At 40.5% G+C, this 72,089-nt stretch overlaps 1 protein-coding gene across 1 annotated transcript; it reads left to right on the forward strand.

Moving 5' to 3' along the window:
- Positions 1 to 20,349: 20,349 nt before the first annotated feature.
- Positions 20,350 to 48,773, forward strand: LOC139693639 (free fatty acid receptor 4-like). The gene is made up of 2 exons (XM_071591875.1): positions 20,350 to 22,707; positions 47,577 to 48,773. Exons 1-2 carry the CDS (start codon positions 22,219 to 22,221, stop codon positions 48,771 to 48,773), a joined length of 1,686 nt encoding a protein of 561 aa, XP_071447976.1. The 5' UTR covers positions 20,350 to 22,218.
- The last annotated feature ends 23,316 nt before the right edge of the window (positions 48,774 to 72,089 follow it).

The raw sequence follows: 72,089 nt of genomic DNA on the forward strand, positions 1-72,089 counted from the left end.
GCAGAAGAGACGACAGTCGATAATTTTTGGAGAATGGGTAGGTGCTATGGCTATTGTTCTGACTTCACACCCCGAGGGCGTGGGTTTGAATCACGGTGTAGGTAGAATTGATCCGTGGTATCTCGATCCCTACTTGGGGTGCCCTGTTGAGAGCACTTCAGGTGGAGTACAACGTCCGTAGAATGAGGATGAGCCCCTCGGCGTCTTTCGCTAAGAATATGCTAATGTTGGTACCGCGTCTCCATCCACCCTTCCTCAAATCCCTGAAATCTCTAACAAACCTCTAACAAATGATCTCAGCTGTTGGTCGCGTCTCTTAAAAATTACCCATTCTACTCGATTAAATACTTAGCCGTTGACCATACTCACGACCCCCTATGGGCGAAATATATACGGGCAACGTGCGAGCAAGTAACCAAAAAATTAAGATTTATTAGAAGAATATTGATGAAATGTGACGAGAAGAATAAAGCGCAGTGTTAGCAAGTTAAGCCTCATCTAGAATCTGCTGCTCGAATATGGGATCCTCATAAAGTTGGATTCGATGCCGTATTAGATTGCGTACATCGTAGAGGAATAAGATTTCTAAAACGCTATTATGATGCACTTATTAGGGCATCTAGATTTCTACGTAGATGAACCAGACTGGAAATCACTCTTGGAGAAAAATTAATTTAAAGATTTCATTTTTTGTATAAATTTGAAGGAGTTCCCCTTAGCGACGATTTTGAAAATGTTTAATTATCCCTATATTACTACGGTAGAACAGATCATGCAGCAGTAATATTAGAGCTATTAAGTGTTGAACCGACAGATTAAAGATATAATTTCACCTATAAAAGATATGTGATCAGAATAACTACAAGCGACCACGCTATAGGGGTAGCCAATTATTTTTCTTTCTTTTATATTTTGTATTTTTTAGTACCCTGCAAGCCATCTCCAGGGGTGGAATACACACCATGCTAATTGACCTGAATATTTGTACCCATATCGCGTAATAATATCATTATTCTGATCCCTTATCGTTAGTGGAAAAAATGCATTTTAATCTATTTGTTCTACACTTAATTTCTATAATTTTATTCACATGATCTCGTCTACCGTTGTACGATGGGGTAATAACGCATTTTCAACATCAATGCTAAACAGATATCCTCGCGATTCATGCAAGAGAGTTAATCTATAATGTAACCTTTGCCCCGTGAATGATTCCCCGCCTAGCTCCTCTAACATTTTGGATGCGCACTAAGTTTAACATAATAAAGTTTTACACATTCTATGTAGCCTGGTATGTTTTCATTATTCCATCTAGCCTTAGGCTGCTGTACTTTTTGTTACTAACAGCTCCTCTCTTATGCTTATATAAGATTACTTCTCTGAGATACCGTAGTGCGTTCGCCTGTACACATCACGAACGACATTATTTTATATACATTGCAACTCTTGCGTAAGTTAGAAAAACTAAAATTATTTATGTTACTTGCCTGGAGTTGAATCACCCCCTGCCATAAGCCCTTGTGATGATGACTTGCAGCGTACCATATATATGTAGATCATTTGTGACAAAGTGCGACCTGGATGGAAGAGGTAGATGGCATTGCTTTCAAATACCGGGTGGCACAGCGCAAAGACATCGGCACATCGACTACCTTCTTACGTAATTCAATTTGTTCACTTCTTTCCAAAAGACACCCAGGCCAAGCATCGCAGATCGCTCCTTTAAGGGATGAGGGAAATTTTTCGGACGATCAGCATCGTACTTTGCGTGGGGAGAAAAAGAGGAAAGTCTTTACGGCCGTCGTTAACACAGATTCGGAAAACGCGGTGGTCTCCCTCCCTCCCTCCATATGCCACGGAGATTGACCAGATCCCTGAACGCTGGATTTTCTCCATCGGTTGCCCACCCGAATGATTTATAAATTGGGCGCACAAGGACGAATATATATCCGATGGCCGTGATTCATAAGGTGGGATTTTATGACGCCGCTTCCGAATAGGTAGGTAGGCTTCAGCTCGAACGTGCGCGTGCAATAAAACGTCTAACGTACAGTAAACAACGCATCAGATCGGAGAAATGTGACGGACTATACTTATAAGTTCGGGTTTGACGACCTCACCATGCAGTTTTGGTGGTGAGTGATATTTGCAATTTCAACAGCTGAATTCATACCGCAATATGCGTCCATTCTAGCATCGGGTGCCATTCCTAGGCGGACGTCACGATAAAAATTTTATTATTTACATGGTACTGCCATGGGCTAGTCTGAATTTTTCGGGAAAATAAATAAAACAGCCCATTATATTCTGTGATTCGCAAATCTCATTTTCAGGTCACCTCATTCCACCTGATGAAGGCAACGTGATCGCGGAAACTCCAAGTGAATCCCCGTGGGATTGTTCTTTCATGTTTACCAGTTATAAACATTTCTCCTGTTACATATAATGTCGCCACTCGCAAGTTTTTTCCGAGTGCATATATATTTTATTTTGTTCACGTAAATATTATATAACGCCGCGATGGTGAAGTTTATTTGAAAAAATGTATGCATCGAAAACTCGCAGTACTCCCCGGTAATGATGGAATATCGCAAGACCCCAACAAAGTTGCGAACCGCGGTGAATTATTAGACCGACCGTCTCCCTCCCAGCGAAAAAAAAATATATATATATATAAACTTTTTAACTAGATATTATATACTTTGAATATATACTAAATAAGCTAAAGAAGTATATAATATGCTGGTGAGTTCGCAGAAGTGATCACCCTGAGATTGCAGGATTGGTAGAAAGTAGATTGGCTGCTAAAGTAATTTTCAAAATTTTCAAAAGGTGTACAATTGATATAATATACAACTCAGTTATAATAATTGACATGAAAACGTTTAACAAATAAAGCCAATAGCTTTAGTAATTAAAATAAATTTGTGGTTTTACGAGCATTAGTCTTCATTTTTGAAATAGGTTTTATACCAGACCAGATTTTTAATTATCAATTTACATATGGTTTAATATATTTCATTGGTTTCAACATAATGTGACTTCTTAGTGGTAATTTTCGTTTTAATCGGATGACTATCGTTTTTATTTTTTCTATGCCGGAAAGAAAAAAAATCTTCTTCCTCGATTTGTTCCAGCGTGGTCAAATGTGTTAAAAATGCGAAAAAAACGCTTCTTCTAAACTATTTCATATGAATATTTCTACACGAAATCCAAGGTATCCAAGTTTCTTCAACAAAGGTCTTCATTAACTTCTAATAAGATATAGAAATATAGCTTATAAGTACGTGTATAATATTAGTCTTAGGGTGTTGAATTAGGTTTAGCGTCACAAAAGTCACTCCAGTTGCAATACCTCCGATCCAACATCCTCAAAAGTCTTTACCAAATTCAAAAGCATATAGTTTATCAAACGGACCTTCGGGTTGATTACTGCGGCGTCATGGCTTTTTCATAAACTAATGTTAAGAGACCTCTGCTGGCATACATTTGTCACGCTCTTTTTGGAACAGTATTGAAAGCAGCTTTGTATAATCATAAATAGTTCGTGCCTTTACAGCTCCCTACTGTGAAGAGCTTCCTGAAATATTAATGAAGCATGATTTAACTGGTTTGATAAAAAAATCATTCTCCATTAATTGTTCTTTAACGTCAGCACCTGAGGAATATCAATGAAGTGTACGTTTTTGTGGTGATGTGAGCACGTGCACGTAACCTATGGATGTGAGTATGGATGATTGGGGCAAGCAGCTGAAGACCTTGAAAAATCTACTTTGAACTCGAAAAAGTGATGAATTCCACGTGGGGATGAAACGCTTTCAAGCGACAACGCGGGGTACCTTAAAATATTCCCTCGAGCAAACAAGGAACTTCGGGCTAGAAGTGGATATAAATATTTTGAGAAACAGAATTACACAGCGTATACACCATGTCGGAGAGGGTCGGATAGTTCTAACAGATCCTAAGTGCCTCAAGATGTTTCCATTAAATACAGTTTTTCTTTGCCGAAGACTTGTTCGTATGGTCCTTTCCTCTTCTTTTGTTCCATATACGTGTACTTCCTTGTCGATCACATTTCTATCCATTTAATCATCACCATTCTCCTCTAGCACCATATTTCAAAGGTTTCTGACCTTCACTGGTCTGCTTTACCAAGTTCCATGTACCAATGTACCATGTCTCTGATCCCTCGAGTTTTTTGCTCCATCGAAACGTTTTGACGAACAATTCCTTGTTTGCAACCATACGTAGGCGCTTTGAAAATAGTAGTGGTCTCTTCTTCATGAAAGCCTTCTTAGCTTGAGCAATTCTTCTCTTAATGTAGGTCGAACTTCTGCTATCCAAAGTTATACTACTGCCCAGATAAGTGAAGTATTTCATTTGCTCAAGTTTCACAACTCAAACTGTGATATGAGCCTTCAACATCTCTCTTACATACTAAATGCACAAGGATTTAAGTTGTTTTTCCTTTTTGTTGCTCATATTTTATTCCCGAAGTTCTGCGTTACTTACAGGTCCTCTTGAGTTGTAAGTTAGTTTTAGTACACTTCAAGCGCTCCTAGAATCTTGAGCATATTTTTCGATCCAAGTTGTCGAAAGGTTCCTCCAAGTCCATTAACGCCACACATAATGGCTTATTTACGTGTATCATTTGATCAACAAGTACCTTCAAGCTGAGTATTGCCTCTCCCGGTTTGATGCTCGGTTTTCCCGAATGGGTTTCCGTTATACATTCTTATATCTTTCCTTCCATTCTCTGGATAATTGTCCGGGTAAGTGTTTTCTATACGTGAGACATAAGGCTCGATGTTTTGTGCTCCTCGCATTTATTTGTTCTTTATTTCTTCGGAATTACAATTAGGACACTCTTCTCAAAGTCCTCTGATAGTTTTCCACTATCGTAGCTATCATTGATAATTCCAAAGAGGGTATCCTTCGCGTTGACACCGAGTGTCTTGATTCTCCGTTTATTCCTTAAATCCCGATGCCTTGTTGTTCTTCAGGTTTTTCAGGGCTCTGTGGAATTTGCTTTTCAGTATTTCTGGACTCCATCCGTCTTCTGTTATCAAGATTTCTTCTTCAATGAAGTCACTTTCAAGATGTTTGAGCCCTTGATAAGAGTACTTCAATGTTTACCTTCTATCTCTTCCCAAAGTCTTCATTTGCTCATCGTATCTTTCCATTCGTATCTCGCACGTTGCGGGATTATCTTTTCCTTTCCCCACCGGTTTGCAAGCAGATTCGTTGTTTCGTTTCTTTATGTTGCCATTGATTCCCTTCGCCGCAGGTTTCTATCCACTCTTCTTTGACCACCTTGTACTCCCGTACGACTTGGTTCCGCAACATTTTATAAAAAGTACCCTCAGGGTAATCCCTTGAATTCTCGTATTTTCCTCTTGCCTCAGTCAGTTTTCTTGTTTGAGGCCCTTATCCATGGCCACTTAGATTTCGCTACTTCATTCACGAGTTGCTCATCTGCTACCTCAGTTATTGTATTATTTATTTCATTCCATAATTCTCTTATGCTAGTGTCATTTATTCCTTCTATTTTCATGTCGATGATCGCAGAGAACTTTTCTCCTACTTGTTTTTCCTCCGGTATCTTTATGTTTCAACTGGTTTCCTGTCCAAAATATTGTACATATTGATTTTGTCAGTGTTGTGGAAGGTGAAATCTAATTTGACTGAAAGTTTTGAAGAGCAAGTCCCAACGAAGCAAGCAGCCTGGGTCAAATGGAATATATATTACTTTTAATAAATGGTGGATTTGAAAACAGTCTACTTCATGCATACCTAAACTAATCAATTCAAATAGCTGACCTACAGAAATGGGTTTTCCTTGTCAGCAACCTGACTCAGGGCAAAAGTGATATCTCAAGACTCATAATGCCTTATTACCATTTCTTCCAACGCATTGTAATACTTAATTAGAGAATTATAAGGCATATATGAACATTGTTATCGATTAGATTTGTTTTTTTTTATTTTGCAGTTATTACTCGTGTTTAAATCTTGGTTATGAGCACGAAGGTATTATAAAATTACCAGAAATTAGATTATAAATTGATACCACCTCCAATAATAACCTCCTATTTCAGCGATTGATGATTTCGCACAACTCTCAGGAATGCTCTCGGGTTGGTTACGAACCGCACGCACACTAGGAACACTATTTCGGCCGAGTCGTGCCGTATCACTTTGCCGGGTGAAGCGCCGGAATGGCGAAATGAAAGGGAGTGGGGAAAGAAATGCGACGCGCTGCACAAATTCCTCGGTGCCACACCACCATCGGTGCAGCGGGGCGACGCAGAAAGGGGTTAGGAGGAGGGAGACGGGCTCCTCCGGGAAGAGGTGGGGTGGAAACTGAGACCCCTAGGGGGTTCAGGCTATCATCTCCCCGAGGGTTATGCGAGAGAGCAACTGCGTCGGCGCGAGAGATACTATATTCCACGCGGGGGGTTTTACCTTGGACCGCATTTCCCGCCCGTGTTTCCCTCTCTCTTCCTCTTATGCGATCTTCCCTCTTCGGTCCCCCGGCACGACATTCATCCTCGTTTCCGCGAATTTCGCTACAATCGTCCCCCTGTGTTTCATTTCATTAACAAAGTGCTTGGCGTAACGTCAAGTGTTTTGGGCAAAAATCTCTACATGAGAGATTTCGCATGGAATTAAATTGAAAAATATTTCATAGCCTTCTTTTTTTGAAAGCGCATATTGGTTACACGATTGCTATCGGTCTTTAAATCGGAGTTTAAATTGCTCCCCTGATGCATCTAAGATGAGTGCTGTGTCAAAAGAAAGGCCTCCGGAGCAATGTCGACATTTCGAATTTTTTACTTCAATTTGAGGAAAAGGAGATCGATGCGGAGAAGATACAAACGTTGGGACGAAGGGGAAATTTAATTTATTTGAATGGTATGTGTTATTTCCCCCCTAAAATGTCCACAGACCGCACAATATATGTATACTTGTAAAAAGAGAATATAGCATGAGTGCACTGATGATTGCTATTTGGTAAACACCAGAAATATACTTGGCTATTCATCAGAATAATTTTTTTTTTAGTTTTTCTCCTTGATGGTTTTCGACAAAAATGTTATCTTCAATAATTCTTCCAAAAATTAGATTATTCTGTTTTTCTAAGGATGTAATTTGTTGCTATGGTCATATTTTTGGAAAATATATATCCTTGTGAAAGTGAATCCATTACTTTTGGCATTGAGAGGCGATTAAACTCTTTCGTTAACTTTAGATCCATATAATGATCCTTTAACTATTCTAAGATGTAATGGTAAAACGCCCCCATCTATCTGTCGCAACTGCACTCGAAAGATTTTTCCCTTCTTTTTTAAGCCCATTTCAAATAGAAACTAAACTAACCTTAATATGTTCAAGAGACTTTCTAGTATGCTTCCATGCGGTTCTGGTGACAGTTTTTCTCCCTAAAATGCCAACAAATGAAAAGCACCACAGTAACCACACAGATTTATAACTTAAAATGTGTTTCAACATGGGTCCACCTGATTACTTTCTTATGGCCTGAAAATACAAAAATAGACTCTCCCCTCATTATCTAGGTAGAGATAAGTAAACCATATTCCAGATGACAACGAACATTTGGAGCCCACTAAAAAGTCACGACGCCAATGTGACAGTTTTTACCTCACTAAAGAAATAAGATTTTTAGAAGATTTTGTGAGAACAAAATACCTACTTACCCTGATGATACGTCAGTTCTTTTACAATAAGACTGAACACCACATAAACCGTACCCCTATTGTTAGAAGGTTTACGAAGCTAACTTAAAACTACTGACTCATAGAGCATTGAAGACGTTTTAATGACTATTTGCCTTGCATCGTGGAACTTCTTAAAATACTTTGGAAATTTTAGGGACTTTCTTTGCGCCTGCTCATGACTACTCCGAGGAGGATAAAAATGTTGGGCCTTAACATTGCCTTTCGTTCTTCAATACCTCATCATCGTTTGAACAAATAGTTCTTCACAATTTGGATTCCTATTGACACCCTCATTTCGTCGGATTTTTGTCCCATATACGGGTAGTTGGCCTCCATTCGCCGTAATCGACGACCTGGCGGAGATCTTCCCTGTGATAGTAGAGCCTGAGATCAAAGGGATATGGGTCACGGAACTCCTTTTCAGCCCTTCGGCGAAGGGGATCTGTTGATTTCGGGACCAAGATTCCAGAGCATCATTTCCCATAGTGATATTTCTTTTGAATAAAATGTAAGCCAATCAACTACGCAGTCATTCATATAAAGGTGTCTTATATTTATAGACATCATTGGCACTCAGGTCGTATAATTTCGGCTGTTCTATGTGATTTTGTCCTCCCGCTCTTCCGATTTCACTGCTCGGAAGAAACGATTTTTGTTTGCACCCATGTTCGTACTCTAATCACGGGTTACTTACTCAGATTTATTTCCTGTTCTTTCTTGTAAGAAAACTCTCTCCAAGTAAAGAGATTAAAAAATAATTTTATTCATGACTTTTTAGACGTATTTAGTGTTTATGGATATCAAGAGGCCTTGATTGAAGGCACAGTAACGCACAGACTCTACTTACACACATAAAAGCATTTCATCTACATCTCCTTAATTCCCCGCAAGCCGCCGCAAGGGCGTGTGGCGGGGGGTGTTAGGACACCACCCGTAATTTAGAAAAGAAAAAAAACCGCATGCTAGAACCACAAATTCATACATCCACAAAAAAAACATGGCATGCATTCATGCAAGAACACTTACATTTAAGTTAACGTGCACCATAAATACTCCAAGCATATGAAAAACCATCTCGTCATCAATTAAACTTTCCTGATCTGTTTAAAAATTTTCTCTTGAAATAATTTTTCGATGTATATGTAATAAGGGTACCAAATTGATTGATCTTTGGTGGACAGAAATGCAGTAATACTCATTTTTTAGTTAAACTTTTGGTGTATTGTTGCTTTTTTAATGACAGAAAAGTTTTAGTGATACTTGATAGAAAAAGTAGACCAACGGCCTCATCGACCATTGACTTGGCAATACGTTAGTATATCCCTTGGGTCACACCTAACTAACGTCGATGGCATTTGATATGAGTGATTAAAGTGGAATGAGTTAACAAATTACTGCGGAGAGTTCTGTAAAAGTATTGCCACTGAATTATCATAGAATGAAAACCAGTTCTAAAAACAAAACATTCATGGATTCAAAATGAAATTAATGAATGATGCTCGAAATCGGTGGCATAATGGTTTGGGGTAAGTTACGGCAAATTGATATAACAAAGTAAATTTCACTAACTTCCATTAATAATCAATTCTATCCACCGTTGTGAATTTTCTAGACTATAATTCAATCAAAAAAGTCCAATGCTGAATAACATCATAACTGAATAACCTTTGCGTGATAGACTTAACTAATCGATGTCTCATTGAAGCCAAGATGACGAAATATTCTCAATTGAGAGTTTTGAGCAAATGAAAACACAGTTATCAGCCATTAGGTTGGTTTGACATACGATTATAGAGCTCTCTTCGTACCTAGTCCAACAGTCTGTACGAGATTGAGTTAAGTGAAAGCCTTAAAACTGCTCTACAGTTTCGAAACATTGTGCCAATGCCAATTTCTGTTTCCCATAGTGATACCTATGGTCTTCTGAGTGGCCTATAACTGCAAGAATGCAACCAGAATACCATTTACCAGAATGCAACATACGACGAAAAAATAGTGTAAACATGCCCGCTCCACTTTCAACATGCACCACGGAGAAACAGCGATCTTTCAATCGTAGTAGTAGTATTCAGGGGAGGCAACCGACAGCTGAGGTCATTTGCGCCATAGGGGATGGACAGGAAAGGATGAAGGGTGGAGAGAAACCCGGCGTCGGCATTAGCCTACTCTTTACGAAAGGCGCCAAGGGGTCCGCAGTTTAACGTCCCATCCGACGGACGGCGTACTCACTCAAAGTGCCCTCCACAGAACACCTCAAGTAGGGATCGAGATACCTCTGGAAAATATTCAAAACCGCCGGGATTTAAACCCGGGCCCTCTGGGTGGGAAGCCAGAACTATAGCCACCGCAGCAATCCCGATCCCAATAGATTAGGTGAATGAAACATATCTAAATTTATTGATGAATGCAAGTTCACTATGGCTATTTCACTTTATGAATGACGTCAGGACTAGTAATTCTTAAGCAATGTTATTTCCGTAGCAGGTTTCCCTCGGCCAGGTCAGGCTCACACCTCGTTGTAATGGCAGATAATTGTAGAGCAGTTAAAGTTATGGTTTTCCTAAAGGTATCCGTGAGCTATTGAAGGGCTGAAATACTTTTATCGTACGCCAAAAGCATTACATGAAAATTGTATGAGTGAGAACCTTAAGTATTAAATTACGAGATAAAAAATATTTAAGTTCTTAGGTCTTCATTTGACTCATCCTCGTAACATTCACTTATTAAGATATTTAGATATTTTAGGGTGCTGCAAGCCCCCGCTATGGTGTATGGCAGGATTTGAATTCACGCCAGACTAATTGAGACCCGAAAAAGACCCTACCGCGGTCGAACAATATTATTCTAATCCCTTATCGCTTGTGGAAAAAATGACATCTTAAATCTATCTCTTCTACACTTCATCTCTGTAATTTAATTGATATGATCTCTCTTACCGTTTTACCATGGGGGTAAAAATTAAGACAGGGGAGTCAGTTACATTCCTTGTGCCGCCTGTGGTTTCCTATTAAGAGGGGGTATGTGAAAAATTACGCGGCTAGTATAAAGTAGGGGCTGTCCAATTTCACCGGGAATCGAACTTTGACCCTACGAACTGTGGTTAATATTCGAAGGATCTACACAAAAATTCACCACACTCATTTGAGGAAATAAGTTTTATTTTTCTGCACGAGAGTATTACCAAAATATTATATGATTTGAGTAAAAAGTGACTGATTTCGAAAGTAGTTCAACAAAGTCTATGCATTTAAAAAACATGACATGAATGCCTACTAGAGTCCAAAGAAACGGCGAAAAGGGCGTGTGAAATACTTTCCCCTCCGATTTCACGTTTTCTTGACTTTGTTAAATTGTAAAAGATCCGCTCAAATAGACGTGTTCTCTTGATTTAACCATAAGTATAACAATTTGATTTTTCCGATCTTCACTACCGTAAAATTTTATCAAGCTGTTAATTTTAATTTAATTTAATCAATATTAATCAGCTGTTCCTTCTTTTCGTGGCATCATTTTCGCTTCAACTGAAATTTTTTTCTCCCCGCTTCGCAAGCTCTGAAGGAATCATGCCTGTCAGCCCACACATTCAGGGGTTAATTAATGACTGCGTGCAGACAGTCGGCGGCATAACTACCAACTGTCTCACAGCTATTGTCACCAACGGATACCACGTGGTGTAGCAAGAACTCGTTTGAGTACTTCCTCCAACCTAGAACCGCCAGCTTGCTCACACATTTCGCGCACAGGGGGAGGGGAAGTGAAACAGGGCCCCAGTCCGAATCCCTCCCTCCCTCAATTACTACACCAATTTGATGGCATCAGCAGGCTACGCAGGGTCTGTAAATATGGGAGTGAGGGCTGAGACAGGCGACGGCGCATGAGCTGTCGGGCCCTATTATTATTATTATTTATGTACGCTGCAAGCCACTAGGGTGTGTGGCAGGGGGTGAATACACATCAGAATAATTTTACCCCAACATGACCCTACCACGGTCAGGCAATGTTATTATGATCCCTTATCGTTCATTCGTTCATTTTCAAACGTAAGTATTTTTAGTACTGCAAAGTAGCCTGCAAGACACTCTAGGATGTGTGGTAGGGGGTGAATACACACCAGACTAATTTTGACCCGAATACTAATACCCCGATCGCGCTTGGAAAAAGTTATCCCTTAGAGTTTCTGGAAAAAAGGACATCTTAAATCTATCTGTTCTACATTTAATCTTTCAAATTTTATTGACGTGATCTCTCCTACCGTAGTACGCTGGGGGTATTAATAAATTTTCAACATCACTGCGGAAGAGACGTCCCTCCAATTCATGCAAAAGTTTCAATCTGTAATTCAACCTTCGCTCCATGAGTGATTCCCAGCCTAGCTGCTCTAATATTTTGGATACGCTACTAAGTTTATCATAACAGCATTTCAAATATCTACCTTCTCTACGCTGCATGCGATCCAATGCGACAATAAATGCAACTGCGTGAGGATCCCATACACTTGCAGCATATTCTAAATGAGGCCTAACCAACGACAGGTAACATTTCTCTTTGACCTTTTCGTCGCATTCACTCAGTACTCCTCTAATAAATCCTAATTTTTTCTTAGCTTGTCCACATATACCCCGTATGTTTCACCCAGGAGGGTTCGTGAGTGAGGGTAATGCCAGGGTGTTTAATTGAGTCTACACATTGCATTTCTGTGTTCCCAATGAACTAGCCGTTTGAAAGGGAATTGCGCTTTTTACAAAAATGTATCACTACGTACTCGTTAAAGTTTAATTCTAATTTCCAAGTGTCGCACCAGCGTTGTATAGCATCAAGGTCATCGGAGAAGGCTGCTTTGACCTCAGGATGACGGATATCACGGTAAACACTGCATCATCGGCAAATAAACCTACCTCACCAGTGACTACGAAGTCAATGCCATTAAAGTAAAGTGAGAATAAAATAGGTCCGAAAACACTTCACTGAGGAACACCTGAGGTAACTTCTACTGCATTCAAGTTAACTCCATCTATGTCTACTCTTTGTACCCGATCTTTTTATCTATGCCACATGCCTCTAGTTTTGCGAGTAGTTTACTATGAGGTACTTGGTCAAAGGCTTTCTAAAAATCTGGAAGAATCGCTTCCACTGGAACATTGCTCCGTCCCGAAATAAGAATATCATGAACAAAAAGTGCAGGTCTCGCAGGATCTACCCTTTCGGAAACCGTGCTGAGTTTTCATTAATAACTTCTGATTATTGAGGTGTCTCACGATCGAACCTCCAACTATATATTCCGTAACCTTTTGAGGCAAATTTCAGTAAATAGAAAAGAATTTTGGAAAATTTTCACCTTTGGCAATAGCAGTGATTAACCAGCTTTCTGTCTCAATAATTAAATCTGAGCCAGTGCTTCTAATAAGGTGATAATATTTTTTACGACTTTGTTTTTTAAACTTCGACAATAAACTACCAATGCAAATGTTTCCTTGACATTACGGTTTTTTGAATTTTTAACGAAAATCGTCTTCCAATCAATATTGAATCCCTTTTAAAATATTCCGTCCGATACTATTTGATTCGTGCTTAAGTTACTATTGCTAGCACTGAACCTCACTTCATTTAAATCTACATGACTTGGCATTGGAGGCTTTAGAGAAATGATGAACCCCACCATTACGAAAGTTTCTCCCCATCCTTACTCCCCTCTCCCACCAAGGGAGTACGGACCAAGAAAATTCGATTCAAATAATAAAGGCAAAACCAAAGAAGGCAAAAGAACATAGTATGCAAAACGGTCGCGCCCCGGACCATCGTAATATGTTCCCGGTATCTCCCTGCTTCCGCGGGGGTCCCTTGTTTGACGGGTCGTCGAGGTGTTGAAGATTTACGTGGGAGGAGGAGACGGGACTGAGACTGATCGTGGGTGGCAGACCACCTATGGCACGTCTCCCGACGGATCACCGATATGGTCTGTCGGAGAGCCTCGCTGGACGGGCCACCGGGACAGAGGTCATTAAGCAATCGGGTTTATTCCCCGCAAATAACGTAAAGAATACGACCAGCTCGGCGGTCTATGCCGAGACAGCATAAAACCCTTCCCGAAATTCACATCGAAGGCCGATCTCTCGGAGTCGTAACCGGACCCGACGGCCACACGAAAGATGAAGAATTCAAATCCCTATCGAGAGACAAACGTTATCTCATGCCTATCTCCACACGTTAAGTGGGAATGATGATTGGTGTTTAGCAATTAGGAGGATGTTGCAGTGATGAAATTTGGTATACGGACAGAATAATGAGCGATTAAACTCGATTTAGAGGAGCCGATATTACAGTGTCTTAGCATTCGCCGGAACGTGATTAATGTCCTGATCGCCTTAACCTTTCCCTGTCGACACGCAAGGGAAAAGTCCTTCAACAGGGATGGTTAAATATACTCCTCTATAGGAATTAGAGAATATTCTATCTTCCCTTCCATCCAATTCCCTTTCAGACAACGTAAAACATTTGCCATACGTTTAAATACTGTTCCAATCAGTTAGTGATACCGTTTTATTTTTATTTAATACCTAGCGAGCCATCGCTAGGGAGTGTGGCAGGGGATGATAACACACCAGACTACTCTTGATCCAAAACACCTTTCCTTCCCAGCGCGGTCGGGCAAACGTTCATTTCATTCTGATTCATTATTGTGGAAATCTTAAATCTATCTGTTCTGCACTTAATCTCTCGAATTTAACGGACACAATCTATATATTATACAATGGATCAATATAACATATAACATAAAGAAACATCCTATAACAAGGATAAATATATAAATTTACAGCTATCAAAAAATATGTCATCGCATTTGAATGAGCCCATCTTTTTATGTTTACTTTCGAAACGAAAATGCTCCAACAATAAAAATTTAGCAAAAGTGAAAACACTGCTGGCTGCTGTTTCAGGGAGATGTTACAAAGATTCTAACAAAAGAGAAGAAGAAATTAATGTATTTTTGTCCCCATGCTTGGGATGCTTTCTCGAAGTAAGCGAAAGGAAACGGTTCCATAAATATACCGTTAAGAGTTAATCAATGGGGAAATACATTTTCTAAGTTATGAAGGCATTGCATATTATTTCCCGACACAATAAAATGAAACAAATTTTAAAAATAATTTCATCATCATAATAACTCACTGCCGATAACATTGGGAATTAGATTATATTCCTTCAAGTTTAAGTCTTTGTATTAGTCTTTAAGTAAAGTTAAAATCTCGAGTTGGAACAGTTAAAAGCCTGAGAAAAATGTGTATTATATGGTTTATTTTCTATAATTCTTTTAAATTATTCTTAAAGACACCTTAAAAAAACTTTTTGTGCAATAATTGGACTTTAGGATCCAGATCTATCTTGATACGAGGAGCCTTGCAAATGTTAAACTTGCGAAATGCCCCGGGGAAATTCAAATTTTACAGTCCTATAATGCAGATGACTTCCATTAAATAATTTTTAGCGATGTGAAAAATACAATTTTAAACCTTACTCCTATCGACTGTGAGTCTAATAAGTCACATCAAATAATACGTATGAAGAAAAGGTACAAAAAAATGATGCCAGTCACAAATAATATTATGTCAAGTATTAATCAAATGCTAATGCCAAAGGCTAGATTTGACCGGTCATACAACGTATCGGGAATAACTAAACGCTTTTCTATAATAAGTTATTAATTAACTAGTCATCAATTTGAACTTAAATCCGTCACATTCTCTTAAATAAAATGTAAATTAACCGGAAATGGCGAACTTCGCCCACAGACGTGTCATTGGCGCTTCAATGGCGAATTCGTAACTGAAGTTTCCTTGTCATCGTAGTGCGTTCTTGTTTTTGACTGCCATGTGTTTCTGGCACCAGTGAACAATGCCCCTGAAAGGGTTATATTCCGGCCAGTTAGGTCAAGGTTTCCGCTTGTGAAAGACATAAGAGTCCTTGGAGCAGCGGAATTCGGAAACACATACGAGTGTTTTGCATTTACAAACTTACACGCGCTAAAACCTCCTATTATGCCTTGAACATGGCGTCTAAGTCGTCAATTACCATGACAAATATTACATATCAGATTGTTACGTGGCAAGAGGTTACAATGTCCTTCATTTTTCCGAATTTTGTCCTGAAATTGCCTCCGTTCCTCGACCTGCGCTCTTCTATTTAATGCTTATTCGAAACAGATCGTACTGTCAGTCATAAATTCGGGTTGAACAATAATAAACCAGAAGTTCACATTCATTTTAATTCCTGTCAATTATATACATACATGTACAGTATAACAGCTCCCTAAAGCCTCATAGCCAAATCTCCTGGCCAAAGTATCGGGGTACATGGCTGCATAAACCCCCCGCAGATTTCTGTGTAAATTACGTTTCCTTGATACTTCAAATGGTGAGATCTTCGGCCAAGCAAGTCCAGATATCCGTGGTTCAAGCCCCGGTCAAGGTAATTTTTTACACTTGAGATCTGCTCGTATCCGCCTTCCCACCTCTCCTGTGTTCGTCCTTTGTATGTGTACCTATTCCTTCCCTTATTTCCATTTCCATGTGAATGAATATTTATTTCGCCATATGGCGGGCTTTCGTGTGTGTGTCTATATATATATACATATATATATATACATATATATATATACATATATATATATACATATATATATATACATATATATATATATATATATATATATATATGTATATGTATATATATTATATATATATATTATATATATAATATATGTGTGTGTATACATATGTATATGTGTGTATATATATATGTATGTATATATATATGTATATATTATATATATATATACATATACATATACATATACACACACACCTACATTCGGGAAGCAAGAAAGGAAGATCTATGCTAAAAGTTAGAGATAAAGCGGCTAAGATGATAGTTGACACAGGAAAGATGCAAGAGAGATGGAAGGTATACATAGAAGAACTGTAGTAAACTCCTTACACCAACGAAGTTAGACATAGAAAGGGAGCATGACGTAGAGGAAGATAGTTTAGGCCCAGGCGTACTCGACGATGAGATAGAAAGGGCATTTAGGGAGATGAAGTTAAATAAGGCCGTGGGGGTGGATAACATTCCTGCAGAACAACTGAAAGCTTCAGGAAAATGTGGGAGGAAGAAGCTATATGGGCTGATTCGTAGTATCTATGAGGAAGGAATCTGGCCGGAAGACTGTGAGATCAGTGTTAGTTCCTATTCTGAAAAAGGTAAAGGCTACATCATATAAGTACTACAGGACAATAAGCATGATATCCCACGCAGCTAAAGTTGTTCTCAGGATCATAAACAAAAGGATAGAGAGTAGGGCAAATGATTACTTAGGGGATGATCAGTTTGGGTTTAGGAAGGGGAGAGGTACGCGTGATGCCATTGCAGTAATGAGATTATTAATCGAGAGGAATATAGAACACAACCAGGAGGTATTTGCATGTTTCGTAAATTTCGAAAAAGCCTTTGAAAGAGTGAATTGGGGAAAACTAATGAGTATATTGCAGAAAATAGGAATAGATTGGAGGGAAAGGAGGCTAATCCGCAACCTGTACATGTCTCAGACTGCTCAGGTGCGGGTGGGAAACGTGGAGTCCGGATGGGCAGTGTTAGGAAGAGGTGTAAGGCAGGGTTGCCCATTATCACCGTTGCTCTTCAACGTATATGCGGAGGAGATGCTAAAAGATGCTCGGGAAGAACTGGAGGTAGGAATGAAAGTGGACGGGGAATACGTAAAATCAGTTAGGTTTGCTGATGACCAAGCTTTAGTTTGTCAGTCAGCCAAGGGGTTGCAAGCATTTCTGAGTGAATTGGAAATTTAGTGCGACAGGTATGGGATGAGAATCAATATTAATAAAACATAGGTTATGCGATTTTCTAGAAAGAAAAAGGCTAAGCTAAACAATAAAATAAGAGGGCAAACACTAGAGCAGGTAGGAAAGTTAACGTATCTCGGAAGTGTTTTGGACCGACACGGTCAAAGTAGTAGGGACATAAGGAGAAAAATTGCGCTAGGCAAAAAGGCTTTCACAAGGAGGGCGTTGATGACAGGGACGTTAGGTAAGAATAATGAGAAAAGACTCGTAAAAACTTTGATATGGAGCGTAGCTATGTACGGCGCGGAAACGTGGTCATTGAAGTAGGAGGATAGACGTAGACTGGAGGCTTTTGAAATGTGGGTGTGGAGAAGAATGGAGAAGGTGAAATGGACCGAGATTAAAACAAATAAGGATGTACTTGGTAAGGTGGGTGAAGAGGGGTTTGTTGGGAGAAATCCTATGTAGACAGGAAAAATGGATGAAGGGCGTATTGATCGGCAGTGGAATGTTGAAGTCTGTAATACAGGGGAAAATGTTGGGCAATCGAGGAAAGGGAAGGAACAGGATAGGCATGTTGGACGGGATGCATGGAGGAAGAAAGTACTCTGAGATGAAGAGGGACCTGATGCAGAGTAGGATGCTAGATTTTGTGTTTTTTTAGGAATTAAAAAATATATATTTTGCAGTTGAATCCTTCCATAAAACTACCTTAACCGGTAGATTACCCTAAAATAATAATTATATATTTTTACCATAAACACAATAATCAACCCGAAAGTCGGTTTGGTAGGTGATGGTAGATGGCACTGGTAGATGGTACTGGTGTTCACCAAGTACTTAGCCCCCCTATCCTGGTGTGTGAAATTCACACACCAGGATAGGGGGGCCAGTTCCTTTCCCTATGCCGGTTATTGTTTACCAGGAAGATCTGGTACCCGAAAAATGTCATAGCTTGGGTGGAGCTGTAGGTACCCAGAGGCCTACCCGGGACCCTCCGGTCAGTAGCCTAACGCTCTACACAAAATTTCTGCCCTACAAGTGTATAATTTATTTTTTCGCGAATAGACGAACGGAAGGGCAGCGGTTTCTCTGGCTGGGTTCGTGGGATGGGTGTTTCAGGAAAGGCTGGTGGCCGGTGGCAATTGACTCCCAGTCTTTAAGGAGTGCAGAACGCTCGTTTGCGAAGCGTTTAATGCGTGACCTCGTTACGTTCGTCATGAACCGGTTATTGGAACAGCGCCACGCCATCAAATTTTGTTTGAAACTGGGGAAAACCGAGAAAGAGACTCATGAAATGCCCAAGCCAGCTTGTGGTGATAACGCCATGGGTGGATTCGGTGTTATTGATGGGCACATGGGCATGGGTTGTTTCGAGAGGGTAGAGAAGATGTTGAAGACGCCGAACGTTGAGGACGCCCTTCAACTTCAACAAATGACGCAAATCTTGCAAAAGTGAAGGTTTGGTTGGGCATGGATCGCAGATTAAGTGTTTCCATGGTTTCTGATGAACTTGGATTCCCTTAAAGTGATGTGCATCGACATATGGGCGAAAATATGGGCATGAGAAAGGTGTGTGCAAAGTTGATATCGCGAGTGCTCTCGGACGAACGGAAGGAAACTCGTACGCGAATCTGCCAAGAGCTGCGCGACCATGTGAGCGAGGATCCAAATTTTTTAGAAAATGCCGTTACTGACTTCTTCCTCTCCTTCCACCTCATATACGCGTTAAAAGGACGTCCCTAAGGTTCGGTTGAAGCGTTACAACAGGCCGTGACTAAGTAGCTTAGAAGTACTCCGGGCGCCGCCTTTCAGAAGACGTACGAGGCGTGGGAAACCCGTTGGCAGTGGTGCGTGGAAACACTAGGGTGGTACTTGGAGGACTTCTGAGTGAATGCGTCAAATCTGGCCATAAATGTTTTTAATATACTCAGTTATCCTACTTTTGGGACAGACCATGCGTGTATATGCATATGTATGAATCAAACCTTTCACGTTAAGTGGAAACACGCTACGTGAAATGTTAAGTGTAAACACACTCGTATTCAACGTTTCGGAGGTGGTGCCACCTTCGCATTTGTAATTTTCGTCACTTTTCGCCAATTTTATTCGTCTACCAATCTATGTACATTTATATTTTTACCCGTTCTCTGATTCCTGAGGTACACTGTGTGCTTACGCAGGGATTCACGAAAATCAGCGAAAAATCATCTCGTTTAGAAACATATGCAAATTTTGTCTGTTTACGTTCCACGCCACCGCTGTTTTTATTTGAACCCGGGCACGCGGCGAGAGGAAACGAAAACAGAAGACGGTCGCAGGCCATCACCGACCTCCGCCGACTAGGGACGCCTGCGAGCAACTGTTCCCTCCGTCCGCCTCGCAGTTCTCTCTCTCACTGTCTCCCACCATCCCCCGCTCCCGCCCCCTCGAAGAGGGGCAGGGAATGGGTCGAGTCCCTCCGGGTAGGTGGCGGTTTGTTGGGGGGGCAATTGGGGAACGGGGAGTGGGAGGAAAAAAGGGACCGGTAGGAGAATGGGTGGGGGATAAAGTTTACCGTGAGGGGTGAACATAGAGGGGGAGGGAGGGAGCCGAGAGACAGGAGGGGGCGAGATAGGCGCACGCAGCGGCGGATGTGGGGCAGGAGGGGAGGTTGGGGAGGGAGGGGTCCGGGAGCTGGGTCTGGCGAACGAGGGGGAGAGTGGTAGGAAAGCGACGCGACTAACTCCCTCACGACCAGTCGTCGGCTGGCATCTGGTCGGCGAGAATGTTCGGCTGGTAAGCGATCAGCTCGTGCCCACGATCGGCGTGTGCTGCGGCCGGCGAGAAACAACGTCCGCGCTCGAATCCCGTCCGCCCATCTCCCCCTCCGAGAGTAAGTGCGGGCGAGGTCAGCGGGTTTGGACTTTCCTCCTATCAATCATCGAGGTAACAATTGTGAAGGAAGGTATTCGTCAGTCACCGCGGTCCCTGGTCGCACGGCCGACGCCGCTAGCAAGTGCAACTTAAGTGTCGTGGGCCGTCAGGTTATGGACAAAGGACTGTTAAGTGTGCGCTGAGGAGTGAAGGGATCCAAGACCGGTCGGTTTTCCAGGTGACCTGAGTCAAAAATGTCTTCCCACGATCCTCCTTCACCTCGGCGCCGCACCCTGCCGTGAGGACGTCTTGGATGCGAAGCAGCGATAAGCAAGCGACTCCTGTGATCTTCCGGAACGAGTGATTTCTTACCACCCCGGCGACCCGAACTCTCTGCTTCGCGAGACAACGGACGGCGGGAAAGGAGCCAAGAAGACAAGAGGCTCCCCACCACCACCATCTCCTCCTACTTCTCGTCAAGACCCTTCCCAGAATCCTTCCCGCCATCGGAGCGCTCGGAAGAGAGGAGGAAAACGACCTTTCGGCGTCACGAGCCCGTAGCCCCCCTCCCTCTTCTCATTTTTTTTATCAATTCCTCTTTTTTTATTCATCATCACCACTCTGGAAGTAGGCATCGGCGAAGGTGGATGATTCCCTCCTCCCAGTGTCGAGTCGTGAATCCCGTAGCGTGAATTTTCATTTCCTCCTGCCCGCCCCATTACAACGGGCCGAAGGGGGAGAGAAGTGAATGGTATATCATCCTCAGCTCCTCGCAATCTCCCGCCCAGCTTCCCACCTGCGGACATCTGCTGCGGTCCATTAGTTTCGGCACTCCACCGTGCACGATTTATTTTCATTTCCCCGCGTGTGTATTTTTTCCGGCATCGGCACCTGACTCTCTCTGGCCCGAGAGCGCGGGACTCGGGATAGGTTTCCTCCCTCAAATTTTGTTGCGACGTGGGTAAATGTGCACGCCTTTTCTTCTCCTTTTTGCGGAGGCTGAGAGAAAGAGACCATCATCTGCCGTCTAGAGGTTCTTCCGATTGAGAAGAAGATTCCTCTTTCGGACCGCCCTCCCTAACCAACTCCCTCGGAGGTGCGATCCCGATATTCCACGCGAGTGAAAGTCCGTCCGCAAATGCCGATGGGGATCGATGGCGGTGGCGGCGTGGACCGCGTCCCCCTCTTCCTCTTTCCCGGTTATTCTCTTTCCCCCGACACGGCCCTTCTCCGTCGTCCCCTCTTGAAGTAGACGCCCGCGAAAGGGAGAGAGAGGGAGAAGAGGAGCAGTAGATTGCCAGCGAACTCACCCACACCAGCGAATCCGCAAACCCGCCCCCCTCCCGCCCTCCCGGTCAACCGATCCCCCCTCCCCCATCTGATCTCTCCCACCTCCTCGGTCAAGGTGACCACTGGCGATCGGCTCTCCGAGCTTCGCTTGCTTACTCAGAAAGGCAGAAGCAGAAGGACCTGATGCAAACAATCTCAAGCGTGGGAAAAAGGTGAAAACAATCGCGAGTCCGCGTCACAACAGTCGTCCGCTTTTTCGTGGAAACCTGCCAGCCCCTTCCTCCCTTCTTACCCCTCATTACTGCTTTCGTCTTCCTTCGGAGCGAGCGGTGACCCTTCCCCTACCTCCTCCAGATCCGCCTCTCCCTCCCTGAGAAGCGGTCCCTCGCTCGGGCCATTCCTCGGGAAGGGCCCGCCGACACTCGGTCGTTCAAATCTCTCCCTCTACGCCTGCGGCACCCCGTAAGGAAAGACACCCCACCATGTCCGCCTCCACGGACAGCGCCTTGGGCGAAGCCGACGGTCATCCACTCTCTGGAAGTGCCGCCTCCTCCTACCTCTTCGGTAACGACACCGGGGGTGGCTGGGGACCCCGCTTCTTCTTCACCTTCTACTCCGAGTTCCCCTCCGGCGGCTCCCTTGACTCCGTGGGCACCACCGCGGCCTTGGAGCTGTCCGCCCTCTTGGCCACCCTTGCCGCCTCGCTCGCCACCAACGGTGCCGTCGTGTGGGCCGTTCTCTGGAGGAGGCGCAGCCGGCGGCGCCACGGGGGTAGCGGGACCGGGTGCTCGGGGGGAGGGGCGTCCTCAACCCCCCGTGGCCTGCGCCCCTCCGTCACCGACGCCTTCCTCCTCAACCTGGCCGCCGCGGATCTTGTCTTCGCCTTGGGTATCCCCTTGGTGGCCTTCACGACGGTGACTAAGGAGTGGAGGCTGGGGGAGACGGCGTGCCGGATCCTGCCGTATTCACAGGTGAGTCGAGACGATGCGCAGATATAGGGAGCCTTTGCCTATCAACGGAACGCGCGACATATATTTCATCCAAGGGTTTCATTGATGATGCTTTACTGATATATCTGATATGTATTTAAGGCATTTGTCACAGAAATGGGACAATTTTGTTGGCTAAAATAAGGTAGGATTACATTTGTTAATTATTTTCGGGAAATCATTGAATTGTAAAATGAAATCGTTAGGTATCCTTTATTCATTATTTTTAAATATCAGTAGCGTCTCACGGACCAAAAATGTCTCTGACAAGTTTTGAACAATTACCCTGTGGAGTTAGAAATACTGATACATCGAATAGTCTCGACCATGTTGAAACTTGACAATTGCAAGAACTTCGATGAATACTCTTTGTATGTTTCGCCCTGCCCCTTTTTAAAACGTAATATTAACTCTACTATAAATAATATCGTTTCCATGGCAGATGGAGACTTAAGTACTTGTACAAACGATTATTTCGGTCAGATTCTGAAAGCATGGATGTTATTTTGATTAAGATTAGAGTATTATTTGGACCATTCCCCCTCAGATATATTCATCAATAGAGCGTTCCATAAAATAAAATGACTAGTAAATACGTGCACAAACCATGTAATGAGCACTGCATATGAATTTCCTAAGTCATATTAGATTCATAGGATACAAATTACCCCTCAAGGTTAATGATCATAAGACAGGCCAGGGTTCAGAAATATAGCTTATGCCTGAATACCGTGCAGCAATTGGGGGGAGTCATTTATCCCCATATCACGTAAATAATAGTTTCCGACACTTCTTTGGTTGCGTTAAAATTTAGTACCAACCATATTACGCGTAACTTCCGAATATACGTAGAATAGTTGGAAAGATTTTATTATACGGTATAAATATGAATGTTTCCAATATGGATATTTATATACAGATTACGCTTAAGAATGTGCACCATTGTTTTTTCATCACCGGAAGCTTAATGAGTTGTATACGGAATCTTAAATATTGAAGCTTGTTAGTTCTGCTCAGTATATGCCATTAAAGTGAAACGCAATTTCATCAGTTTTGTCAATGTGTAAATAAAATCTGAAAACCTTTTCGAAGTTGTATCGTATACTATCCAAATAAATTTTCTGACATCCGTAAACATCCATAAATAACATACATGACAGCTCTTCCACGTCAGTTTCGGGATATCCACCTTTTCAGTTGGCTGATGAGTGCCCTGAAGCAATGAAGATCGTAAAATAAGCGTCAAAAAAGGATTTATTTGATATCTAGCGTTCTTATCATCAGACATTATTATACTCCGAGAGTCATTTTATTCGCAGAGATTCGACGGAAATTTTTCCGTTGCATATTCAAGTAATCCACTCTTTTGGATGAAATCGTTGACACGCCTATCCTGTTGACTACGACGTTTCAGTAGTTACTTTTGCTTTTCAATTTTGAAATCCGGAGATAAGTAATAGGGGAGGGAGGGGCATGTATATATCTCCTCCTCAAACGATTCACGAGAGAGAGAAATAGGATTGCCGAAGTTTTGATTCAATATGCGATAAGAAGCTCATTCTATTACTGGAACCATTGCCATTTGAGCGACTAAATGCTATTTTTAGAAAACTCCATCATAAAGCCCCTTGCCCATGCAATCCCCAGCAAGAATAGAATTTATTGCTTTTTTATTCAAATTCTTCTCGTATCTGATCATCCCCATGCGACGGCATCTTATTTTCGACATTTTACTCTGCGTTCAAAAATATATTTTCTTCAATTTTCGTTGATTTTCGCCCACCACCGAGGCATGATTATCCTTCCTAAAATGAAAAATCGGTCCCTGTTTACATTACGTTCCTATTTACATACAGCCTAGCCGGTTTCTCGTCTGTGACGCCGCGTCCAATTTTCAGGTGACGAACGCTGGGAATTTTAATTCCTGAAGGACAAATGCGAATTCCACCGGTAGGGGAGGAGTAGAGCGGGGATGGAAGAAGAGCGGGGGAGTGAGAAGTTGGTGGCAGAAAATCAATTTCCACTCTATACATCCATTATTCAACGATCCTGGTACTGCCCTTTTTGAATCACTCTCCATTATGTCATTATTCGAATGCACATACATACTGCTTGTTAGGTGGGTGCGCTTCCCTCCGATCAGATTATTGTGGTTAAGTTATGAGATATTTTGTTTCTGTCCTCGCACAGATGCTGAGTCAATGACGCCACGACGTAATAGGCTCACAACAACGAAATAATCGCTACGCACACACTCCCGCGTACCCATGGCATTCCCATCGATTTGACGGGAACGAACGCGATGCGAATAAAGCACGACGGCTTGCTTGCGTTCGCCTCCTTTAATATTAATTTACTCTCCAGATGCATCATAATGCCTTCACCGGATCCGTGTGTGTGTGTGCGTTTTTTTTGATAATTCGTGCAGATATGCGTATCAGAAAAATGAATAAGCCCGTCTTATTCTTGTTTCTTTCCGTGAACTCAGAGTGAGACCACGTGTCACAAATACCGGAGGGGACTGGAGGTTCACCATGGCGATCTTCACTCTCCTCTTAGGAATGCTATTGATTTAAAATGGCGGACTTCGGATAATGAAATTATTATGTTTTTGAGCGGGACGTATTTGCTTACACGGCAAGGTCGATATATTTTTATGGGTATGATTATAATGAGATCAACATTTACGGGAACATATACGCATTTTGAGGCATGGTGGCCTTTGAGTGGAAAGACCTCCAGAGGAAGACAGAATTCATAAAGAAGAACTAACGCTGGACGAAGGGGTCGGCCGTTGCGTGAGGAGAGTGGAGGGATGCGGTGAACCAAACTTTGGGATTGATGCCCCTAGATAATTACAGAGAGAAATACTCATACAATTATTGGGCAGTTTCGTGAGTCATTAGGACTCATATTAATTGCCGTCTCTCGAGACTTTCTCAGCGCCAAGAATCTTTTAGGATCATATTAGGTCAAATATTCGCATTAAAATTTCATCATAGGTTACTTCTGAGAATGTCCCAGAGCCGGGAAATTCCTGATAAAAGATACACATAGGCGCTCCTAAATCAGGTGCGACTTCCGGGGTGACTAATGGAGCAGAGGATGAATAACGGAAAATAAAAGCGGAAGTAATTTCTTACGGTATAGGAATCCGCGTTCGTAACCGGAAATACTGACGGATTTGTTTTGCTAGGACGGAAAACCAACGTATGGGAGTAAGATGCAGTCTAGAAGAAGGTTGGAAGATTGAGCTATTTCATTGAGTAGCTAGGAAGTGGCGTGGTAGCCCAGTGCGTAGAGCATGCGGATACTGATCGGAGGACCCGGGTATAAATCTCGATGATATTTTTCTTCAACTTCACGCCCGCTGTCGGATTTTTAGGGTGCCCAATATTCCGGGGAAACGTTTGGCGGTACAAGGAAAATAAATGACCCTCATTCGTGAATATCACAGGGCAGAGTACAAGGTGTAGTCCATCCTCATTAAACCCATCTCCCGGATGATATCTAAAATTTCTAAATAGTGAGAGGCATTAGGGAGGCGTGCCTGGGATATTCTGAGGTTGTTTAAGTTAGGAGGCCCATTTGTAATTGCCAAAATTTGCCCCTTACTGGAATTTTATGGCAGGGATGGATTTATGTGAAACGAAGTGCGTTCGATGTGACGCGGACGAGGAGGAGACAAGGTCTAGCTCGGAATTACTTTGATTACTTTAGAGATACCGGATGGCTCATGCAATGGAACGAGTAATTTTGATTTGCCAACGTCGAATGCGTTGCCGTTCCATTTCCGAAATTTACCTACAGGGCCCGTTTTGAGTTGGCATAAATGGACCCGTTTTGAGTTGGCATAAAAGGATAGAATAATTGTGTCGTAGGGCATCATCGGAAGAGTTTTTTTTAAACGGATTCCGTACCTGTCACTCGGAATGTGAGGCGTGAAGGTCGTTCGAAAGCTTCGTCCCGAAGATCAATGAGTCACCCCGCTCAAGAGAAAAGGTGAGCCCATAATACTGGTCTGCCTTCGGGCGGGCTCGCCGTACCACCCCTCCGTGTCGAACATCCAGCCAGAGAGAACGAGTCCTCAATGGCGCTCCTTCCGCTGAACGCCGGTGAATAATCATCTCCACGGCACAGAGTTTCGGAATCATCGCGTCACGGTCGAGGAAGAAGCTCGTTATGACTCCCGTGTAACACGTCAGCGCGACAAGCGGCCGTTTTCCGGTGAATTTCTCTCCTCCTCCCTGATATTACGGTGACGACACGAATTTAAATTTTTTGTGGATCTCTCATCCGTTGCGACACCAAAATTAATAACACGTCGGACAAATCATTATTCCGAAGATTCTCCTTCCCTCACCTACGGATGGTGGTCAGTATCGTATATTCCGGGATTGTCGATTTTCCAGGATGAATTAATCAATGTCTACTTCACTGAGATTATTAAGTCCAGCCCACCGTAATTCCTCTTGCTGATCCGGATGTCATGTATGAACGCTTCGCCTGAATCGGACGTTGTAACGTTACAGATTCAAGTCATGCCACCAGTCAGGGTGGGGCTAATTAAGAGAAAAGACTTCACTGCTGTTCGCTGTAAAATAACCTAGAATCGAATGAGATGAAACAACAGATATCCACACGAGATCAGGTCGAGCCCTCGCACTCAGTTGTTCCGGATTTTCATGTGGAGGAGGCTTCGGGTGAGACGTTCATCTCTCCCACGCTACCCCAGCCCTTTTAAACACGCACACGATACGAATACACTAGAGGGTATGATGAATATTTAATGAATAATATATAAATCTATATCTAGGTAAATAAAATGCACACATACATGCAAATTATTGAATGTAACTCGGGTATGGCACAGTTAAAATTGTAATTACCTGCGGAAAAGAACACATTTTTTAAAATTTCAGTGTTCTTAACAACCTTCACTCTTAAACACATTCTTAAGCTGATGAATATGGCCATAAAATGAAAATAATAAATGACAGTAGGAATCCTTATCATGCGTATCAATGTTTTTGCCCTTGTGGACAAGGATATCCGCACCGCGGCGAAAACATATTCTCAGGGATATATAGTAACCTACACCTGAAAGGGATAAGAAACACATTAAATGACAATCACAAGGTTAGTTGGAAAAGTGGAGCATAGAAGATTTCAAGCAAAAAAAGTTCCTGTACAGATAATTCCACTATGGAATTTCGGTTTGCCGGACACATGCCAAGAACACTGGCCCAATCAATAGATTCAAGTATTTAGGGGAGGCCTGCTGAGGTCATTTGCGCCATAGGGGATGAACAGGGGTGGAGAGAAACCCGGCGTCGGCATTAGCCTACTCTTTACGAAAGGCGCCAAGGGGTCTGCAGTCCCATCCGACTGACGGCGTACTCACTCAAAGTGCCTTCCACAGAGCACCTCAAGTAGGGATCGAGATACCTCTGAAAAATATTCAACACCGCAGGGTTTGGAACCCGAGCACTCTGGGTGGGAAGCCGGTACGATAGCCACCGCACCAATCCCGATCCCAATAGATTCAAGTGCGGTTACACACTAATGTATGTAATAAGGACACAAGCTTGAAAAACTATCTCACTGTAAAATTTGTTCGTTTAGGATCGTTTTTGTGATGAATAATCATTGCTAACGTTCTTTTTTTGCATCAGAAATGTCTGATTTTTTCCCGCATAATATCTGGTGGCAATACTCGTAAAAAGCAATACCATTGGATTCAAGTAGCGCGCATTTTAAAATACCCAGGCAGAAAAGGTGGCGAAGAAATGTAAAAATACAATTTTCTGGTGCAAAAAAGTATAGTGGTAGACTTAAGTTGGTGGAATTTCATTAAAATGCGGCCGTATCTTTTGCCACAGCAGTAAACACACACGAGACGTTTCTAAGTTTTTTAAAAGCATTTTCGGACCCCAGGAGGGTAGGTTGCCTCCAGCGCGGTAAACCGCTACATCCTCTTTCGGGCCGTGGCTATCCCAAATGCCATACCACCTGGCGAAAACTACATTCCACAACTTCAAGAACCCTTGTGTGTCTCGATTTACGCGAATTGGCATACCAAGTCATTTTCCCTGTACTGTGTATTAAAATCGATATACCCCAAACGGTGACGACGTACGAAACGTTCATCTACTTTGTAGGTAAACGTAATTCCAGAGCCTGTTGAAAAAGATTTGCGAAAAGGAGGATTTGGATCAGAAACTCCCTTGAGTGGCATTTTTATTCGCGAAAGGACTAGATTTTCTTGTGTTATCCTATGTAATTATTTAGCATGTAGATCCCGTTGGGGTATCGGGATTGTTGCGGTGGCTATCGTACTGGCTTCCCACCCAGAGGGTCCGGGTTCAAATCCCAGCGTTGTTGAATATTTTTCAGAGGTATCTTTATTCCTACTTGAGATGCTTTGTGGGGGGAACTTTGAGTGAGTACGCCGTCCGTCGGATGGGACATTAAGCTGCGGACCCCTTGGCGCCTTTCGTATAGAGTAGGCTAATTCCGACGCCAGGTTTCTCTCCACCCTTCATCCTTTCCTGTCCATCCCCTATGGTGCAAATGACCTCGGCTGTCGGTCGCCTCCCCTAAATACCACTACTATGATCACGTTGGATCCGATAAAGTAAAGGATAAACTCCCCCCACCTCGGAATGGAGGTGCCCCACTCCAGGAAGTGTTATCGCTACTAAAATATACAAAGGGCTTTCACAAAAGTCAATCCATTTGTGGATAATATAATGTACCCGCGGAATCCAAACCCGTGCTAGGGTTAATTTCGTTGAAAACAGTAACTTTTATCACTGAACTAATGGTTTGAAAATAAATATGTGAAAGTGAGCATGACTGCTTTAGGAAAAAATTGTGCATGTCCCATATATTTCTCGTGGGTATCAACACCTACAATTACTAATGCTCCTGTTTTGCCAGTTTATCGGTCGATGGCTTTTAGCACTTATCACGGAATACGAGTTCGTATTTATGTTATCTGAGATCACCTTTTTCTTGCCCAATCGTTCGTGTCGGAAAGCGGAATAAGATATCCTAATCAGTGGACATCAATTCATTCGGTTGGCAGTTCAAATGTCGAGGCAGTCGAGCTTAGGATTTCTGTACAACTTTTAGAGTTATTTTGCCCTTCGGGCGGGCCGCAGAAAAGGCGAACCCATCGTGATGGGAGGTACGTGCGCCACTCCGTCGCAATTACGGTTTGTGCATTACTTGGGTTCAAACAACTATGACTGACACCGTATCAGAGCATTTCAAAGGTGGCGACGGAGTACCGCGATGAAATCAAAGCTATAGGAGGGTGGAATAGGGGCACTTAAGGCTAATCATCCACTCAACACCGACAAGGGCGGACGGACCACTGGCGATGCGGGATTGAAATGATCAGGACTACATTTCCTTTTGAGTGGCTTATTTCGATCCCAAGTACCATTCTGAATCTGAAATGTCTGTGCTCTATAATCGAGAGTGAGGTGATGCGAGGAAGAAATATTCTTAAAAAATGTAAGAATCAATTAGTCTCACAAAGCTTAGTAGAAATCATACATGAAATATTGCGGTAGGTTTAGTATGTTGTAACGATCAAAATAGAGTGCTGCTAAAGTAACATAAATTGCCGCGAATACACCATTTGATGAGACAGCTCCCTGATCTCTCATTTAACGCTCAAGTAAGCTAACTCAGTACGCTAGTAAGATTTCCATATTCTATTCTGAGTTAAATAAATTTTCCATATCGGATTTCTTCAAAGTAGAGTATATGTTCGAATACTGTAGTTCGAGGGACTACCAAAAAACGTTCTGGTAGTGTTCCGCTCGGAATGTTTATGCAGAACTATCGTTGTCAATGTTTAACTCCAATTTTCCAAGCGATTTTTTTTCCATTTGCCTTTTTGCAAATATACCATTAATTCAAAATCTAACACCTATGTCTACGAGGGTTATATTCCATCCGCCTGTAAGAAGAGGTTTAGATGTCAGACATGACTCGAATGGGAGTCAGAGCAACAAAATGCGACAGTTCCGAAAATGTTCTGCCATGACAACACATCCGGATGATGTTTTAAGAAATGACCATCATACGGCATGGGCCACGTTTCCCGCTACCGCGTCCCTAAATTTTCTGCATCCTGTTTTGACGTAGCTCGGCCTTCACCAAGAAATATAAACTTAGTTGTGTGATGCTTCGTCTTGCCCTCTTAAAAGTTAAAAATTTTCCCGGATCCTTCGGTTTGCACGTCATTGCCGATGTTAAAATCGATTTACTGAAATGTATCCGTCCTGTTTTAAAACATGAATTAACTTTCGAGGTGTCCAGATCACCAATTCCTTTTATTCCAAGCTCTTATCTATTGCGAACCAGATCCTTTTCCTTGCAAAATTATATTTCTCTCTCTCTCTCTCTCTGAGGAGTATCAAAACTGTGAATTTTTAAAATTAATAAACTCCAGCAAATTTAAAAATATAAATGAGTCGGAATTACTGATGGAATGTAATATTTCCGCATAGACTAAGGTAACCACAATTAGCGGCGAAAATTATCGACCAGAAGAACTTGGGGAAAAAAATAAGTATTCTATTTGATTTAATTGAAATAAGAATTAAAAATCAAATATAAATAGTGTGTATTACTACAATCTTCATCAGTTAATTCCTATTTCAATCAAAACAAATGAATACTTTTTCGCCAATTTACACACACACAGGACCTATATTATATATACTATATATAGTATATATATATATATATATATATATATATATATATATATATATATATATATATATATATCACACATACGTCCTATATTATTTGGTAATCTACCGGTTAAGGTAGGTTTTTGGATGGACATAATTACTAATTAAATAATTTGTGACCCCTAGCAAAACACAACATCCTACTTTACATCAGGTCCCTCTTCAACTCTGAAAACTTTCTTCCTCCCTTCATCCCGTCCAACATCCCTATCCTGTTCCTTCCCTTTCCTCGTTTGCCTAACATTCTCCCCTCAATTACAGTCTTCAACATCCCGCTGCCGGTCAATACCCCCTTCAGACACTTTTCCCGCCTCCATAGGATTTCTCCCAACCAACCCCTCTCTTCGCCCACCATACCAAGTACTTCCTCGTATGTTCTCTTCTCTGTCCATTTCACCTTCTCCATTCTTCTCCACACCCACATTTCAAAAGCCTCCAGTCTACGTCTATCCTCCTGCTTCAATGACCACGTTTCCGCGCCGTACATAGCTGCGCTCCATATCAAAGTTTTTACGAGTCTTTTCTTAACATCCTTACGCCCTATATAAATATGTATATATATATATATATATATATATAGTATATACGTATAATATATATATATATACATATATATATATATATATATATATATATATATATAGTTCAATACACAGTAACACACAATATAGAAACACAAAAAAAGAACACTCACACGTATTTTCTTGATATTTCGACGGAAACAATCCGTCTTCCTCTGAAGATATAGGAAGCTGTATCTTCAGAGGAAGACGGATTGTTTCCGTCGAAATATCAAGAAAATACGTGTGAGTGTTCTTTTTTTTGTGTTTCTATATTGTGTGTTACTGTGTATTGTACTATTCGGCACTTCCGTGTTACGTCTACGAAAGCATATATATATATATATATATATATATATATATATATATATATATATATATATATATATATATATATTAAGTGTACGGCTTTGGGTTTTATATTCTTTCCATTCACTCGGCCGTAGTACGTTCTTTATCTATATATATATATATATATATATATATATATATATATATATATATATATATATATATATATATATATAGGGCGTATTTTCAGGAATTAAGATCTTAAGACCGCTTCTTACATTTCCCTATGACGAGGAGGTATTTCATCTGGATGAAATAGTAGAGGAAAACAAATTTTTCTTTGCTGCATATCATTATTAATCTCGTAATCAATTGAAATGCCTTCCACGTTAATAATTTAAAACATGCTTTTTCTCCACCATGTATTTTATTACCGTATCTTGGATAATTCAAGTCTTCCCATTTGGGCTTCGGATTCCCAGTCGTCAAGACTCCCAGTCGTCGGACTTAATGAAATATCCGTAAGTCTGGAAATGAATAAAGGAAGCACTCACATATTAATGAAACTAATTATACATTATATTTTTCCTGAATATCTAACCCTTTAAGAGAGTAAATTTCGATGAGAAGGAAATGAAATTCCGATCTTAGCATACGAGTCGAGCAGACGATCCGGCGGCACAATGGTTCTTAATTTATTCTAATCGTTCTCATTTTTGAAAGGGCGATGACTGATATCTTCCATTTAGGAAACAGCAACAGCTTCGCCATAATATGGGTGAACTCACTCAGACCATGCTTATTCGGTTTCGGTTCGGTTTTCCTCAAGCGATGAAGCTTAAGGAAAAATTCACAGTTCAATAGGCTTCCTTAACAGACGGTCACGCTCTTCATTCAATTACGGTTCCTCCTGAGACTAAATAGCAAATATTATGCTTGTAATGTGTACATTTCATTTTCTTCTTGGTCATAGATATGGCATAAAAACAAGTTTTGTATTAAATATTGCCCATTGGTGTTACGTCCTTTTATAATCAAATAAATTAAACAATATGGCAGATATTTAGTATACAAATGACAGCCCTGATATCATATTGTAACTCTTTTCGGATTTGGTAACTAGTCATTTAGGGTCCAGGCATGCACAAATTGGATAAGAAACTAGAATACAATATAACCAAAGCGGCGTGAATTCCTCTCGGAATTTCCACCGGGTCAAGTTCCGCATCTCAACATCGGGTCCTTTTCCAAGCATAGCTGTCTGTGTAGGTTATGTACCTACTCCAATATTCCCCATAACTACAAGTGAAACCTCATGGTTTATTGGCTTTTATTACATTTCGTATTCCAATCGACAAAAGCTCGTTTATTGTTTTTTCGTGTCACGCCTCCCTTTTTAAATACCCTGTAGGCGTCATATATCGCCATATATTATGTACTATTTCTCCTGCACATATTAGTATTGAGAGCTAAAAGATGTTCTTCGCGGTTATCACTGAAAGCTGGTTTCATTATTCTTGGAGAGGGGATCATTCCTCAAGAGTAAAAATAAGAATACGTAGTACTTGAAACCGGAAATTCACAAAGTTTATTTTGTGAGCCCCCCCCCCCTCCTTTAAAACGCTTCCCAAAACTTCTTCGTGTAACCCTCACCCTACCTCCACGTTTTAAAAATTCTGTTATAGCAAGTAAGTGCTCGCAGTCCCCCGACAAATTACCCTGACAGTGACACAAGTTGTAGAAACCATGGTATGTTTTATTTTTAAAATCACGATGTGTTAGTGTACAGAATTGTCTATTCTATTATCATTGATATTAGATCTATTCACATGGTGACGCCACACGTTGTATCGTTCCAAGTTAATTTATTCACAATAAAATAAGTGGGTGTAGGAATTATTGAAAGGTAGTGGGGTGTTGAAGGCCGTGATAGAAGAGAGAATGTTGGGTAAGCATATTTAGAGGAAGGGAGAGAGTAGGCTATCTAGACAGCACGAAGGCAGGCAGAAATTATGAAGAAATGAAGGAGGAAATAATGCAGTGCAAACAAAAGGAAGTTCTTGAGATTCGTAGAAGATTAGAGTCATTAGGGATCTTCAAGAACCTACTACCTTTAATAGGTAGAATACTTTGAATGAATCAACGGACCTACGAATTCCATCATCTTAAACCTCAAAGATGGAATCAGGAGAGGGAGTCACCAAAGAAATAATCCTCAATCCTAAGGTTATGTGATGGTGATCTAAAAGTATGGGAGGCCCGCATCCTTAAGACATTCGTGGTGGTGGCCTGGATGGGCGAATGAAACATCCCGAAAGAAAAAAGAGAGATCCTTCTTTCCTGATCTTCTCTGCGTGACTTCCAGAAATGAGCAGACGTGAGAGTCACGCTTCCGGAAAAAGCCCGCCACCGGAGGGGAAGTGGAGCGGGGCCAGAGGAGGTAGGCGCGGGGCGCGATGATGGGTGATTCATCCGGATTGACTAGTGCAATTGAAGGGGGAAAGAATATGAAGAGGGCTGAAGGTGTCAGTCGGTCTGGATCAGAGGCGTCCCTCAGGTTCTGCCGCCTCGTGAGCGAACGGTTCTCCGGCCGAGGGTCCGAACTCAGATGACGGCGCTCGCGCCATCGCGTTAGTCTCTGGCCGCTAGCGCCACGAACTATACGCGAACCCGTATTGTTGCCGCGTGTTCTCCGCGGACTAAGGTCGTCAACGGAGTCTTCCCTTCGCCCCACTTCCCCCCTCACTTCACTCTCCTTCCTAACCGCACCCTCCTTTTGTCCTCGCCTCAACGCGGGGCGAGGTGACTCAGGTCAATTCCTCGGAATTGTTTACTCGCTTACTCCAGCGTGGTCGCTCCCTCCCACCCAATCCGCCCGCCCCGGAGGATGATGAGTTCACGCCCCGGGACGAGATTAGGTTTCCTCCTTTCGTGGCCAGCCGGCTGCAGGAAGCGTTGTGTCACTTACGCTTGCAGTTATGCGCGACTTGAACCTCTTTGTTATTATTATAATTTTTTTGTTTCTTTCTGCTGAACGATGCAGCAGCTGGTGCGAAAGAACACTACGTTTTATCTTTTGGAAGCATGGAAATATGTACTTGGATGGAATTCCATCGGTCGGACGGGTTGTAAATCCCCTTGCAGAGGTCCGTGAAAAATAATGACAGTGGTGAAGTCGGCACCGTAATCGCCGTCAATTACTCAGGCGATGATGTGCAATCCGAAGTCTCTTCTGTAAGATCCCAGAGCGTTATGATGGAGTATCATCCTCCCTCTCGGTTCTGTGTTTTCAATTTCTGCAATAATGTTTTATGAAGATGCTCCCGGAGCTTAATAGCCAGTGTTCTCGCCGTTTTCCCCGGTTGCGAAAATGTCCTTCTATCACCCGAATACTTCCTCTGTAAATTTTTTATGCATACACCCAGTAGCGGATCTAGAAAACCTCTTATCGGAGGGGCATTTGCAAATATGAAGAAAAATAATTCTATAATTTTTTATCTGCAAAGAATGGTGAATATTATTTTGGATTTGAATTCAATCGAACTAAGTTTGAAACAGCGGTGCACTCTTCCGGAAGTAATTTTATTCTCTGTGGACAAAAAGTATTCATAAGTTTTGTCGGTCATTTGAGTAACATTAATAATGAAATTTATCAAAGCAAAAATACATTTATTTTGGAACCGCCGCTGCACACGCAGAGGAATGGTGCGGGTGTGCAACTCGATCGAACCACGCATTGTTTCACCTCCGCCGGGTGCGCGCGGCCGCCGCTTTCGCTCAGAAAATTGCGTCATTCTCGGACTAATGTTAGGTAATCACTGTCATAAGGGAGCGGGAGGAAAAAAATCTTTCGAAATCAGCGTAGGAATCTCCTCGCTCGACTTCGCGAATGAAATGGAAATATGGGGGGGGGGGAGAAGGGGGAACGGATACCAATAAGTCTCCAGAACACGTGCGAGTCGGTCGTCCCGACCTGGCGACCACCCACTCGCCGCCAGTGGTGGGCAAGCAAGATTGCTATTCCTCGGCGATGTTACTCGGCCGATGCAGTCCTCGAAAGTCACGTCGAACGTGCTGGAACGCGCTTCGAGATTTATCATCGGAGGGTTGTATACATCAACATCCCCCTCGAAATGTTGTTGCCGCTCGGGAAAGCAAGCAGCTTTAAATCGGTGGGGATATGGCGACAGATGTGGTGATCGTGGAGGCGTGCAGGAAATGGCCATCGACGGGTGTGCTCGTTGCACGCGAAAGAGAACCCCGTCACGCAACCGCTTTCGACCCCTCCTCCTCCGCCACCCTCCGCAAGGGAGCCCCTCCACAAATTCATACTAACATACTACACTCCCTAACCCCTTCCCCATCGTCCCCAAAGCTCAGCGTGACATCGGACCGCTCCAGTGCACACCACGGAAGAAAGTTTAAAAGGGCGATACCGCTTTCATCGCCCTCAATTGATTTACCGTCCGATTCAGAGGAGTAGTGCGGCAGGCGTATGGCCGAGGGATGTCAAACGTGCGCGGCGGAACAGCTTCTTCTTATAGCTGGTCGTAAAATAAAAGGGACGTCGCTCGAACTGGGGCTCACTTCGTCTTCAATTGAGAGAGAGAGAGAGAGACACCCAGGAATAAAACTCGGTTTATGAAGCGCGTGCAGTGCTCGCAGTGAATGGGGTCAATGAGTGATCATTGCTCACGTTAGTTAGCTCGTTTTTCCTTTCTGGAGGAGTCGGAAAGCCGCGCACGGGAAGGAGGAGCCCCTCCTTCCCGTGCGCGGAAAATTAACTGGTAGCTTAATTTTTATCTCCGGGACTTAGCAAAACCACTCGTAAAATAACACTCGCACATGGCCAAACATATATGTATTCTTTTCTTTGGCTTAAGAAAGGATAACTGGTACTCTTCAAATTACGGTAATTAATTTGCCAAAACAGTTCATGTATTAATGATTTTTTTGTCTGAAGAGGTATAATTTCCTAATAACTATGGACTCATAAACTATAAATACTGCTGAACTAAACCAGTTATAAGCTCATAATATTGTAATAATTTTCTCTACCTTTGTAATTGTTGTCGTATTTTTCGTTTATTATTTCACTCTTTAGTGTGATGTATGTAGTTGAAGTAGGCTTAAATATAATTCACTCTTTAAATATTGTTATTTTTCCAACCTGTTTTTACTCTTCACCGGATAGTTCGTAAAACAAAAGTGCGTCCTAACTCGAATTTCTTACCCACTTAATATTTAAATTATTGTCGTTTGCTATGGGTATCCAATTTTCGCTACCGGTATACGGATATTGGGAGGGTGATTGAGTAGATAAGTAAGTATTTGAAAGGCAAATACATTAAACGTAACGACAAACATGAAACTATTATCTCTCGTGATTTTTTCAAATTCATAGCCTAAGTCGCGAGCTAGGGAGAATAAAATTTTGAAAATACAGCACAGCCAGGATTGATCATTGTTAAATACATACCTCCATAGAGAGCCTCACATTTTGGAATCTACTGTATAAAATCTTTTCCATTTTTACTCTGTGATGTAACATTTACAATGAAAAGCAAATACCCATTTCTGAGGAAAATAATTCAAATACCGATAATAAAATCCCCAAAGAACACTTGTCGATAGTTCTTCCTTTACTACCTTGGTAACTTTAGTTTTAGTTGGGTTCAGTTTTATTTCACCGTCACCTTCTACTTCTCCTATATATTTCCACCGTTTCCCTTGTAAATCTTTCATTATTTTCAAATAACAACTCTTCTTATGCAATACTGATGCAAATTAATTTTTCCCCACCTAGGCTGAGCCATTTGAATCTGTATTCATGCCTGTTTAATAATATCAACAGCAGTTACCATGAACTACGAAGTAGGCCCAATGCACGATTGCATTTTTGCTGGGTTTATTTTTAAACGAATCAAAACTGCAACATTTTCGAGTAGTAAATATGAATTAAGCAAATGGTTAGTCTCGTGCCTAGCACATTCACACATTACCATCACCGCCTGAACAACTAATTTATAACCGAGGATGAAAATGAATTGTCTTCATCGTGATTTCTCCATCATCTGCGGTGCTTCATTAGCGAATACTCACGCGTAATCGAGTCAATTGCTCAACCAAAGTTCAAGGTTTCGTGCAAGGACCGTTGTAACGCATGGGGCAAGCCTACGTATTTCCTTGATCCGTATTTCTCCCTTTTTGTTGCCTTGTGGCTTTCTTTGAAGTTAGCGATGATAACCAACGCAATGTTATCGACCATTGTATTTATATATTTTGTACAAAGGAGTGAGCTCAGTGGAAAGTATTTCCGGAGATGGGAAAATATATATGTCATCCTTGAGATAACCTTGGCAGTGATGGACCTATAGAAAAATACGATGTTATTTGAATCACCATCTTTGCGCCCCATCATGGGGTTATCGCCTTCTAAATACTACAGAGTTAATCGCCTGCTACAACTTCCGTAAATGCTTGCCGTCTAGGCTTAGTGCTTCAGTGTGAGAGCATTGTGATTGTGAATGAAATTTATGTAGAAGATGGCCAACCTAAGCGTTCGTATCTCGTTTCGTGGGCGCATAATTGGTTGTGTTTTAATGGGTTTTCATTTAGATGTTTAAACGGCAAATGACTGCAGACGTCGAGGCACTTCTAAAAGCTGTCACCATTATTCTTCATACCCAAACTCTTTCTCTTTTCGACACAGAGGTACTTGATGGCACCTTGACGGCCTTCTTGAGCATGAAAATCCAAATTATACAATTGTCCTCGACACGCAGTTTCTTGCGGCTATATTATCATGTAATGAACCTCAGTGCTGCTTGTGGCTGTCGAAGATGGGTCTGCAACGGAATTTGTTATTCAGTCCGTCCGAAAATTTTCTAAAATATTATTTTTCAGATTTAATAAGTGAATTCGTGTAGATAAAGATATCAGCGATGTTGAAACAAGTCGCGTCCCGTATTTCGGCGGTAATGGTGCATTTTAAAATGCGAACAAATATGAAAATTAGAGGCGCACTGTTCCGAATGCCACAGAAAGACGCATGTACTTTAAAATTCAGGTTTGATCAAACATAAAAATTAAAGAAAGCGTAATGTTACTAATGAAAGTTGAATGATTTTAACTGGTCAAAAATACGTAATCTTCAGTGAGTTTTAGGTTAAGGGCATTATGCATTATTTGTAGATTTTGTGTATACCTTGTAAAAATGTGTCTACACCATTTTTGTGACACGCTGTAAAGTGGATAACCGAACACTAAGAAGAATTACTATTTTGCGTTTAGCTTACCCTTTCTCAGGACCGCTCATGGAGACAAAGCGCAGAAACACCATGCCCCTCCGTGACGCCGAGAAGGGTAGTAGATCACGTCGATGCAGATGACACACGTGTCCAGGTTTACATTTCGGAGGAAGTGAACACTTTGGCTAGAATAAAACATGTCGCTGTTCGACTCTCGTGCTTGAAAACGACCTCGGCGTGACGAAATCACTCAAGTGCCTCCTCCCCTTAACTTTTTTTCCCAATTAGAGCAGTAAACAGAACAGATTTTCGAGTCCTCCCCGCTCCTCCACCGATTCCCCCTCGGAGTAATGAGCGAACGAACTGAAAGATCCGAGGATTGGGCGAGAGTTACACGCACCACCGCGGTTGTTTCCCTTCTGACAAAGCCTCTCGATGGGCCTTTTGTTGGCTTCCACCGATATCGGATGCGTCGACACGGCTGCACGGCCTGGGCGGGGCGGGTGGGAGGCGTCGGAGCGGGGGCACGCGACACCGATGGCAAGTAATATCGCGCAGAGGAGCGTGCCGCGAAACCCCGTCGACTTAACCCCGGTCACTCGGCGCAAAAAGTTCTATCTCCTTTCGAACGTCCCTCTATGCAAGACCCATCGCCCCGAACACACGACATCGTGAAAGGAGTGAACCGTCTTTCTTTCTCACTCATCCGTAAGGGTGAAAGGGGACACGAATGCAACCCGCCGGGGGGTCCCGACCCTCCCCCCTTCTGATTCTCCCTTCGGGGAACCCTCTCGACTCTCGCACGCGCCCTCTTAAACCTGACGCGTGGCCGAAAAGTGCACCGAGCAGGGGAGCGCCACGCGGAATAGTTTAGGATCGCCGGCTGTGCTAATTGTGTTCCAGTCCCAAATCCATCCCCCACTTCTCTCGCGTTTCTGCATAATATCTCCCCCCTTAGTGCCATTGCATCCCTACACACCCCTCCTAGCGAGGTAGTGGGGCGACGGTACTGATGCATTAAAAAGTACGGTGTTAGACCTCTTCAGTCGGAGTCACGAGTCTCCTCGTCTACCGTGCCACCCCAAGGTCGATCCATTAAATAAGTCATTCTCCACCCTCCTCATCCCGTCGACCCTGCACTTCCGGACCCTCCACTGACCCCTTCCTCCTCTATCTCTCGCTTCGAATGCGGGCGACGGCAGTTATCAGCAAAGAGAATCCCGCATCATATGCATCACATTCATTAAACTATGAGTGGCCACGGTTAGATTTAGACAGCCATCGCGATGCATGAGTAATGATTGCGTTGCATCGAAAGAACACGGAGAAGGGCATCATAATGTTCGGCGTCAATTGCGATAGAGACTTGACGAATAAGATCGTGGAAGGGGAGTACATATTAATTTATTAATTATTTATTTTTGTTATTTATTTATAATAGTTATGAATGTTCCCCATTGTATATGAAATTGAAATATGAGTTTTTATACTTAATCATGTAATTTTGGACTATGAGGTAACCTCGAAGGTAGATTGACAGGTAACGAACCCGGTACCCTCCGCCTTGGCTGGGTCGGATATACGCTTAGGGTCCGCTTACATTGTGCCTTAAGATATTAAACTCAACACGAAAGAAAACCAGTGTTAATCTTTTCAGTCTAAGTCGTAAAGTTGTCCAATTTCGTCGGAGAACGTATTTTTAAGTCTGAAATCCCTTAATCATACTCCTATCGCCGCTCGCGATAAAAAATTATTACAACCTCTTTAGCAACGGAAACAGTTTACGAGAAATGTGACAAACACTTACGGGAGAAACAATCAATATATCTTCGGAATCCATTTCGAGTACTGCGAATGTAACACTATTTCCCATTTCCAGGGTGGGTTCGAAAGAAAACAACGAGCAATAGACGGAGTAGATATCCTTAATGGCCGGCTTGAGAGAAAAATGCAACCGGGTCCCCTGCCCTAATGTGCGAATTTCACACACCATTGGGCTTAGAACGGAGTGAGCCCCCCATCCTCACGTATCAAGCCGACTGTTGGGTTGAATGCTGCGTTGTTTTTCTCTTGAGGATCTCCCAGTGTGTTGAAAAAGGCTTTAAAGGTTAGCACGAGGATACACCAGAGGCGGGGAGGGGAGGGGGAGGCGAGGAAGAGTGCGCATCCTTCTAAGGACGTGGAAGGGGGTTATTGTGTGATGCCATTCCCCGCTCTCCCCATCCGACTTCCACATAATTCAAACTCAAGTCCCCCTTTTATCCCGCATATTCCTCCCCACTGGATCCACAACCATCCTTCACTGCGTCGGAGAGGCGAACTGTTCATTATCGCCCTCTCATAGGTGCAGAGCTTGGAGAGAAAACCCGTCGCTCACTGCTTTGGCTTACAGTGGATTTCTTTCATTTCCGCATTAAATATGTTTTGCGTATAAGTTTACGCTCGTGCCCAGTAAATCACGTCGCCCTGTTTGACTCATTATATCATTATAAGTTAACTACGCTGTTTAAGTTAATAGATAAGTGATTAAGGGTGGCTAATTAAGGAGACCAATTTGAGGGACACTTGAACCTATTCTAGTTTTAGTCTTGGCGGCTGTCCAATTATTCTAGGGTTTGTTTAAACCAGTTAAAACTACATGTGATTATGTATTTTGATGGGTTTGGCAATACTTTCTAGACTTCCCATTTAAGATCAACATTTTTTTACATCATCTTTGGAATTTCAAAAAAAATTATGGAGAAATCAGCATTATGGATTTCATCCAATCGACTTGTTACTTATTCTGAAACATATTTAAAACCGTATGCCTATGAATGAGTTTTCGTTAATAATCTACTCTCTTGGTTTGATGATTTTTTATATATGCGTAAATAAACTGGCATCCACAGGATCAAAATGCTACAACGTGAGAATTTCAAGGTCGTCAATAGCTACGATGTTAAACAATTTCTTTAAAGAATAAACGAATACAATAAGCTGTTGTTGAGGTATAATTATAATTCGAATTTACACAGCAAGCGGAAGGAATCACCTAGAGGTATTTCTTCGTAATTTCCTTCGGGTACACACGGAATTGGCAAGGTTAGATACAACAGTACTTGATGTGATTAAAGGGTCCGTAATAACACGAATCCGCTTAATTCGAAAGGTCCATTTTCCTACGGAATCCGGAATTGACCACATATTCAAGGTTGTCTTTTGGCGACTTCAAATGCGGCGTAGGGTGCGGTTTGGTGTGGCGGGGCTAGTCTACTGGCTTCTCATTCCGAATGTTTGGGTTCAAATTCCGGCGGTGGCTTTTTGTTATCATTGGTATCCCGAACCCTATTTGATTTCCTCGTGAGCTGTACTTCAATTTGAGTGTACCGTCAGTTCGAATGGGACTGTAAACTTCGGACTCCTTGGCGCATTTCGTAAAGAGTACGCTAACGCCGAGGCCGAGTTTCACGCCACCCTTCCCCGCCGTACGCATAACATCATTTTCCTTAAATAAGAAACTACCTAATCCCTATGGTGCAAATGACCTCAGCTGCCGGTAACCTCCCATAATAACTAATACTACTCCAATGCGTCGTGCATTGCCAAGCCTTGGAGATGGCTTAGAATTGTGAAATAAGATGGACGCTGGACCATCCCATTTTGATGTAAATATTTGCGTGCGTGCAACAAAACCCGTGAAATTTCTGCATTATTTCACCGGCGTGATTTCGAATTTTTGAGTGGGGCTGACAAGCGAAAATTTGAAGCGCTCCACCGCGTGCTAAGGGAGAGAGCACCCTGCGCGACCAAAGACTAAACGTATAGTAAATACTCCGTGAGCACCACGACGCCCAGAAAAGCGAATCTCACGCTGAATTGGGACCTTGTGCCCCCGAAATATCGTCGTTTTGGTGATAATTTGATATTTCGGGGGAACCATGTCCCATCCAGTGTGCGATTCGGAGACTAGCCAAAAGATGAAGCAGCTTGGCGTCAGTTATGCAAACGCGTGACAAATTTTTCATCCCAACTCCCTTCCGCCGTGTCGCCAAACCAATAATCACTTCTTGATCGTTGAGGAAACATGGTATTTGAGGCATGAGGATATGCATCCATTGAAGGTCTTCGAGATATGAATTTGGACAATCAGTATGAAGCAGATAGAATAGAATAAAAGGAGAACAAACAAAGCCCTAGGCATGGCAGATGAAGAAAGACAACTCTTGGCTGAAATTCAAAGGAGGCAGGACAAGTGGATGTATCAACTGGAACAGACAAGAACATCTCAAATATTTAGGAAGTGTCTTAGAAGAACATGAGAAAAGAAGAAATAACGTTATAAGAAGAGTTGGGTTAGGTAAAAATACTTTTGCAAAGAGGCGGGAGGGTGATGACGGGCATCTTAAGTAAAGGTATAAAGAAAAGGCTAGCGAGTACTATAATATGGAGCGTAGTTTAATATGGCTCGGAAACTTGGTCTTTGAGGCAAGAAGATAAGCTTATATTGGAGGCTTTTGAGATTTGGGTGTGGAGAAGAATGGAGCAGATGAAATGGACGGAAAGAAAAACCAACTGAAGAAGTCGTAGGCCCGGCAGGTGAAAATATACAGCTATTGGGTGACATTCGAATAAAGCAGGACAATTGGATGCATGTAATATGGAGAGGAAATTGGATGCCGAAGACATAAATAGAGGGGAGTATGCTGGGAAAGTGAGGAAGAGGGCGAAAAATAATAGTAATTTTTGATGGCATTAAGAGAGGCATTAAGGAGTAATTAAGAGAAATGTGTCGGGCTAATTAATGAGTAATCGCAGTATAAAGTACGGTGTTTAAGAATTGTTTATTTCGTGTTAATTATGGCGTAGGAGTACAGTAGTGTGTACGGCCAGAGTTAATCAAAAACCTACCTTAAGCCGGTTGAGTACTGCTAATAATAATGCCGTAACGTCACAGGAAGGAATCAATCGCTTAGTTTTACTCCTCTTAAAGGTAATAACTTATGTGTCGCTTCGACCTTGACCAACCATTGAGATTGATTGCTCGCCTTGAGGTCGCTGCTAGCCTCTTCGCCCCCCCCCCCCACCCACCCACATAGGGATCGTCAACACGACCACACGCCCGTCTCCAGTAATGACGTCGACTTCATTAAATTGCCCTCCGCGATTGGCTTCCCACGCCCCTCCCAGCGCCCCTTGCCGGTTTTTACACCCGCTAGGGAGCGTCGTAAAATTTCCCGGAGTCGAGGCGGCCCAAGAGCAGGCGTAAAAAGCGTACGCCGCCACACTCAATCCAACACTCTCCATCACCCTGCTCGCCCCAGCCGTCTCTGTCTCCTTCCCTTGGGAAGGAACGCAAGAGCCGCTTTTGTCTTTAACTCACTTAACAGGTGGACGCTCGGGCCTTGATTAATCGGATCGCATTAAAATATACCGTTCTGACCCATTTTCGGACTTGGTGTTGGAAGTGTCGTTCCGGGAATCGCGTCTCCAGCCCTCCTTCGCTGGGCGACTAGGTCGCGACAGTTACTTTTTAATATCAGGCGCTCCGTTCCGTCGTCATTACCGCCGCCTGTCGCCGCGTTTGAAATCGGCACTGAAGCATCGGGAGGCGTGTATTGCGCGGAATCCGCAAATTAGTCTCGGGCAAAATGAGATTAGTCCTCGAGTAAATTCACTCCTCCCTTCCAGCCACCACTCAATGAATTCTTCGCTCAAGGTTGTCGTACATTTTTATTTCTTTTTCATATATATGGGGGGATTTGAGGACTTGATTTGTTTTTTGGATGGTCATGTCTATCTTTCTTGTGACGCCTTGTATTTGCTGTTAAAGGTTCGATAGCCAAATCGCAGTATACAGGAAAGGAAGCTGATGGAAAGGCTCAATCGGGATACAGAAGTTCTATTACATTGAAACTTAAAGATCATTAAGGTGAATTGTAATAGCAGACATATTTTTTGTGACAAGTCACGAGAAATTTAAACTGTATTTTAATGGGCACAATTTATTTTAGCTCTGATTGTATATAAAATAAATTGGTATTTTTTTTATTAAAACCTAATTACATAGCAGTTCAAATACTCATGATGAATAATTTTCTTACTGTAAACATTATTGACGTAAAATCGTTATTTACAAAGTTATTAATTAATCTATGATTCTAATAACTGTTCCTTCCTTCATCTAAAGGAAAATAAAGGAAATCGGTGTGGCATCTTATGGTGACGTAAAGCTAACTTTATTTCCATGGTGCTCGGCTCAAATGAAGGGAACTTCATGATGAATTGTGAAAAATAAAAACTTCGCATGTCCACTGAATTATATTCAAAACGATCGGTTTCGTCAAACATTTTTCACAAAGGAGAGCTTGGAGTTTTGGGGGAGGGAGTTGTGTACGGAGGGTGGCAATGACGACGAATGCTGCAAAGGTTGGGGAGTCGTCTATAGGAGAAAGTGATGGCATAAGGTCACCAAATTACTTAAAGACCTTTTCCCCTTCTTTTTTAGTACTGCCCCCTGCCCCCCTCCTCAAACCTTGTTCTTAAGTTTTTAAATGTCCCACTATCTCCTCTCCACTTTTAAATTCTCCATAAAGTATCTCAAATACATTATATATATATATATATATATATATATATATATATATATATATATATATATATATATATATATATTCAAACACGAAATCCCGCCAAACGGCGAATAAATACTCATATATACAGAAACAGATATAAGGAAAAGGGATAGGAACACATATAAAGGACGAACACAATAGAGGTGGGGAAGGCGGAATCGAACGGATCACAAGAGTAAAAATATTTCCTCAACCGGGACTCGAACACCGGATCTTTCCACTTGCCGGGCGGATGCTCTTAACCACTTGAGCTATCGAGGATAGTCAATTTACCCGTTCAAATAATCCGTTCAATTCCGCCTTCCCCACCTCTATTGTGTTCGTCCTTTATATGTGTTCCTATCCCTTTTCCTTATATCTGTTTCTGTATATATGAGTATATATATATATATATATATATATATATATACCTGTATATATATATATATATATATATATATATATATATATATACCTGTATATATATATATATATATATATATATATATATGTATATACACATACATACATGCGTACGTACATATTATAGATGAGGGACTTGGTAGTCCAGGGGTAGAGCGTTGGACTACTGACACCGGATGGCCCGGGTTTTATGCCCGCGGAAGGCACCCTCAGCTTCACCCAAGCTGTGTGATTTTTCGAGTACCTGAATTTCCTGGGAAATTCGGCAGCACAGTCCCTTACCCTGCTGTTTGAATTTCACTCGCCGTTGGGCTTAGTACTACGTAAACTCTACCTTTAGCTATCAAACGGACTTTCGGGTTGATAACTGTGCCCATGGTTCTGTTTATTACTGATAAGAACTTAAGCGTTGAAATCAAATATTATTTCCTCCGTGAGGAATTCATTTAATTCCTCTTCGTGCATTGACTGAAGGAGTAACTTTCTCCTTACATTTTATTTCGGTCGTCTTTTGATAAAATAGTTTGGAAACTTAATCTGCCAATTATGGTATTTCTTTAATTTTAATCATAGAAGTTCTACAGTCGCTATCGTTGCGGGATTAATACCATTCGTTTTTCCTATTGGTCCTGAGTGTTTCATCCAAACCAATAGTTGGAATTTCTTGGATTCTGAAAAGGGCACGAAAACAATCTATACCTTCGTTCAAAATATAAATACGCGGTTAATTTTTTACTTAATTTATTTTCTTTCTTTCTTACGAACATCAACGAAAATACCACCTACATATCCCCATTTCCTTGTTTTATATTGTATTTTAGCACCATCGGTAAACCTACACTAAATGACTCCCATCGATAACGACAGAGCCTTTGTCTCCAATAATTCGAAGAATTAGACTTAGCCTTTTTGTTTATCTCCATATGATTAAATGTTGTCCATCTTCTCCTTCAACAGTTTGTCTGCGGTTTCGTACTTCTCTGGACCCTGGCGCTGATTAGCATGGATCGACACCGCTGCATCGCCGTACCGCCCTACCGGTCGCGCCTGACCCCCCGAACGGCCCTCGGCCTCTCCACGGCCGTCTGGTTCCTCGCCCTCACCCTCTTCATCCCCGTGCCATTTTGGTTCCAGCAGCAGACGGCCATCCTCCCCGCCAGCTACCACTCGGAGCAGTCTGACGGCACCGATGCCCCCACCACGACCATCTGCACCGTGGTATTCCCGCGTGAGGTCAGCGACCGTCTCCCCATCCCCCTCTCCCTCTGCTTCACCATCCCCGTGCTCATGCTGGCCGTATTCATCCCCATGGCGCTCCTAGTCTACCACTACCATCGGATCTTCCGGGAGGTGGCGGCCACAAGGTCGCGTTGGCGCCGGCGCCTCCCCTCCCTCCCGTGCCCCGCGCCTCCTCCCATACCCTCCGAGGATACCTCGCAGCGGAGAGACAGCGACATGAGTTTCGTGGGCATCTGGGCGGCTGGGCTGCCGTGGCGGAAGAACAGCGCCTGCCTGCAGTCTCGGGGCTCTGTGGTGTCCCAGGCGGCCGCATCCTCGGCCGCCGCCACCCAGGCCGCTCAGCAGCGGGAGGAGGCCCGGCTCCGGCGGCATTTGCGCGTGGTGCGCCTGCTGCTCCTCAACGTCGGCGTGGTGGTGGCCATGTGGTTGCCCATCGCTGTCGTCGCCCTGCTCATCTACGTGGACGGTCGCCGGCCCAACGAGGACACGGGGTTCTTCCTACGGGCGCACCACTTTCTCTGGGCACTGGCCGCCGCCCTGCTCAACACCGTGGTGAATCCTCTTCTCTACGGTCTCCTCTCGCACCCCTTCCGGAGGGCGTGCCGGGCCGGTGTGTGGCGGGCCGCCCTCTGCTGCGGCGGGAAGGCGGGTGGGCGGCGCCGGGGGTGCTTCTCGGCGGAGACGGCTGCGGTGGTGGGTGCGGGAGCGTGTCTGGGCGGCGGAGATCTTAAGGGCCGCCGATGTACCGAGGCGGACGTCGGGGACTTCGCGGGCTGCGGTCAGGAGTCGAGGACTCCTACTGGGAGCGCCCTGCTCATCGGATTCGCGCCGCACACGCCGGGTGGGAGTAGCCGAGGGTGCGGCCGGAGCAGCGGAAGCGTTGCGTCCGGACCCGAGGGGTCAACGGGGGACTGAGCGGAGTGGGCTAGGCCGCGCCCCTCCACGGGAACGACGTGCAATCTTTCTAGTGTTCTGTGATTATTTCTCCCACTCTTGGGGACTCGGACACGATGACCTCCGGACTTTTTTCCTCGAGCGGGAGGTCACGGGGTGTGCTCGAGGAACGTGAATGGTTTCCCGGAAGAGCCGAAATATTCCACTTATAGTTACCAAAATGTGATGCATTATTAGAGTTTTATATCTTAGTGCGTAAAACGATTTTTTTAATTATTTTGTTGAGCTCGATTATTGTGAGACCCTAATTTATCCATTCCGTGTGGCAACCATGCTTTAATGTTCGGCGGCAAATGAAATTAAGAAAAAATTGTAGCCACGAGCTGCTTATCCCAGTTCGTCAAGACCTTTACTTTATTAGTAGTACCGCTCCGCTTGCCTCAAAAATTATTTAAAGGAGGAAAGCTCGAGCAATTATTTATGCTCATGTCGTTTCGAAAACTTGTCCGCTGGACTTATTTATTCTGACGTGTATCATCTCCATTATAGCAATCTTTATGCATCGTCGCTGAAACAATAATAATGATGAAGGCAAAAGTGTTTGCCGGGCCATACTCGCCCTTGCAGTTGAAGTGAATATGTTACCGAAAGCCTCGCCATGAACTGAAATACTTACGTGTGCGCCTGAAGTTCGGCATGAAGAAAGTTAATGTTGCGCTTACCTCTTATTGGAGTTCAGTGACTTCAGTAGAGTCACGCAAAATGGTTCTAATCGAACCATGAACAATGTGACATTTTTATCAGTTAAAGCCAAAGTAAACGCATTGTAAGATCTGATAATATTTATAAGTCGAGGAAATTCCGCATATTAGGAACAAATTATGGTTCCGTGGATGTTTAATGTTCCTCATTTAAACTATTAAAAACCCATGGCTGTGTAGAAATTAGCATTTATCACAACTTCCTTTTATACTGAAAATTCTGTTTTTATTACTCTTAATTTTTTTTATACAAAAGCTACTGAAATAAACATTTAAAAATAAGACATTTTAAGCTTCCTTTTCTGTTGCAAAATAATGTTTAGGCCAGGTACTGAAATACTTAATGATGGATTAATCAAGATAAGGTAAGTTTCGATTAAGTTAGTGTAACCTTATCATAACTGATTTTTTCTTAATTTTGTTATTGAAACACATCATATACTTTTCCTTTGCTACTTCCTTACCAATATTCGCAATGCTTAATGATTAATTGTCGGAAAATAATTGTCTTGCTCGTATTAAAAGAAATAGGATTTCCAAGTATGACGGTAATTTGAAGTACTTCACAAATGTGTCTCACAAGGTTTGGATAAAAAATATGCTTTAGTTATTCGTAATTCAATTGAATAATTCAGAACGCTCGGTTGGCAATTAGGGAGTTCAGAATGAAATTGAAGTGAAGACCATAAGAATCCTTGGAGAAAACTCAGCTACTGTTTGCTGAGTATTTGATTCACTCGAACAATTCACAAGTCGACTCAAAATGGGTTAGATTCGAACATATATTGCAAAAATAGACGATATTACTTTAAATTCATTTTCTTCATGATATATTTTTGAAAAATCACGCCTTTTGAACTCATTCCTAATGACTCTGTTTCTCTCCCAAACTGCGTGAGGTTAATCATCGCTTCTTAGGGCAAACTTTGCAGCTCCTATTTAAAACCTGTCCCTTTTTGCAGGCTCATTTTTCCATAACCCCCTCCTAAACCCTTTTGAACCTACCCCACGTTGCTTCCTCACCTCCCCTATATCACCTCTCCATCACCTCTCAGATACAGCTAGATATGGTTGGCAATCTAGGTATTGTACATAGCCTAATAATTAATGACAGTCATCACTTGAAACCGTGGTCGACACGTAAATGATACCGTGGACCAATTCAGGGGTAACGGTTCGTTTAATATGGAACGTTTTCACTAAGGATTGCCTGAAATGATTTCTTACGTGTTTTGAACATTTTGAATGTTGTTCATTGGATACAGTTTTCACACACAGCCTTAACTTTTGGTAATGATAAACGTGTTTTAATTTAATATGCATTAAGGCAATGGAAAGAGCAATCAAACCTCCTTGATCCCAGAGAAGGGAAAAAACAAAAAAATAACTAGACTCAGTTGCAGTTAATCTTTTCAAGTTTTAATCAGTGATGATACCAATCTATTTTTGAGCAACTAGTTAAAGATACAAGTATATTTCAGTTAATTTAATAAAATTTTAAAGTGGGTCAAGATTTAAGAGTTCAATACAATAAGAGCTTATTGAACTTTTTACAGTTACAATTAAAACGGATGTTAATACATTCAAATACAGATTACGAGAAAGTTCTCTGACTAATAAATGAAGACACATAATACTCGACCTCCACAAGCAGGAAATAATTGTACCCAATCAGATTTTGAATGCGTCGTGTGAAATTAAAATTCATAAGTTGTATTGATTTCTGAAAAGAATCAGTTGATCACAAGTAATTGTTACATTTTCCACAATGTAAGGATTACATTTACACATCGTAAAATTTACCTAAAAATAATCCCTACTGATGTGTGTAACACAGCCACTCCCCATCACTGATGGACCCTAACGCGTTACACTCGTGGACTACCTTTTTGTCGTAGCCTTGGATTTCAAACTTGATGCGGCGGAAGAGGTTGCGAATCAAGTTGACCATAAACTTGTGGGTGAAATTATTGTCCCTGATATGGCCAATCATGCAAGTGGGTCAAAGTTTATCGGAATCGATGGAGACAAGAATTAGGGGCAGATGAAAGGGACATGCGTGATTTATGGAGTATCTGCCAATTATTGAGGTGACATCAGAGGCATCTGACACAATGGAAATGGCCGGTCAAAGTGATGGTGTCATTTGAAAATTATTACGAAGAAACACTCTCAGTTGTGTATATTTTCCATTAAGGAAAACATTAAACCAAAATTACGAGTATATGGAACCATCCTCACGAAGAACATATATGCGTATATGTGCGTATATATGCGTGTATGTGCGTGTATGTGCGCGCGCGTGCGTGCGTGTGTGTATTTATTTATTATTATTATTAAAAATACACATGTGCTGATAGACATTGTCAGGTGGCTCACAAGTCCCAAATAATCGCAAAAGATAATACATAAAGCCAGACTTCAAGCCACAAATCTCTTTAACAAAGCAAGTGAATCCCCATCCCATTTACAACCATTAATCAGCAAGAAAAAGAGATAAATTAAAAAAATTAAGCTATTACATATAATACAATACACCACACATCAATCAAATTATTACATATATGCCTTACATCTATTCTTAAAAGTTAAAATATAATATATCTGAAAAAATATGGGAGAAATCCCTATTGGGTATGTTCTGTGTCACCACTGAAATATACTAAGCATTGGTGATTAATGGTGTACGAAATTACGACATTCTTGATGGTCAAGTAGTTTTAAAGAGGTTTCCCAAGCCCTAAATGGCTTGGTTTGCAGGTACCATCCAAAACTAAATGGGAGTAAGCAGTCGTTAATAGCAAGAGAACATTCAAGTAGGTTTTTAATGGGACGAGGAACTAAGGACCGTTACACTTCTTAGCTTCAATTAAAACAACACTAAAACACTCAATATTACATTACCTAAACTATTTCTATGCTTCAAAAACTTACGATTTCCCTTCCTGCTTACATACTCTTCACGCCCTTTTACTTTGCCGGATGGAAATTTTTTAAAAAGCTTGACCCGAGTTCACTTCAGGAAACTTATCCCATTTTGCTGAAATCTTTAATACTACCCTGTCCTGGAATACGTATTCCGTCTCTTTTGCCACATTCCTACATTTTGTCATCGATGTTCTTTCGTTCCTGCGACTTACGCCTGTCCTCGTCTTGGAAGTCTTCGTCTCCGACCACTTTTCCTCATAATTTTTCGATATACCTCTCCTCTCTCTCAGCCCATTTACTCTTCCTTCATACTTATGTTAGGTGATCCGAATCTCATCCATTTTGTCGACATTGCCAAAACAGAGCGCCACGTTACTTTCATACTTGTCCATTCCCGGTGAATTCGGAGGGAAACATCATTTAAACGGAGGGGGCACGAGCGATGGCCAATAAATCTTTTAATGTCCGCCTCTTAATTAACGCGAGGCCATTGAAATCGAGAAAAACCCAGGGAAACTTTCGCTGAGACGACACGGCGACATCAGACTCAGAAGCGCATGGAAGCGGAGGTTCTTTCAAAACTTCCAGAGGCTCTCTAGAAATTTCCAGAAAAGGTAAATACTACCTTGATCAAAAATTTCCCGGAATTTATTCAGAAAATTAAAAATACAAGTTTATTCATCTAAATCTATATTGTCCCCTTCAAAGTAATCCCCATCGACTGCAACACACTTATGCCAGCGCTTGATCCAATCCTCGAAACATTTTTATATTCGGTTTTCGGTATGTCCATCAGTGCTTCCTGCGATTTTTCCATTACTTCCTCTCGGCTGCTAAAACGCGTTCCCCGTAATGGTTTTTTAACTCGATTGAACAGAAAGAAGTCACAGGGAGCCAAATCAGGTGAATTCGGTGGCTGTTGGATGGTATTTGTTGCATTTTTCGTAAAAAAATTACGAATAATGATAGCACTGTGCGACGGTGCGTTATCATGGTGCAAAATCCACGAGTTTTCTGCCCACATTTCTGGTCTCTTTCGGCGAATTGCTTCACGCAAACGTCTCATAACGCCCAAATAATACTCTTTGTTTACTGTCTGGCCTTCTGGCAAAAATTCATGATGCACTACACCGTTGTAATCCATGAAAACCGTCAGCATTGCCTTCTTTTTTGACTGAAAACGACGTGGTTTTTTTGGTCTCGGCTCATTTGGTGAACGCCATTCACTTGCCTGATGTCTGGATTGCGTGTCGTACTCATAAACCCACGTCTCGTCTCCAGTAATGATCCTTTTGATGAATGTGGGATCGGATTCAGCCTCGCAAATCATGTCTTTTGCGACGTCAACACGGTCTCTTTTTTGCATGAAATTGAGGTCTTTTGGCACCAACTTTGCTGCTACACGACGGAAACCCAAATCATTAACCACAATGTCTTGGGCGGATCCATAGGCAATGTTCAAGTCCTCCGCTATTTCTCTGATGGTTAATTTGCGGTTATTGACCAACATTTCTTTTACTTTATCAATTTTTTCACCGACTTTCGATGTCGATGGTCTGCCACTGCGTTCATCATCTTCGATTGACTCACGACCACTTCTGAACCGCTCGTGCCACTGGTAAACGACCGTTTTTTTTAGAGAATCGTTGCCGAAACACTTTTCCAACATTTCCAACGTCCGTGCGCCACTAAATCCGTTTTTTACGCAAAATTTAATACAAGTTCGTTGTTGCAAATTTAAATCCATTTCTGAAATTGTAAAAAATCGTCAACACACACAGAGATAGATGTACTCTTGGCTACGTAACTTTTGCAAATGTCAAGATATGACACTAAGATTTAAAGGGAATATCAACAACAGATGTACCAATTTAACAAAAAAACAGAACTCAAATCGGAACGATGGGAGCGCCACACGGTGGTTATTCCGGGTACTTTTTGATCGAGGTAGTATATCGCATATTTACTTCCTCCTTAGCCCGCGGAACGTTAATTGGCCAGCCTAGGTCAAAGGATGAGGGTGGGGTCATGGAGATTTCCAGGAAAGTAAAAGATATAACACACGGATAGGCTCCCAACAAAGTCAGGAGGTGGGAAAGGAAATGACAGACTTAGGCGCAGGGCTACAGGAGGAGGGATAGTGAGCACAGACGACTTCATGAAAGCAGTGCGAACCAGGGAAAATTCGAGTACCTACACCTTGTCTTATGAACTATGAAAACTGTAAGCCTTGTTAAGTATTACATATAAATGCAAGGTTAATTTATAAAGATTATTTAGAAAATGTTTATAAAATCCGAGGACGAAACCATTAATTGATGATTCATCAATGGAGCTGAGTAAATGACCGACATGTGGCTGACGAAAGAGAGATGCCGATCACGTGTTTCCCTTGAATTAATTACGGAGAGGATTTTCCTCGAAGAAATCGAAACATCACGCTACCGTGATGACTCATTCGGCAAAACTGCTATCGAGACGGATGAATGTAATTCACCTCTAATTATATCTAATGCCTTATGGTAGGTGGTCATTATTTTACTTCGGTTATTAAGTTTAGATTAAAACACTTTATAAGTAGAGCATATCCTAATCACGATTCATCGATTTGGCATCCAACTATGCTCGTCGTAGTTAGTAGTTGCGTGTTCAAAGAATCCGCCACTCTAACCTAGAGTTTGGCGCTCTGATATCATTGCGAAAGAAGGACGGTTTGTTCAACTCGCAAAATTGAATCAATGCTTACGGAAAAATAGGAGGTGTCCGATTCTGAGAGTACATTGAAAAAATATTTGTTTCCGTTAGAAACGGATGCTGACCAATTGATTTTTTTATATTCCGTAAAATTATACGGAAATGCCACTTCTGACCGCCACTTTTGAACGTTCCTTGCGATATGAAAACAGCATTACTTCAAATACTTGCATGGAGCGAGCGTAAACATTTTTTTTTAATTCATGAAGGACCCAGAGAGATTAGCATCACACGCGGTGGAGTGAATCAAAAATGTAGCAGGAAAAGATTAACCAAAACTATAGATATAACCATAGTAAAACTTAAGTAATTAACTACGAATATGATTATACCTTTAATTAATCCAGTTTTGGAAAGTAAAATGTAATTGCTTCCTAAATAGAATCAGGAGATTTTCAGGAACAACCGTGCACGCATTGCATACGTAGTCGATGAAGGATCCGAAGAGAAAAGACTGTCATCATTAAATAATAACCCTCTATTTTTCTCTTGCATATCGATAAAATATAGACTTGAAAGGGTTGATCAAAATGATATCCATTAAACGACAGTTCTCAACAAAAAGGAGTCACTCCTATAATACCATGAATTTCCCCACCCACATGTGGGATGATTCATATGTTCGCCTGATTGCTCAATCAGAGTGAAGAAATTGGGACTCTGTCTTTTGGCCTTAGATCTTATTGCTATTATTTCACATGTCATCGCCAAAGAATTGACCAGAAGCAAAATTCCTTGTTTATCACCTCATGAAAAGTTTTAGTGCTCAACACACAAAATGAGTGTCGAGGAGAACGCATCTCATTTTTCCTTAAAACCAGGATTTTCTGCATTGTATCATGTTAATTAATGTGTTGCGATGGAAAGCCCTTTTTAGATCATTTTAGTTTGCCAGCAGAAGATTTGGCATACTTGATCCTAAAAGTCCTCTCAAAGTTAGGCTGAGGTACCTCAGCCATGTCGCAGATCTTTAAGGATTGGCTTTTACAGGAATGATGTAGGATCTGTTCTTGAACCTGGATCAACCGGATCATGGAAATTTTATGCTAGCATCTTCTTGATCAACATGAATGCTATCCAAACTTTTCTGAAGAAAAGAAAATTTGTGCACTATATTAAAGATACAGCAGGAAAATTCCAGGCCAGGAAAGATTCAATAAGGATGGAATGAATGCTTAGAGGATTTACATGGTAAATAAATTAGGCCAGCAAGCTTAGATATAGAAAGAGAATATGACATAGATGAGAATAGCTTAGTTCCAGGTGCATTTGATTGCATACCTGTATATAAAGATGCTATAGAGGGAATTAAATTAAAATATGATCTTTGGGATTGATAGAATCCCCACAGAAGTACTGAACGGTTTAGGAAATGTAGAAGAAAAAGTTTTTATGAGCTAATTTTTAGCATTTGTGAGGAAGGAATTTAGCTGGATCATTTTGCTAGATAAGTGTTAGCTCCCATTCCAAAAACGGAAAGGTAGCCATATGTGATGACTGTAGAATATGTGACAGATTTGATTTCATGCTTAATATTATGGATCATGCAAAAAGGCTGGAGAAGAGGGCATAGGATTTCTTAGAGAAAAATCAGTTTGAATTCAGAACAGGGAGAGGTACATGTGACACCAGAGAAGTAAAGAGTAGAAAAGTTACCTTAACCCGATATGATGACAGGAAGGTAAAGAAAACATAATGAAGTCTTTTTACATGGAGTGCACTGGTACAGGGAAAAGAAACCTGGATTAGGCAAGAGGGTATGCATAAACTAGAGGCTTGAGGCAACTTGGGATGGAGAAGAGTTGAGAAAACAAGTTTGATGGAGAGAAAGACTAACATAGGGCACTAAAAATGTGGAAGAATTGTCATGAATTGAAAAAATAAAATGGCATGAACTGTTAGAGGCATGATAAGGAAAATATTAATAAAAACTGAAGAGATTTAAAAAATGATGGCAGGATACATATAAGTATTTCATTTCACAGATCTTAGGCCAGGAAACTTGGCAATAAAGAGCAAAGTGATGTAAAATAGGCTATGCTAGGCCCAGTAAAAGCCACTGAGGTAAGTAAAAGAAATTAAGACAGCTGGTATAAATATCATCTCTGCTGAATTACATCAATTTTAATTCCAATCCCAAAATTAAAATAAGGCAGCAGTATGCAAGTACTGAAGATAGTACTAAAGATTGTTCAGAGGAAATGTTAAGATAAATATAGGAGGGGCATTCCGTGCAAATGAGAGTGGGTTGAAAGATTACACATATGTCAGATTTAGCAATAATAAACCATTAATTGACCATTCAATCCATAAATTGTAGTAATTGCCGAGTGCTTACTTTACAGCACCTGCAAAGGGAATAGATGCTTAAGAAGTTTGAAAGCAAAATAAAATATTCAAGTTAGAAGGCTTAAGTTAGAGATGGCAGAGCATTTCACTCATTAAAGCAGTACATATACACAAATTTGAGACAGTAAGAATGGCTATAGCTTTTCGGAGCATTGGAAGTAGAATAAAGTTACCGAAAGTAGTATTCACTAGGAGAAAAGTATTAAATACTTAATGAAAGAAAAATACCTCCTCATGTAAAGATGTGAGGAAGAAATTAGTGAAACCATTAATATAGAACATTGCTGAATTCTAAAACTTGATCATTAAAGGAAGAAGATGAAAATAGATTATAGGATTGTCTGATAAGGATTGAGAAAATAAAATAAATGGAACTGGAGGCAAAAAAATTACTACACAATATTAGCATTATACTGTTGAGAACATTAGAACCAGGTAAGAACAATTGACTGAGAAGATTTGACAGGCAATTTGTTGCTGAAATTGAATTTTGGGTTATAATGATAATGGAAGGGTGAGTTTAAGTGGATGAAAAGATTATACATTTAATAAGGTATAAAAAATATCAGATATTTTATATAAAACTCAGCCCCTCCAATGGACTAGTACAGCCTTGATGTTGTGGAAGGGCTTGTGCACTTTGATGACCCTGAAAGCTATGTTGGTTAGAGCGATTGCTCCTGGTAGGGTCACCCATGCCAGATGAGTCAAAGTTTAAGAGCCAGAAGAAAGGTAGTCTGCGCAGTATCTTTTCCTCAGTAAAGTAGCTGCAAAGACATCTGACCCCCGTAGGGGTGGCCGTAGGTGGTAGTCAACACTGAGTGATGGTGTCACATTAAAAACACTTTTAAGGAAGGGAACAGGGAACCACCTCAATTATTAATCCCAAGATTTTAATGATGGACTGTGTAGTGAAGATTAGTCTTGGCAACTACAGCACTCAGCCCAATTGGCCATACATCATGTCCGGCAACAGGAGAGGCAAGGCTTCTCTGGTCATCTTCTCAAGAAATCCTTGCAAAGCAAAACCTTCAACAGCAGCACAGAAGATGCAGAAAAAGAAAACCAAAGTAGTTAGAATAGGAACCTGGAATGTTAGGACAATGCTGAGGACAGGAAAATTAGATGATATAAAGTGAGAGATGGAAAGAGAAAATATAGATATTTTATGTCTATGCGAGGTGAGATAGAAGAATAGTGGGGATTGCCAGAGTGATAATTATAGAGTTATATACAGTTGAGGGGTTGAGAGCCAGCAAGGGGTTGCCATAAGTTGAATAAAAAAGTAAGAAGAAGCATAGTCAACACAGAACAAGTAGCTGATAGAATATTACTAGAGGCAAAAGAAGAGCCAATGAACTTGGTCATTGTTCAGGTATACATGCCAACAAATAATCATGAGGAAGAAGAAGTTGATAGGGTATACCTAAAGATAGTTAACATAATCCTGCAGGGAAACATTTGATGGTGATGGGGGATTAGAATGCTATGGTAGGTGAAGAAAGAGATGGTGATGAGGTGGGGGATTACGGTTTAGGTACAAGGAATAACTGTGGGAAGAAAGCAATTGAGTTCTGCAGGAGACAGGGGTATATCACTACCACTTGGTTTAGACACTACAAGGCATATACTAGGAAAATAATATATTGTAACCAACAGAGTCAACTGCTCCAAATATACTTGTACATGGAAAATGCCTGGTGACCCAGAAAGGTATCAGTTAGACTACATTATGGTTAGGCACAGATTAAGGAACAGCTTGATCAATATGCTCAGTTTCCCAGGAGTGGATGCAGACTCTGATCACAATTTAATTGTTATGAAGTGTAGTGTCCGTTTTAAGAAGATAAGGCAAGGAAGGCGGGTTAGGAAATAGAATGCAGAAGCATTAACTGGATTGACAAGAAAGGAGTATCAACAGACTGTAGAGAAAATCATGAGTGAGGGTAAGGAGCAGGGTACTATCGGGGAAAGATGTGAATATATCAAAAAAAGGGATATCGAAAGCTATAAAAGTAACTATAGGAACTGTTAAACAGAAAAGAACAAGAAAACCATGAATCATGAATGAGATGATTAGAAAGATGGATGAGAGAAAGAAATGGAAAAATATAAATGCTGAGTTGGGTAGGAGGCATTATAAAGAGCTAAATAATAAACAGAGGTGGGTAATAAATTGAGTAAAAAAATTATGGTTGAAATGCAATGCAAGGATATGGAAATTCTTCAGAGAAAGGATTAGCTTTGTGTTCAATACAAGAAGGTTGAAACACTAATGGGAAGTAAGATGGGAAAATTTACTTATTGATACTAGTAGATATCATCCTCTCTACTGCTTCAATTGCATCAACAATAATAGTTCTAAAGTCAAAGCCATCAAAATTAGATAATTTTATAGGTGGTTATAGCAAATGAGTTTATGATTCATAAATATTGTACTTTCTCAAGTTACCAAATTAATAGTTATAACAAGCATAATATATTCTTAGTATCCATTTTTTGGCTAAAACTTATGTAAATTTATATGCCATTGTATGTATGGTGAAAAATCTGCCTATCTTATTATGTGCTTTCCTGAGATTGGTTATCTTTTTCAACTAACCAATAAAAGCTCTTAAATACCTTTTCAGTGTATAAATTGCAAAGAATCAGGGGGACCACGTACAATAATTTTGTCAACTACTGAAAAGTAGCACAATGTAGGTGAATAAGAGCAGTCATTAGGGTGTAAATACATTCTGGATTCATAAATTTCAATGACATTTCTAGGACACCCGGTCAAAAATTTACAGTTGAAAATATTATTACAGTGGGTTGACCATTTCAGCGGGCATGCCTTATTAAATATGCTATTGAGTAGGGAAAATGGAAACCACATAAATTGTGTAATCCATGAAACAAATAGGATGGACACAAATTTCACTATGGGTTCTGGCAACTTTGAAAATCTACTGTCAGGGTTTTGAGTCTGGCTGCAGGTGGGGCAGGTTCTGTTGTGGCTGTCATCAGATGAATTCCTTGCAAAGTATAATTGACCATAGCTGCGGAAAAGAAGGCAAAGAAGATGAATGTATCAATCAGAATAAAGACTTGGAATGTTAGAACAATGTTTAAGACAAGGATAAAAAAATGCAGTAGGAGATGGAGCGAGGAAATATAGATATGATAGGGCTGCACGAGTTAAGATGGAAAGATAGTGGAGTGATAGTTGCAGTGAAGGATAAGACATATCATGGTACATTCATTGGAGGGGAAGAGAGGGAGTGTGTTTTCATGTGTGGGTTAAAAAACCAGGTTATTGGTATTTTCAGTTTTAAGGAAAAGTTTGAAATTTTGTCTTTTCTTTTTTCTCTGGTCAAGATTAAAACTTCACTGATCATACCAATTATTTAAGGGATACATTGCAAACTCATTTGGTGAATGATATTTCATGGGTATAAAGGTATATGGTTCCAAGAGGTATAGCTTTGCCCTTCCTTTGGCTCAAGATGTATGCACAAACCAGTTGACTACTTCGTTTCATACTTTATAGTCCTGGAGGGATCATATCCATGGCCACAAGATTTAACCACAACCTCCTACATGACCACAATGTGTTACCAGAGTTACTTATCGTATTTTTGATCAAGGGGTGGCTTTGATATCATCTGAGGAGACTTTTTAAATTTGCAATTGCTTACGACAGAATGTTACTGAAATGTAGGTATTTGCAAAGACATCAGAATTCAGTATAATAAATAAATGATTTAAAAGGAAAGCATTATAAACAACTCTAATGTTAACTTAATAAATTGGGGGAAATATGTTAAATGAATACTAGACATAAAATTATTTATCAGCAGTTAACTGATTTTTCATTGATAAAAATACCAAAATTGGATACAAATCACTTGTAATGTTTTGCACTGTCTCTATTGCACCATGGTTTGCTAAACCTAAATAAGTCCATATAATTCACAATTTAGGAAGGCCTCATCTGAAATTTTCTCTCATTTAGTCTTTAAATTAGAACTAATTTTATTGCAGATATGAATCAAGTTTAAAATAGTCAAATATATAAAAGCTAATTGTATCATAAGTTTTCCTAACAATAGACAATAACCTATATTAGTGAAATGATAACCATGAAGACATTTGATTAAAATTTCCCTTCCTTAACTGGATGCAATTTGTATATTTTTAAGATCACGCTTTAGCATAATCAAATGAAGATAATTGACATCATTGTAAACTAAAAAATTATTAATTTGCATCAACAATTGATAAGATATTATTAGTAGATATAAAAGTTGTACTCACAGTTATAGTTTATACTCAAGTACACATGTCATCAAGTAAACATAGGGAGTAAGAAACAGACTGTGTATATAATCAACGACAGGTAATCATTTTCTTTGCTAGCAGTGCTGTTTGATTGTGATGAGGAATTGCCACATGGTGGTGTACAAAGGGAGAGATGGGAGTGTGCCTTTGGAATCAGGAATCTCTGCAAAGATAAAGCAGAGTTCCACAAGAGAAATGGTTTAATAATTACAAGCAAATGGTTTAAAACCAAAAGAGATGTTGTAATAGGTGAGAAGTGCTGGAGAATCCATGAAGATATCATTTTAACAGATTTAGCTCAGCCTAACAGGCTAAGCAAAGATTTAGGAACAGCACAATCAATTTCCATAGTATCCCAGGAGCTAATGTGGATTCAGATCAAAATTTAGTTCCAAAATGGTGCAAGTCAGATTCAGAAGGATAAAAAAGGCACAACAAAAGAGGAAAATGAAACGCAAAAGTTTTAACCAGGGTGAAAAGGAAAAAGAACCAGAGGCCATGTGAAAAATTCCTGAGATAGGACAGGAAGATGGGTAAAGTAGAAGGAATTATGAATATAACTATAAGGAATATCAAAAAAGGAAAACAGAACAATAGGAAAAGGGAGAATAAACTATGGATTACAGAAGGTATGGTTAGCAATACAGTTTGAGAATGAAATGAAGAAATGTTAAACACAGCTTTAGGTTGAAGCAATTACAAGCTAATAAATAATAAAATGAGGTGGCAAACTAATAGGGAAAAAGAAGAGTGGTCGTGGACCCAGTGCAAGGATATGGAGAGTTTACATAGGAAAGGTGAAACAGATGTGCTCTTCAGAAAAGTAAAATACCATCAAGAAATAAGATGGGATAATCCATGTGTCATGCTAAAGCTACAGCAGGAATATTACTAAGTGATTCAGGAAAGATTAAAGAAAGATGAAATGAATATGCAGAGGTTTCATATGATGAAGATATTAAGTCAGCAAACTTAGATGCCAATGAGGTTAGCTTAGATACATCCATACTTGCTGGAAAATAGAAAAGGAATTAGGGGAACTGAAATCAAATAAGGCCATGGAGATAAATAACCCCATAGAACTATAGTCTACTGTTTCAGGCTTCGCTTCATGGAAGTATTTTATATCCATATTAAAAAGACTTGGTACTTCTCCACAGATTTTTAATACCCGTAGAACTACTTAAGGGTTTAGAAAAAATTGAAAGGGAGGGTTTTTATGGGCTTATTTAAAAATTTATGAGGGAGGAAATTGGCCAGAAGACCAATGAGTTGGTATCATTTCCTATCCCAGAAAAAGGAAAAGCAGTCCCATGTGAGGACTATAGCACAAAAAGTTTGATCATACATGCAGCTTTATTTGTTTATTATTGTTGGCTGTGGTTGTTGGCAGGGTAACGTCCTCATCTGCCAACCCAAGGGTCATGTGTTTGATTCTCACGTGGGTGGGTTTTCCTCCACATAGGGCTTGGGTGTTTGTAATAGTGTTAATTGTTATAATTGTTAATAGTCTGATGTAAAGGCCAAAAAGTGCTGTTTTTGGACTATTACTAAATAAATAAAAATATATCACAAAAAGTTTGATATTGCATGCTGCTAAAGTTGTACATATGGTCATGAGCAAAAGGATAGAGAAGAGGGCAAAGGAATACTTTAGGAAATATCAGTTTAGTTTAAGAATACATGGGATGCTAGAGCAGTAATGGGATTAAAAAGGATTAAAGAATACAACCAGGATGCATTGGCTTGCTTCATTGATTTTGAGAAGTCATTTTACCCATTAAACTACATAGAATTAATGAATGTATAACAGAATATTTGCGTACACTAAAGGGATGGGCAACTTACATTACAAATTAGGTATTAAAACTTACATCATTGCATATATCTGTCAGCAAAGATGCATGTGGTAGCTATAGATTTTTGATGGGCAATGTTAGGCAGTGGTCTAAGAGGGGTGTCAACTATCACTAGTGGTTTTCAACACATACATGTATGCATTGAGGTAATGGTATAGAAGACATTGAGAAGAGCTTGAAATTAAAATGAAATCCATAAAAAGTTATTTTTGTGTATGATAAAGCTTTAGTTAGCCAGTCAGCCTAAGTGTCACAATCACTTCTGAGTGCATTTGATAATCAGCAGGATAGGTAGGTACAGAATGAAAACTAATGTGAAAAAATAAAGGTTATGAGGTTTCCAAGAAGGAAGGCTAAGATAAATGTTAAAATAGGAGGGCAAAAACTAAAGCAGGTGCAAAAGTTCACCTATCTTGGAAGTGTTTGGGCCAAAGTAGTACGGCTACAAGAAGAAGAAGTGCATTAGGCAAAGAAGCTTTCACAAGGAGGAGGAAGCTGATGGTGAGTAATGATGTTAAGGCAAGACCCTCTAAAACTTTTATATAGAGTGCAGTTTTATTTGGCAAATATACTTGATCTTTGATACAAGGTGATGTGAGTTAATTGGAAGTTTTTGAGAAGGTGTGGAGAAGGATGGGATATTGAAATGTATGGATAGGAAATATATAAGTATAAAGCATGGTAATAGAGGAGAGGGGACTGTTTGCAGAAGTCCAACTACGAGGAAATAGGTTGCAGAGAATTTTGATTGGTAAAGTAGCATTGGACGCTGTGATAAAGGTGAGAATGTTAGACAAGCAAGATAGGAGGAAGAAAAGAAATAGCATACTGGAGAGATATGAATGAAAGCAGATGGTGTGAGGGATTGAAAAAGGATTTATTGTAATGCAGGGAGCCATGTTGCACTGCATTGGATGAGGCTTAAAAATTTAGTGGTAGTTAGTCTCTGTCTCCTATCAAGGCCTACATTAAATTGTACACTACCTTTTATAATTCTACGTGCCGCCTAAAAATCCTCATACCCCTCCTTTTGTCTTGCCTTGTTTGTAGCTCTGATTATTATGGAATTCTTTGTTAGCTATCATGTTTATATGGAAATACCTGTGGATTAATATTGGTGGTGGATGATAAGCTAATACATGCAGTCTTAGTAATAAGAAAAATACCAAAACAGGACCCTCTTTACGATCATAATATGCTTTGGCACCATTGATGAAGCTAAATGTAACAATTAGCAATGCACATGCATGAATTTCACACATTTCTAATGTGGTGTTAATGAAAGAATAAATACCACTCATTTAACAGCTCACAGTGGCACAAAATAATATGTATATAATAATAATAATAATAATAATAATAATAATCTTTATTGTTCTGTAGGTCATACATGCGACATAGAACATTGTCAGGCAAGACATCAAAGCGTACATGTTGTCATAACTTATCATATAAAAATTCATTTACATTGTAATAACCCTTTGGCTGTAGAAGTTTCCTTAATTCTGTCTTAAAAACGTTAATATTTGAAATAAGTTTTATATTCAAAGGCAGTTTGTTAAAAATAAGCGAAGCTGAGTGATGGGGACCTCTTCTGGCACATAATTGTTGTAAAATATGTATGTTTTCACTCCCACGGGTCAAATAAGCATGAACCGTGGAGTTTGGTAAGAATAAAGTAGGGTTCTTTTTTACCAATAATGCACAGTAAAAAATGTACATACTTGGTAGTGTCATTATATTAAATTTTAGAAATAATGGCTTTCCTGGAAACCTGATGGACACGTTTGCCATAACTTTCAAAGCTCTTTTTTGCATAGAGAATGCCCTAGCAGCAGCACTAGTGTTTCCCCATAAAACAACACAATAAGCCAAGTGAGAATGGATTTTGGCATAATATATTAATTTCAGTATTTCTAATGAAGTAGTTGGAGCCAGTTTACGAATCATATATATTCCCGTTGCCATTTTATTAACTAAATCCTCAATATGATATTGCCAATCAAGGTTTTCATTTAATTTTAACCCTAAGAATTTTGTAGAACTAGACTGCTGAATAGATGTGGATGCATCAATCTTGAGTAGAGGACTTGTTACAGGAGGATTAATTTTATGATGGAAATTTAAAAAACATGTTTTATTTCCGTTCAATTTTAAGTTAATAATATGCCTGCCAAAAGCATTAAATAACCCATTGAGTAAATATTTAGTTAATTTCCTCAAACTCATATGCATGTGGTAAGTAAGTAATAATGTAATCACTGACCTGGTAGACCTGAAGATATCCTTGCCGATGAATCTAAATCTTGTAGAAACCATGGCAGCTTAGAGGCAGAGTTAGAGGTGATATTTAAACACTGAAATTATGATAAACATTAGGGATATTAAAATCAAATATATCCATGTCCATGGAGAGCACTAATACATAATATAAAGAAATGTTGCGGTAAACTCAATTATTCATGCTAATGGATTTATGATGGAGCACGAATAATCGAAAAACAGGGTTAGCCAAAATATATGGAAAATATGATCATGACGTTAATGGATCTCTATAGACACTCTCCTTTTTTAGTCCTTGTGATTTATTCACATTTTTAAGCAATGGAAAATTCATTTTTTCCCTTTTTTAGCCATTTTAATGAGGGTGGAACAATGGTTTTAAAGCTGAACTAATCACATAGCTTGGAAAAAGGGCTGGTAAAGGATGAATATTGACAAAGGAACCCTAATATGGATTCATATTCATCTTATGGTACCAATTCAAACAATGCAGGGTAGATGATAAATGGCTTATTTGTTACATAGTGAAGCTAGTTATGTATTTGCTCACCTTTATGGAGAATAGGGCAATTCCAGGATTAATGTATGCAAGGGAAGCAATAATGGAAAAGTACAAATATTACAAAAATATTTAAAATAAAACATAAAATACCAGTGACAAATTTTGATTTTGTAAAATTAAAAACTTTTAATAAAGCCCAGATATTTTAAAATTGTATATTTTTTAAAATACATGTGTTTAAGTTTTGAGTTAATACATTAAAGTTTTAAAGCATTTATTTCTCTTTAGGATTGTAATTTTATGGAACTTTTGAATCAATAGGAAGAGAATAGAATGGATAATCCACCCATGAATAGTTGAGAGTGTACTGTATTCCATTTATGCCATGTTAAACTACCATTTCAATAACTGCTCGATATTTCAACTAGAGAAATTTTTGCAACTTCATTAAAAAGAGCTAAAAAGCTAACAAAAAGGTACAATAAGAAAAAAAAGAAAAATTTCAATTAAAATTCTATCACAGAATGTTATCTGTTTAATGAAGATTTGAAAGGATATTGATGAATGAATGGAATACAAACTATTTATATTTCAAAGATATATGAAGAGGCAATAAATGAAAAAATCATCACTTAAAGTTCATTTATCACAGTAACCAGGACATTATCTCTTATCATCGTCATTGAAAGTTTTATGGCATAAAAACTTTAATATTCCACACCGTATATCCGGAAAATTTTCAATATCAAAGTGGCCTGATTATCAAGGTTAAAACTTTATCTACTTAATTAATAATGATGCACTGGAAATTGGAACTTCTGTTGGAATCATTAATCATATGGATTTTCTTAAACACACAGTAATCAACCCGAGGGTCAGTTTGGTAGGCGATTGTAGAGTCCACTGGGTACTAAGCCCGACAGCGGGTGAAATTCACACATCAGGGCAGGGGTGGCAGTTCCTTTCCCTATGCCGGCTATGGTTTATCGGGAAGATCTGGTACCCAAAAAATCGCATAGCTTGGGTGGAGCTGCAGGTGCCCAGAGAGGCTTGCCTGGGCCCTCCAGTCAGTAGTCAAATGCTCTACCCCTGAACTACTGCAACCCACAGCAGATATAAAATTTGGAACTAAAATCTGGTTATCCACTGATATCGCCTACGGTGAAATTTTCACAAAGTTCTTTTCCATTTACAGAAATAACCAAAAAAAATAGATTTGGGGCCTGCGCATCTTTTGTAGCAAAAACTGGTGTGCTGGGAGGGCTGTGGTAATTCCAAATAATAGTTAGGAAAACGTTTGGTGTTCAATTTAAAGCCTTGAATCCAAAAGAATATGGATGTCTACATCAACATGAAATGCTTGGCGATTTATCAAAAAGATGTGAGGCAGGGAGTGCAAGCAAGAGGCAGGAAATGGGGTTTGTCCATTCAACAGGCCCCTCGACGACGTGGATTTTCTTATCAAGTCATAAATGAATTATTCCTGAGTGTTAGGTCTAAAGGCTTCGACAAAATCATCTGAAGTATTCCATCAAGTAGATTGCCCCAATTGATCTGAAAAATTGATGATACTTGTGGATGTCTAGAATTTTTGCACATCACTAATAATAACCACCTCCTCACTCTAATCTTGAAAAGTTTCTGACCCTTAAGTATTTTTTTAAATTCCCAAATTCTCCGAATATTGTCCTTTCAGTCTTCAAAATCTATCGTCTATCACCAAGATCTACCACTATCTTCTCACTTCCCAACTTAGCTTATTCCTTCCTTAGCTTATGTTTATTACCATTTTCAATATCATATCTCAAAAGATTACAAACTAGTTTTTTTTTTGTAACTTCCACACAATTTTTATTCGTACTACCGGTTTCAACGCAACGGCGTCATCATCAGGTACCTGATGATGACGCCGTTGCGTTGAAACCGGTAGTACGAATAAAAATTGTGTGGAAGTTACAAAGTATATTCATTTAAACGAGGTACCTGATGATGACGCCGTTGCGTTGAAACCAGTAGTACGAATAAAAATTGTGTGGAAGTTACAAAGTATATTCATTTAAACGAATAATGGGCGATGCTGTCCCTCTTCTTGTACCAGGCTTGCAGTTCACTCTTGACCCATACCGTTCGGGCAATCCGTGTGGCGTGCCTTGCTGCTGGAGACTTGATGTTGGTGTGCAGGTTGACGTAGTTGGGAGTGATACCTAGCCGTTGCATTGAAACCGGTAGTACGAATAAAAATTGTGTGGAAGTTAAAAAGTATATTCATTTAAACGAACATGAACCTCCACAAAGTTGAGCCTGAGACCATAGAATTCATTACAAACTAGGATTTTGCTCTCTCCTTTTATATTGAATGCATGAGTAGTACAGTGTACCTTATCAAAGTAGATTGTAAATGTTATTTCTCCCATATACCCAGGTACCATATCTCTTTTTTTTAAATCTTACTTTTGAAATTTATACATTATAAGTTGTTTCTTATGACTTTCTGAGCTAATTAATACTGTTTTTAGTTGTATTGCTACGTCCAATTAAATTGCAGCTAATTGAAAGTAGTTGTAAATGGCAAACAGTTAGATTTAGATATTTTTCAATTAAATTCTTTACTTTTTTAGTTTTGTCATTTACTTTTGCTTTCATTATATGTACTTGTATACTATGTGTATCAACAGGATCAAATGCATTCTCACTAAAAATGAGATCAAGCTTCTGACCCCTAGAATACTGAAATCCATATCCCCAACCTTTCCATTGTCTCCCTTTCCATTTTCTCTTCTCATGAAAGTTATTGGCAAATTTCAAAAAGTATTGCACTCTGGGATCATAGATTTTCGTGGCGTTCAGATGAAAGACTCTCCATTCTTGGGATGTCACCGCTTAGGTTGTTTTTCTGACAACAGTTTCGCCCATGTTTCAACGAGCGTCTTCAGGTTGACTTCGACCTGAAGACACTTGTTAAAGCACGGCGAAACTGTTGTCAGAAAAACAACCTACGTGGTGACATCCCGAGAATGGAGAGTCTTTCAAGTATTGCACTCCTTTTTCTAATACCAACTATCCTATTTCTGCACTCAATTCACTTGCACATGCAATCTGTTTCTTGTGAAGAGTCTGGATAAGATAACTATACCTCTAGTCCATTCCTAGTTCTGCAATACCTATGTTACTGTAATCCACCATCTACTGTCAAAGCCTTCTCAGAATTTAAAACTGAAGGCCTTTGGTTAAATTCTATACTCTTTGAGAAATTCCAAAGAAACTGCAGGAGATGCCACAACAGTAACTTTTAACAGAGTCATCCACTAATATGCATTTCAATGCAACAATTTCAGAGTGTAAAAACCATTCGCCTTGACTAAAGCACTCAACTGGACATTGAGGTATCCGGGTTTGAATCCCAGTCAAGGCAAATGATTTTTACTCCCTGAAATTGTTGTGTTCTATACTCTTTTCCTACATTTTATCCTGGTATCACATTCGCACATGCGCAGTCATCACTTTTATAAATTGAAACTTATTTTTACTTAATTGTCTTGTTCACCAATATTTTATTTATTATTCTTAGATGGCAACCTCTAGAACATGTAAAATTACATTTGTGAGTCCATAATTCTTCCAATTAATTTCCTTTTCCTTCCCTAAATTGGTAATTAAAATTCACTTAATAAAAATTTGACCATCACACTCCTCCATAATAAATACTAGCAATTAGAGGGAAAACAAATCATACTTATAAATGCCATTCAAATGATATCATTACCCCAGGGGTTGATTCAGAAACAGATCATAATTTATTTGCTATGGAATGCTGCTGAAAATTCAGAATGAGGAGAGTGAAAGTCCAGTGTTAAAGTTTTACTGAGAACAAAAAGGAAAAAATATTTTTTAAATGCAAAAAAATCTGAGGATAAGATGGTAAAAACTAGGAGGAAATGGCGATGGACATGAAAAATGATATAGAAATAACAGCAAGTGAACAAAGAAGGGTAAACAAATAGAGAAACTAGCTAGCTGCTTACTCTATGATAAACACTAAAAGAGTTCAGAAGCATGGATCTTATGGAAGAAGGATGGATGGAAGTATGGATGGAGAAAAGAAGAATAATTAATCACAGGAGAGATTATGAGGTGTATGAACATACAAGGAAATGAAAGAATATTACCATAAAGATAGGGAGAAGAATGTATGGAGTACTAAATACTGAATATCTAGTCAAAATAAAACAATTTTGAATGATCTCAAACTAACAACAAGGAAAATGACAGAACATAAAGACTGCAGGAAAATAAATTTTATTTTACTTTGTGAATCAGCAATAGAAGGTTAATTAAGAGCTCAAACAGCTGTCTATATAGATGTAAATATGGTTTTAAATGAGGAGAAGAACATAGGATGCCATTGAAATGATTAAAACAGTAGAAAGGCACCAAGAACATAATCAGAATGTCTCGTGTGCTACATAGATTTTTAAAAAGATATTCAAACAAGTAGGGTTGGCACAGTTGATGGGGAAATTATGGAATAAACAAGTAGACTTGAGGGATGATACCTTAATTCAAAGCTTATATATGAATCAGATAACACATGTCAAGTTAAGAGGGAGAACTGGAAATAGCAGTAATAAATAGAATAGCAAGAAAGGGTTGTCCCTAACTGCCAGTACTTTTTGATATTCTAAGGAAATTTTAGGTTGGAAATGGAAGGACTTGAACTGGGACTGAAAGTGGGCAGTGTGGGGATTAATTCAGTCAGGTTTGCATATGGTCAAGTAATATTTAGTCAGTAAAGGCATAGCAGTTATGATTGAACACTTTACAGGAGGAATGCAAGAAAATTAACTAAGACAATGAGATTAGAGAGAAAGCTAAGGCTAAGTTAAATAGCATATAAGACTGGAATAAATTGGAGCAAGTCCAGTTTACATACTTGGCTAAGCACTAGGAATATTGTATTTTTTTGGTGATGGTGACTCATTGAAATCATTACTGAGGAAGGCAACAAGAAATCACCTCAATCATAATTCCCATGATAAATACGGAAGAAAACATACACCTTTAAGAATATGAGACTTGGTCTTTGAGGCTAGAGGATTAGAATAGATTTGAGGCTTTTGAGATATTCGTAGATGTGGCAGAGAATGGAGAAAATAAGTCAGACAGAGAGGAAGGAAAATGCTAAGGTTTTCAACTGGGTGGGCAAAGAGAGAAATTTATTGGATGAAATCTGAATAATGGAGAAGAGGTGGATGGAGGAAATATTGAAATTTAGTGGTATGTTAAAGGCCCTAATAGAAAGGAGAATGTTGGGGAAGATGAATATGGGTTGGGAGAGTGGCTTTGTGAACAGCATGAAGCCATGAGAAAATAATGAAGAAATGAAGAAAGAAATAGGAAGTCCCCATAATCTCACTCACTCACGGACCCTCAAGGGAGACGGACGTGTTTTCAAGCTGCGCATTAGCGACCGCTCGAGAGGTTTAGTGACCGCTAGAAGGCACAGTGCCTTGGGCGAAATGGGAAAGGGCATGGCGGTGGATGTAAAGTGTGTTATTTGCCGTAGAAAATTGAGAAATGG

This window comes from Hetaerina americana, unplaced genomic scaffold (genome assembly GCF_022747635.1).
Source record: "Hetaerina americana unplaced genomic scaffold, ioHetAmer1.1.p SCAF_5, whole genome shotgun sequence".
Lineage (NCBI taxonomy): Eukaryota > Metazoa > Arthropoda > Insecta > Odonata > Calopterygidae > Hetaerina > Hetaerina americana.

What these genes read in the sequence shown, in the direction of transcription:
- LOC139693639 (XM_071591875.1), top strand. Translation starts at nt 22,219, where the DNA reads ATGTCCGCCTCCACGGACAGCGCCTTGGGCGAAGCCGACGGTCATCCA. An exon ending in GGATCCTGCCGTATTCACAG is followed by an intron (nt 22,708 to 47,576) that starts GTGAGTCGAGAC and finishes CTCCTTCAACAG; the next exon opens with TTTGTCTGCGGTTTCGTACT.